Source organism: Solenopsis invicta, chromosome 4 (genome assembly GCF_016802725.1).
Source record: "Solenopsis invicta isolate M01_SB chromosome 4, UNIL_Sinv_3.0, whole genome shotgun sequence".
Taxonomy (NCBI): Eukaryota; Metazoa; Arthropoda; class Insecta; order Hymenoptera; family Formicidae; genus Solenopsis; species Solenopsis invicta.
Window position 1 is genome coordinate 12,009,089 of NC_052667.1, and position 72,089 is coordinate 12,081,177.

Sequence of the window (72,089 nt, forward strand, 5' to 3'; positions counted from 1 at the left end):
TTCTATTATCAGTGTCAAACAACAGATATCCATATTATTCTGACGAATAGTATGTGGAATAATCGTGCCGTAATAGAAATATATTTATGCAAAACGCAACTTTTAAATTTCATGTTTATTTGCTGTTTATACAAAAGTATAATAATATATAACGATGTACTTCATGACCCGAACACAGATTTGCATAAAGCATAAGAGAATCGACCAATCAGAGTTTAAGAAATATTCATTTAAGAAATATATTTAACAATTTGACCAATCCAAATAGAATGTAAGAAGAATAATGAATTAAGATAAGCCAATTTCTTACAAATTAAGACTTATTACATCGATTAGTTGAGTTCAAAAATAGATGTCAGGAACACTATTTCTTCTCTACAAAATTTATAGGTCTATAATTTAATTCCCCTAAAATGCTTCAAATCGGTATTCATATATTTAACATATTCATATATTTAACATTGCCTTAAGTTGGAGATCAAGTGTTCTTAAGATGTTGCTAAAACAATGAAACGACAGTATAACATTTGAGATTCGTGCTTAAAGTGATCATAAATATCAGAATTCTTTATAAATACCTAATAAATATCCTGAAATAATTATAATATATTAATATTTATAAATAACAGCCTATAAATTATGATTTTGCGTATAAAATGTCATAGTCATAAGACAAAGCAAATTTAAGCTAAAAAGCTAATTGGAATAGTGCTACAGGTTTTTACCTTATATTGATGACTTATATGATGACTCTCTTGAACTGATAACTTGAACTAACCTTGTATTAACGACCCTCTTAGTGAAGTGTTATAGCATGTAAAATTTACATGCAAATTGCAAATCTAATTTTATCTTCTTTTTAAACATTTTATTCTTTTCTACTCATCAGGTAAGTACAATTTTAGAATACATTTACTTTCTTTTTTTTAAATTTTAACATTGTAATTTTATTCTATTTTAGTTTTTTATCTTACGTTACAAAGAATTTTTCGGCAGTCAATGAGATGGTTTCTTCGATAGATGGTACGAGTTCAACAAAAAAAGGGAGCAAATTGAGCGAACTGAAAGAGAATCATGAAGAAAGTAGAAAACTGCACTCGCAATCTCCGTCTCGTCCATTTGTTATTATCGACATATAAGGGTCGTGCTTGCTGAAAACCTGCAGCATTCAAACTGTCGAAAATTATTGCCCATCTTAGATTCCTAAAATTATACAATTTTGGTGCCACATAACTACTGTTTTTTGAAAGTTTGAAGCCGGCACACGGGCCAATCACGGTCCGTCGAAACCGCTTCCGGGAGTTCGCCACCCCGCAGCGACTCCAACCGTATACGCCGTATGAAGACATACGAGTCCGACCGCAGCATTGCGGTAGTCCAAATCCGTCATGTATATAAATTAAAATATACGCGTCCGTCCGTTAATTCAGATAGTTACCCGAGTCCGTTCTCTGTTTAAAATGTAAGTTACGCCGCGAATTATGTTTTGTCCGGCCCGACCAATCGTCGTTCTTTTATTTTTGCGCGGGTCCGATTATTGTTTAACCGAGCACTCCGGTGCCTTAGCATTACTTGTGTACTTCAATCCTATCCGATAAACATATCGTGACGTTATTATTTTGTACTCAACTTACGTTTCGAAAATACATTTAAGCTGTTTCGTGTTCACAACCAAACCACGGCGTTATTATTTACACGAACCCGGACATCCGGCGAGCACATCCGAGCAACCGATCCCGAACGCAATCTTGTAACCGCATTGAAAAGTACCAGCGTTACAACTTCCAAGAAAAACCAATTTTTTAAAAAGGGTATTTCACCCTCTTAACATAAGATTCAGTACTTGTAAAAACACTTATCTTTTATTTTCATCTATATTTGTACAGATATTATCATGTAAAGCACGTTATTATGTACACTCAGAAAAAGGTTCTTTGATTCACAAAATGTTTGAATCAAAATGCTATACGATTAAAAAAAAGTTTATTTGATTTAAAAAAATTTCTTGGTTGTTCTTTTTTATTAGAATTAAAAAAATAATTCGGTTGTGCAATGTAAATCTTTTTTGAATAATTAGAACAACTAAATTGTTTCTTACATATCCGTCAGTACTTTATTTGAATTAAAGTTATTTTTTTAAAATTAAACATATAATTTGATTATTTACTTTAAAATTATTACCTTTAAAAAAGAACAATAACATCATTTCTTGAAATCAAATAAATGTGTATTATCCTTAAAGGTACTTTTGCTTCAACTTGAAAAATAAACCACGCTAAATAAACAATTCCTTTAATGCAAACGTCACTTTTCTCTGCGTGTACAAGTTATTTTAATAAAAACAGTTGTCTTATATTCAAATACATAATCTGTTAAACGAAAATACTGTGGAGATAAGCACAAAAGAGTATTATATTAGTTGTATAATATAAGAAACGAGAAAAGCCAAGTAATGAAGAAATAAACAAACAAATTTACAACTAACATAGTCGTAAAGCTTTTTGCTTGTTATGGAGCCATGTTTTAATTTGTGGTGATGTGCGTTGAGCAAGGCAGGTATATTTTTTCTTTACCTCTTGTATTTCTTTTAGAGAAGGCAATTTTAAGTTTTTCATATAATTTGCAAACGCTTCCAGCGCAGTGTCTTGTTCTTTTTGTGACCAGCGTACTCTCTTGGTTTTACCGTACGGGGATACTAAAAAATAATATATTAAAATAATTTTTAAATATACATAAAAATAATAAACATGTATCCAGATATACAATTAGAAAAAACTTTGAAAAAAATAATACCAAATAACACAAAAATAATACTAAACGTTATATCAAAAATTAATAATTATGTATCTGAATAAACGTACAAACGCGTTATGTTAAATTTTAAGTAATTAATGAACTATTATTTATAAAATTACATACACTGGAAGACAAATTTTTTAGAAAAGAAATACAAATTAATGTAAACTCACTAGAACGTTTCCGTTTCTCAGCTTTTCCATTATTTAACGTATCGTCTGTAGATGCACTAACTTGGTGCAGATTTGTATCTAAAATAAAGTTAACATTTAAAAGAAATTATAAAAGTGATTATATAGTAAAGATAGAACATAACCTTTCTATATTTAATATTTTATGTTCCATTATGATTATAATATTAAAAATGGAAAGATAAATATACTCACTAGGACATGCATTTTCTTCATTTCTATCAAGAAATCTGTCTTCTTTTAGTTCATCATTTTCGGAACTGCTATCCGTTGAAGATTCATTATTTGAAACATGTACAGTTCCTTGAACTGCCTCCAAGTATTGAGAAATGTTCAGTATGTCTCTACTTGCTAGTAGAAGCCGGTAATGATCTTTATGGATTTTTTCAGTATGGCCCATGAATGTAGCAAGATATGATACTTGAACGTCATTAAGATTAAGCTGTATACAATATGTTGCCACATGTTTTCTCAACGTCGTGCCACGCAAAGTAGTAGATTCAATTGCATTACACTCTTTAGAAAATTCCCGCAACAAATTACAGGCCCTCAGATATTTGTATCTTCGATTCTTTAATCCCGGTAATCCAAAAACATAAGGATTCTTCGCAGGTACTTCAGCTTCATTGCGAAATTGTAAAATTATATTGATACTTTCGAATAATTCATTCGATAATAAGACTGGCACCGTACGCCCTAATTTGCCTCTTATACAGAATCGAACATATTTTTCAGCGATTTTTTTGTTTGATTTTGATAATGACGTATAAATGTCTTTGTGCATGTTTTCATTAATTTTTTCATAATTTTTGAAATCTTTGATCAGAACTCGTTCGATTTCACCAGCACGACGTCTATTAAACACATGCACAGAAATAAGTGTCACTTTCGCCAAGGAAACCCAATTATGGTAAGAAAAAGATTGTTTTAGTGTCTCAAAAGCTTCAGTTTGCTTTTTTTTCAAATGTTCATATAATTTTTTTATATCTTCCAATGATGGAAGTTTAGTTGTTTTACGTCTTCTTTGTGCAGATTGCGTTTCTATGATAGTTCTATTAACACTTGTTCCAATGTCGACAACTATTAATTTTAAAAAATCTTCAACTAAATTTTTTTCCTCCTTTATACACTCTGCAATAAGAAGGTTTCCAATATGTTTAATTAAAGTCGACAAATTTGCCGCCACTGATGGAGTTTCATATACTTTCTCTTCACTATTATATTTTGCAACTATATTAATTGCGTGTATACAATCATCATATAATTTGGGACGATAAAGCGATTCAAAATCTTGAACGTTTCTATTTTTATCTTTCAGCGCTATAAGAAAGCGACCAAGGAGACGCAATCTTGAACGTATCATGTCATGAAGATGCTTAGATTTGTACTTAATGCTCATTTTATTAGCATACAAAATTAGTAATTTGTCATATCGTATAATGCGTGTTACCTCGTCATCCCGCATTACTGGAAAAATCATTTTTCTCACAATTTCATTTGCCGAAAAATGCAATCTGCACGTAACTTTTCTACCCATGACCATAATACATTTATCTTTCTTAAAATCTTTTCTGAAGCATTTTCGAGAATGGTGACGTATTGTACTTTTTGAAAGAAAATCTTTACACTTAGCACATGCTATAAAATCTTTCGCAGTCTTGCTGTATTTTTCATTGGGACGTCTACAAACAATCAACTGTCCGTTGTTTAATTCACTATTTGTATTAAATTTAAAATTTCCATTTTTACGTAACATTTCAATAATTTTCTTCCTTTCCGTGTTATTTTTAGGTAGGGCGGCAAATTTTTTTACATCCGGTTCGTTGCGATGAACATTCTCCAGATGTCGAGCAAGTTGTTTCTGCATCTTTCCGCAAAAAACACAACAGTGTTCTTTCCTCGGCTTATTAGAAGTTTCTACATGCATTGTTTCGTCGTTGCATACAGGTGCACCATTATTAATTTGTGTGGCGTCTAAACTCGAAATTGAAGTAACGGTTGTGCTCAAAATTGGATAACATTTCTGTGATAATGCACTGTTTTCTAATAAATTTTCATCTTCTGATGGAACATATTCCGATCCACTACTTTCTTTATCATTATGATCTAAAAAAAATATATATATGTGTATTTGGTGAGTATCTTATACGACCTTGTTCTAATCATTTCAATTAATAAATATGGAAAACTTTATAAAACAATAAATGATATATATTTTAGAACTTAAAGCATATTAAAAATATTAATCTACTTATAAAAATTGAACTAAAAGTTATCACAAAATCGAATATCTATATCACTTAATACTGTCTCTACGAAATTGATCAATCTTTCACTTATTTAGAACATGACAACATTTACGACATTAAAACTCAAAAATATATAAGTATCTAATATCTAATATCCAACATTACCTCTTATTACAATTTAATAATTAAGCAATAATTTATAATATAAAAATTTTAAAAAATGAACTAAAATCAACTATTTCTTGGTATGGCAAGTAAGCGATATTTATACAAGTGTTAATGCATTTATATTTATTCCTTATGCAACACGTAAACAAATTTTGTATACTGACTGTATATCATTAGATTATCACTAATTATCTGTCTATTACAGTATTTGTCCTGTAAATTAGTCGGAAAGGAGTTTCTATTCTTATCATTAGAAATCACTGGTACGTCAACATCTATAAATACATATATAAACAAGTAAAAATAACCCAAAAATATTTAATATTTATCTTCCTAACTAGCAAAATTATTTTGATAGTATACTTACCATAGCTTGCAGCAATAGCATCTTGTTTAGAATCTTTATTCTGCGTGTCAGATGAAGCGACATCATCTTTTTTTGGATTATCATTACTTATTTGTATATCATAGTATGTGTTTTGTACATTATTCGAAAAGGAGTTTCCATTCTCATCAATAAAAATAACTGGTATATCAACATCTATAAATAAATAAATAAATAAATAAGAGTAACACGTAAATATATTTAATATTTATTTTCCTAAGTAGCAATCAAAATATTTTGATCTTATACTCACCACAGTAGCTTAGAACAATAGCATCTTATTCAGAATCTTTATTCTGCGTGTCAGTTGAAGCCACATCATCTTTTTTTGGATTATCACTGTTTATCTGTATATCACAGTATTTGTCCTGTACATTAGTCGAAAAGGAGTTTCCATTCTTATCAATAGAAATCACTGGTATGTCAACATCTATAAATAAATATATAAATAAATAAGAGTAACACATAAATATTTAATATTTATCTTCCTAGTTAGTAATCAAAATAGTTTGATCGTATACTTACCACAGTAGCTTTGAGCAATAGCATCTTGTTCAGAATTTTTATTCTGTGTGTCAGTTGAAGCGACATCGTCTTTCTTTTTAGATCACTAGTTATCTGTATATCACAGTATTTGTCTTGTACATTAGTCGAAAAGGAGTTTTCATTCTGATCAATAGAAATCACTGGTATTTCAACATCTATAAATAAATAAATAAGAGTAATACATAAATATTTAATATTTATCTTTGCAACTAAAGTAATTAAAATATTTTGTTCGTGTACTCACAGTAGCTTGAAGCAACAGTATCTTGTTCAGAATCTTTATTCTGTGTGTCAGTTAAAACGACATCGTTTGTTTTAGTAGTAAAAAGTCCTGTTTTATTAACATCTAATACATAAAAGTAAAACATGTAATAAAAATAATTAATTTACTGGAAATTCTAAAACCAACCCTAAGTAAACTTACCTGCATTAGATGTGGAGAGAATAGTATCTTTATTATAACTTTTATTATAACTTTTATTATAACTTTTTTCACTTTTTATACTTTCTATTGCACATACATTATCAAATCTTTTACAAGATATGTTTGGTATATTTGCAACTATGTTGTATTTTATTCTTTTCAAAATTTTTTTATTGTCTGTAATGATAAAAATACAATTCTAACATATAAAATTTTTCTAATTATACAACAAATTATTAATCGAGATTTTGTAAATTTAGATTGGAATAACAGTGCATATGATTTAAATATTAAAATTAAATTATCTTTAAATAAATGTAGTACATTTGAATACATGTTTTTATAGTTCAAATTTAACAACTGTAATTAATATAATTTTCATATAAGTCAGTTAATTCTTTAAATTCATAAATCATCGTTGAACTATTTTAATGAATAGAAAATAGATCAATGGTTATAATAAAAACTTGAAGTAAAATAAAGTTTGGACAAATTTTCCGCAGTAGTACAAATTTTTATACATTTTATAATAAATTTACATTTGATATATGTTTTGTAATTGTTAATAAAAATATCGTATATTAATAATTCGCCTAATCTAATCTAATTTAGGTTAGTTTAGGTTAAAATGACGAAAATTTAAACTTGTAAAATGCTTCAACTTACCATTTTTCGCTATAATTATTGCTGGGTACTTTTTTTTGTCGCTATACGTAACTTTTGTAACACCTTTTTTTACAGAAATAACAGTCGATTTGCACACGTAATATATATCATCATAAAACTTAACTAATGAAAACATTTTGGAATTTATATTTTCAATATAAAAACTTTATAAAAACTATAAAACTCAACAAAACTTTTTTTTATCTTTGAAGGTGATTGACCACATACATATTATGAGGAATAGCTAAAGACTACAAAACGATTGTAGACGAGCGACGAAAGTAGCGGTCTCAGTGCCGTATCTATTTCTATGAAATGAGGTATTTCGTTGGATTTTCATATACACTACTCAAAAAAAAATAGGGAACACTTTCCAGACACCAAAAATTATGCTATTTTCAAATGACTGTAACTCGGTGAAAAATCATCGTAGATAAAAAATAAAAAAAGCATTTTGAAGCTTGAAGATCGAGCTTTAACGTTTTACCAGCAGATTTTCAAAATTCTTTTAACTTCCTTATCTTATGCAGTAAAAAAGCACACCTTGTTTTGTTCGTTAAAATTTCGTATATTTGACACTTTGCAGATCAACCAACACATTTTTTTCAAATAATTCAAGTAAAATTTCATAAACAACAACTTTTTACCTACAAAATGGTTTTTTTAAAATTTCTCTACGATTTTTTTTGACCGAGTTACGCAACTTTGAAGCTAAACCTGCATTTTATACAAATGATATCCGTACTCCGTGAAAAATCATCGTAGACAAAAAATCAAAAATCCATTTTAAAGCTCGAAGTTTCAGCTTTAACATGCTATTAATGGTTTTCAAAAATTTTCTCAATTTCTTAGTACTATGCCCCAAAAAAGATACATTGTTTTTTCTTTAAAATAACGTATTTTTAACAGCCTGTAGCTCAATAAAAAAATTTTTCTCGACAAATCCAATGCAAGTGCCATAAAGTATGACATTTTCTCTACAAAATGATTTTTTTAAATTTTTTCTACGATTTTTTTTGACCGAGTTACAAGACTTCAAAGATATACATTTTTTACAGTACATTTTTCCAAAAAATGACGTCTACCGCCGACATTAGCATTACCCAATGTGCACCACGTGGAGGTTGTCGGTCGGATTTTTGCACATCGTGTGTGTGTGTGTGTGCGCGCGCGCGCGCGCGCGTGTGTACGTGTGTGCGTATGTGCGTGCGTGCGTGCGTGCGTGCGTGCGTGTGTGTGTGTGTGTGTGTGTGTGTGTGTGTGTATGTGTTACAGCAGAGATAAGGAGCCCACAGTTCGTCACTTCTGCAGTATTTAACGACTCCAAACCTTCTTTACTGTGTATGTGTGTGTGTGTGTGTGTGTGTGTGTGTGTGTGTGTGTGTGTCACAGCAGAGATAAGGAGCCCACAGTTCGTCACTTCTGCAGTATTTAACGACTCGAAACCCTCTTTACTGTGTATGTGTGTATGTGTGTGTATCACAGCAGAAATAAGAACCCCGCAGTTTGTCACTTCTGCTGTATTTAATGACTCCAAACCCTCTCTGCTGTGTGTGTATGCGCTCGCGCGCATGAGAGTTCAATAGTGTGTATTTCCTCCTCTTTGATCAATTACTTGCAAGCGTTCTCGCATATTTATACATTTTGTAATACATCTTGCGGAATGTTGTGCCAAATTTCCGTTAAAATTTCTCCCAATTTTTCTAAATTTCGCGGCTGTTCCTTGCGACGCCTTAATCGTCGTTCCATTTCATCCCAAATGTGCTCGATTGGATTTAAGTCCGAGCTATTGGTGGGATGATTTAACGGTCTAATTGCGTGTCGTTGAAAAAAACGTCGCATTAAATTCGCCGTATGAGGTCGAGCGTTGTCCTACATAAAAATAAAGTTCCGACAGGTTCGATTTAATAGCAAAACGTGTGGTCGTAGAATATCGTTGATATAACGAACACACACAAAATACACACCATTGAACACTCATACGCGCGCGCGCATACACACACAGCAGAGAGGGTTTGGAGTCATTAAATACTGCAAAAGTGACGATCTGCGGAGTCCTTATCTCTGCAGTAATACACACACACACACACACATACACACACATGCACACACATACACATATACGAGTACACAGTAAAGAGAGTTTGGAGTCGTTAAATAGTGCAGAAGTGACGAACTGTGGGCTCCTTATCTCTGCTGTGACACATACACACACACACACACACACACACACACACACACACACACACACACACACACACACACACACACACACACACACACACACGATGTGCAAAAATCCGACCGACAACCTCCACGTGGTGCACATTGGGTAATGCTAATGTCGGCGGTAGACGTCATTTTTCGGAAAAATGTACTGTAAAAGATGTATATCTTTGAAGTCTTGTAACTCGGTCAAAAAAAATCGTAGAAAAAATTTAAAAAAATCATTTTGTAGAGAAAATGTCATACTTTATGGCACTTGCATTGGATTTGTCGAGAAAAATTTTTTTATTGAGCTACAGGCTGTTAAAAATACATTATTTTAAGGAAAAAACAGTGTATCTTTTTTGGGGCATAGTAGTAAGAAATTGAGAAAATTTTTGAAAACCATTAATAGCATGTTAAAGCTGAAACTTCGAGCTTTAAAATGGTTTTTTGATTTTTTGTCTACGATGATTTTTCACGGAGTACGGATATCATTTGTATAAAATGCAGGTTTAGCTTCAAAGTTGCGTAACTCGGTCAAAAAAAATCGTAGAGAAATTTTAAGAAAACCTTTTTGTAGGTAAAAAGTTGTTGTTTATGAAATTTTACTTGAATTGTTCGAAAAAAATTTGTTGGTTGATCTGCAAAGTGTCAAAAATACGAAATTTTAACGAACAAAACAAGGTGTGCTTTTTTACTGCATAAGATAAGGAAGTTAAAAGAATTTTGAAAATCTGCTGGTAGAACGTTAAAGCTCGATCTTCAAGCTTGAAAATGCTTTTTTTATTTTTTATCTACGATGATTTTTCACCGAGTTACAGTCATTTGAAAATAGCCTAATTTTTGGTGTCTGGAAAGTGTTCCCTATTTTCTTTTGAGTAGTGTATATGAAGCAAAAAATATCGGACAAAATATAAAAACTTGTCCATATATAATAAGCAATGTACAGTATAAGTATATAATATTGATACTATGTTTAACATATAGCATTAAAATAAGAAATTTAGGTCATTATCACATGAGCACCCTTCAGTCATGCATTTAAGCACGACGTTGCGGAGGTTGATCACGTGGTATACATATATATAGCTCGTGTTTGCGCGAAAACGTGACAATAGGAAATTTCCGAATAACAGTCCATTGTTGTTATGGAGAAAACCGTTCAAAGGTCACCGTATTTATTTATACTATGAAATATTACAATTTGTTTTAGAATTCTTGTTAGCTTAATTCAGGATAAATAGAAACTCTTTTTATTGCCATTAAAGCAATTTAAATTATTTAAAAAAAAAATTGAATAATGAGAAAAATAATTCACAGCAGATAAAAGAATTCTCAAGTAATGATTATAATTATCAACATAACATTGCAGATATTTTAACATTTATCATAGATTTCGGTATCTCAATATTTGCAATATAATTTGTATAAATATTTGTTGCAGAATTAATTCCGAATAAAATATTCTTTAAGCAAAAGCATAAATACATATAAGAATATTATATAAATATACATAATTATATATGTAAAATGGTTATGTGTTCATATTAGTTTTCTTTGTACAATTTCTATTTAGTATAAGAAAAATCATAGTAATAATGAGAAAACAAAAATATATTTAGTAAGATAAAAGCATTTCTTTCACAAAATTAAATTTATAGGATACACATTTTTTTCTCATTTTTTTCAAACATTTCTTTTTGTGAAAGGAATAATGCGTAAATTATCTCTTTAATTATTTTTTGTGTTGTCTTCTCATTATTATATTATTATTTTTTTTTATACCAATCAGAAATTGAGCAAAAGAAAGAAACTATGAACATACTCAAATAGCCAAAAAAAGGATGTTAAAAAAAGGCCTGTTTTTATTTCGTTCGGGAAAAGTAAAACGAACATCATTTCTTGTTTTTGAGGCGAGAAATTCGATGGTGCTAGTTACAATTTCGTCAAGTGATGGGAACACGTAAAAAAATTGCTTCTAAATCGGGAAAACGCATTTTGTAGTCATTTGCGGGATAGGATTCTACATTACATATATCGATAATATATAGTATGATATTTTAACATTAAAAGTACAAAATATTTCATAATGAAGTTATATTTATGTAATAGCAAAAATATCAAACGTAACGGATTTGACGCAAAAAAAATGTAAACATACCGTGGGTTTCGAGCGCTAGCCGCTGGGTGGGGGAAGCCGACACTCGAACGTGTTCGTGCAAGCGCATGAATTTACCGTTGCATCTGATATTTTTATTATTAAATATAGCATTATAAAATATTCTATGTTTATAATATTAAAATATAATGTATTCATATTTTTAATATTAACATATGATTGATGTGCATCAGGTGTGAACGCGTCGTGTTTTGTCTTCCGGTTAAGGAACAGAAAGCTCGGATTAAAAATTAACTCAAGACTGATGCGATTCACACCTTATGCTTCGTTCGGAAGCATCACCCTAGTGTCCCCGTGCAATTTTGTCCGTGTTCACCGAATGTTAAAGAAAAATAAAATAATACATAAAGGCATTCTGGTTTTTGAACGCAGCCTATCCAGACAAAATTGAATAATCGCATAAACATGCATAAGAAAATTTATTGGTCCGTAAGTAAATGCATAAGAAAATTAACCAATCAATTTCTTTATGCATATGTTTATGTGATTATACAAGTTTGTCTGGATAAAAGCTGCAGCACAGGCTTTTGCATAACCGTATGCATAAAGAAATTGATTGGTCTATTTTCTTATGCATGTGCTAATGGACCAATCAATTTCCTTATGCATACGGTTATGCAGCTATGCAAAAGCCTGTGCCGCGGCCTTGAGCCATTACATGAGCAATGTCTGTATATACACCACGTGATCAAGCTCCACAACCTCGTACTTAAATGCAGCGAAGGGTTCTCATGTGATAACGTCTTGAATTTTTTATTTTATGCTATACATTAAACATATAGTACCGATATTATATGTACTTATGCTATACATCACTTATTACATAAAAAAATTTCTATATTTTGTTCGGTATTTTCTATGCCACATATATAAGAATTTAACAATGCCTTATATTTCAGAGAAATAGAAACGGTACTGAAAGTATTCGCTTTCCGCACTACTTTCCTCGCTCGTCTGAATTCGCCAATAGGCCACATACCGGAGAGGAAGGTATGAGTAGCGTGAAAAAGCACGGGCGTTGAATCGCAATCCTAGCATTATCGAGTTTTATGTTACATTCGTGAAGGAAATATAAATAATTGAAAGAGACCGACTCGCGCAGACTTGACCGATCATATTTTCCCGCCGTCCTGTTGATGGCGCAGCATAACGGAATAGCGCGTACACTCAGCGACCCCCGAAACTCCTGATTGGCCTCAAGGCTCAGAGAGTCTTTCGGATTGATCGCTTGAGTTAGATGCATACGATCTCAGGCGCGATAAACGCAGATATGATTAGACAAACACACGCACGGTTTAGTTAAAAGCTTCTTGTAAGAAGACTAAGGGCCACTTTCACCAAAGCCGATTAATTTAATCGCTGATTAGAGTATCGGAATTGACCAATCGTATTTGTTGTTAAGTAAAAACGACAAATGCGATTGGTCAATTCCGATAGACTAATCAGCGATTAAGTTAATCGACGTTGGTGAAAGTGGCCCTAAAGTTTAAGTGAAAACGAGTTAAATATTTTACAATAATCTTTGGGAATGATTGTAACGCCCCCGATTTATTAAGAGGGGCGAGTACCAAATAATTGTCTAAATTCGTCTTCTCGCTCGTCTTACGAAAGTGATCATCAATTATTCCTCATCCGACGATCAAGTGATACATACGTTCAAAGATTCACTTTCAACAGTTAAAAAAGTTTGGTTTACAGAGTGTTTTTATATTGAAAATAAAAATTTCGAGATGTACTCAGTAAAGTTTGATGACAATATGTGTAAATCGAATCTTATTTGCGTGAAGAAAGTTATTATGAGAGTCATGTGTGATAGAAGTACCTAGCAATAAATATATTATAGCAAAAAATGGTAAGTTGGTAAGATAATTACATTTTAAAAGTTTATTTTCGAGTCATATTGACCTAATCTAGTCCAGATTAATGTCTAAAAGAGTTCTTCCTTTGTAGAAGAATACTACTGAGCATTATTAGTGTGTAGTACTATTTTGAGGCACTACTAATAAAATTTGCATTATTTTCTTTTGCAAATTGCAATAAAGCAATAGTGAGTATATTATTGATAATATTAGATCATTTGGCATGTTTATATATTCATAAAACTGTTCTGTTATTTTTCTCTTTCGAAAGAGAAAATGTGAACAAAATAGTTATCGTATATTTTTCTTTTTCGAAACAGAAAAATATGAACAAAACAGTTTTAGGCAGCCACAAACATGTAAAATGATTTAATATTAACTATATGTTTGCTATTGCTTTGTTGCAATTTGCAAAAGAAAATAATACAAATTTTATTAATAGAGCCACAAAATACTACTGCACACTAGTAGTGCTCAGAAATATTTTTTTACAAGGATTAACGATGCCATAAAGATGTTTTGTCGATATGCATGTCTAAAAGATATTAGAAAAATATGTGTTGTCTAGGATTATTAATATACGATATTAAATTATTAATATATTAAGTTATTAATATGTGATATATTTATCAACAATGGCTATGTTCTAATATATACTGCTAATGCTAAAAATCTATAGTTCACATTATATATACTACAGATTTTCAGTTCTGGAAATATATATATTGGAACACAGCTAATGTTAATTTACAGAATGTATAAAAATATGCACTATCGTGGAAAATTTGTCTAAACTTTATATTATTTCAATTTTTCATTACTATACTCATCAATCTGTTTTTTCTACATTAAACAGTTCAACAATGATTCATGAATTTAACGAATCAATTATGACTTCAATGAAAGTTATTACGTTAATTAAAATTATTAAATTATAACTAAAAATTTATATTTAAATATAATTACATTTATTAAAAAACTTATTTATATTAATATTAAAATTATATGCATTGTTATTTTAATATAATTTTACAAAATCTTTATGACTATTACATTAAATATATAAAAAAGTTTAATATATTAGGCAAATTGTATTTTTCCATTACAGATAAAAGAATTTTGAAACAACTAAAATACAACAGTTGCAAATAGTCCAAACATATCCTGTGAAAGATTTGATTACGTAAATAAAAATTAAATGCAACATTAAATAAGTAAAGAAAATCATAAAAGAAACTATTCGCTCCATATGGAATGGTAAGTTTATTTAATTATTGATTGTTCATTTATAGATTATTAATAAAAATTAAAATGAATTAAATTGTAAATTATACATATATGTTTATTATATACTTAAATTAAGTACAAGTTTGGAGTTTAGTAAGAATATAAGAATAAAGTACTGCAATTTAATTTAATAGAAAATATTTGGTTAATTTATTGTTCGCATTAATTTCTTTTCTAAATTATTGAACTAATGTAAATACCAAAATTTGGTGAAACTTAGTTTAGTAAGCTTTATTAATTCATCTAGTAGCCAATATTCATTATAAATACCACTTTAGCATATATATATGTATATATAATATGTTCACGCTACGCGTGTCTCTTCAGTTTTTCTTCGCGCCGTTTTTGCGTTCTCAAATCTTTCTGGCTTGAATGGTCCTGCGCACTGCGCCCCCCCACTCTCGCTTGCTAACATTAGGATCCTTCTTCGCCTAGTAACGTAACTCTCTTGTCTCGTCCGTCTTGTCGATGCGTGCGTGCATTCTAACAGTTATTTTTCTGTCCGTTTTTTTTTTGTATGTACGTTATTCGACATTGTAAAGGTGATTAAAACTCAGCTATAACAACCATCAAGGTCTCAATCATTTTCGCTTCCCGTCACAGCACGGGTCACAATCAGCAAATTAATACGCATACACATATACGACGGCACAAGCCGTTACAACATCTCATAGTCCTTCGAAGCCGGATACAGAGTCCGAAAATCATCCAAGTTAAGAAAATCTATAAGCTCACAGTAAGCTTTATCATTCACAAGTCCTCTCAGCAAGCATTCTCATACTGACGTTCAGAGGTTATTCATTTCTGGTAAGATCGTTTCATTATTACAACGCAAGGTAAGAGTCACTTACATCTTCCTTTTTTTTACGCATCCGATAAATAATGGATTCAATGTCATTATCGCAAGCCAAGACTAGGCGTAATACAATCAAAGCATCTTTAACGCGTCACAAGAACACGTTAGAAAATTTTAATGTTACACAAGGTTCGCGACACATCGAAGAACGTAAGAGACGATTAACCGAATTATGGGATCAGTTCGAGATCGTGCAATCGAGAATAGAAATGCTAGAAAATGAAGATCCATTAAATACAGACAAAAATTTACTACTCTCCCAACAAGGGCAACAAAGAGCGAATTTTGAGGTTACATATTTCGCGTCAATTTCGCGATGACAATCTTTTCTTGAACATTTCGAGCAACATTATCCTCGAGCCTCATCATCACATGAAAGTGACGCACGTGCTCCTGCACCTAGGGAATCGCGCGTTAAATTACCAAAAATTGAACTTCCTTCATTTTCAGGCGCTTATGATGATTGGTACTCTTATCATGATACGTTCGAGAAATTGATACATGCCAACGAAAATTTAACCGAGATTGAAAAATTCCACTACTTGCGTTCTTCGCTCAAGGACAAAGCAGCCGAAGTTATAAAATCTATTGAGACTACCATAGACAATTACAACGATGCATGAGCTGCGGTAAAAGAACGATTCGACAACAAGCGCTGGATAATACAAAAACACATTAGAGCTATTTTCGACGGTCCTGCGCTATCGAAAGAAAATCATATTCAGTTACGTGAGTTATTAGATACAATCTTAAAACATTTACGTGCTCTTAAAGCTATCAAAAGACCAACCGATGCGTGGGATGACTTAATCATCCATGTCATAACCTCAAAACTTGATCCTGTCACAACCAAGTCTTGGGAAACTAGCATTCCTGACAAAGAGATACCAAGTTTAAAAACCTTGACTGATTTTCTTTCTAAGCGCTGCCAAGCACTTGAAACAATCTTCAGCAAGCTATCAATCCATCAATCTGTTAACTCAAAGCCCACTAACAAGTCAAAGGGCTCTTCTGTTACTAATTTGGCCACGTCTAACTTGTCATGTCCACAATGCAAGGAAACTCATCCTTTATATTATTGTGAAGCCTTTCTTAAATTACCAGTAGAGAAAAGATTGTCTATCGTAAAAAAGGCTCATTTATGCGTCAATTGCTTAAGATCTAATTCGCATCAAGCTAAAGATTGCACTTCAAGTTCTTGTCGCAAATGCAGCAAAAAACACAATACTTTGCTGCACTTGTCGAGTTCAACCAGCGATAATAAAGCGCCCGTTACAAATGAATCCACTCCTGCCGAAAAGGAAAAACCTATGCAACCAGTTGTTATACAATGTTTATTAGCTCATTATTTGTTAGGCATTATATTGTCAACAACTATTGTACACGCATTCGATCACAAAAACGAGATTATTCCCTGCCGCGTGTTATTAGATAGCGGGTCTCAAATGAATTTTGTAACCAAAGAATTTGCTGATAAATTGCATCTCAAAGAACAAGCGATAGATGCTTCCGTTTCCAGTATAGCTCAAGGAACTATTCAAGCCAAAAGGATGATCAATGTACATATCAAATCGCGCTTTAATCAATTTAATCATAACCTAGAATGTATAATCTTGCCAAAAATTATACAATCATTACCTCAAAGATTTTTTTCCAAACGAGAATTAACAATACCGAATCATATTAAATTAGCTGACCCCAATTTTAACGTCCCTGCGGATATCGACATGTTGATAGGTTCAGAGCTATTTTGGCGGTTAATGTGTCCAGGTCAAATTGCAACTTCTAGAGAGCAACCCACCCTACAAAAAACTCTCTTGGGATGGGTCGTAGCTGGACCGTCACCAGACAACGCTGCAAATTATACATCTTCAATCGTTAGCTGCCTTGCTGTCACGGAGGATTTAAATCGCACACTCAGCCGATTTTGGGAAATTGATCACACGATATCTTCTCCTGAATGTTCCCCAGAACAACGAATTTGCGAACAGCTTTTTTTGCATACTGTGAAACGTAATAACGATGGGCGTTTCATAGTCCAATTACCGGTAAAGGAGGACAAATTAATGAATCTTGGAGATTCTGAAGAAATTGCCACACGTCGCTTTAAACATTTAGAGAAACGCCTTATAAAATCGCCCAAAATGTACGAGGAATACAAGCAATTCATGAATGAATACATACAACTTGGCCACATGCGTGAGGTCACTCAATGTTCACGATCAATCGACAAGATCTATTATCTACCGCATCATGCAGTGTACAAGGAAACAAGCACTACAACCAAGCTGCGAGTAGTTTTCGATGGTTCCGCCAAAACATTGACCGGGATTTCATTGAACGACGCACTTATGGTCGGCCCTACAATTCAGGACGATCTGTTCTCGATATTAATTAGATTCCGCTCCTTCAAGTACGCCTTGACTGCTGATGTGATAAAAATGTACAGACAGGTACTGATAGATCCTGCACAAACTCCTCTCCAACGCATTTTCTGGCGTGATTCTCAAAACAAACCAATCCGAACTTACGAACTTCTTACCGTTACGTATGGTACTGCATCTGCTGCCTTTTTGGCTATTCGATCTCTAAGAAAGCTAGCTGAAGACAATTCCGTTAAATTTCCAATCGGCTCCAGGACAGTGCTAAACGACTTCTACGTCGACGACTTGGTTTCTGGAGCAGAAACTTTGCAAGAAACGCTTGCGATTAAAACAGAAACGTCTCAATTACTGCTAGAGGGTCTATTTGAGTTGCACAAATGGTCTTCCAACGATTCGGCTCTACTAGATAACCAAACCCTGTCACATCAAAAGGAATTTGTCTTGTCTACTGATAAGGAATCTGAGACACGAGCACTGGGCCTTATTTGGAATTGCAGCTCTGATAATTTTAAATTCTCCAACTCCACATCTTTATCACTGTTACAAACGCCAACTAAAAGAAGCATACTCTCAAGAATCGCTTTAATATTTGATCCTCTTGGATTGCTTGGGCCTTCTACAGTCATCGCTAAACTTATCATTCAAGAACTTTGGCGTTTAAGACTCGATTGGGACGAATCACTACCTCTCGATATTGACACAAAGTGGAAGCGCTACGAATTTGAGCTATCAACAGTAACAGACATATCAATACCACGTCGAGTCATCTCATTAGATCAGTACATCAATTTAGAGCTTCATGGTTTTTCTGATGCCAGCGAGCTTGCCTATGGAGCGTGCATCTATTTGCGTGCTACTGGCATTGATGGTCAACACTCGGTTAATCTTCTTTGCTCAAAAAATAGAGTCGCTCCCTTGAAAGGATTATCTATTCCTCGACTCGAATTATGTGCAGCTCTTTTGCTGGCACAGCTCACTAATAAGGTTTTAAAAAGCCTAACATGCAAAATTGAATCTGTTTACCTGTGGACTGATTCCACCATTGTACTAGCTTGGCTACAGTCTTTTAGTCGCACTTGGACTCCATTTGTTGCCAACCGCGTTGGTGAAATCCAACAATTAACTACTATTCAAGACTGGCACCACGTCAGTAGTAAAGACAACCCAGCTGATCTATTGTCCAGAGGCATTTCTCCTGCATCATTACCTCAGTCACAACTCTGGTGGTCAGAACCCTCCTGGTTAAATCTCAACAAAGAAGATTGGCCTCAATTTCCATATTCAACAAACCACCAGGACATACCTGAAGCCAAATCCATTGCCATCGCCACAGCCACCACCGAAAAGGTTTTCAACATTTTTGAACAATTTTCAAGTCTTATGAAGCTTCTTCGTGTTGTATCATACATTTTTCGATTTTACAACAAGTTGAAACAAAGGATCAAACACACTGAAGCTCATGTCTACAGCATCTCACCTAATGAAATAGCCCATTCTATTCAAGTTTTGACAAGGCTTATTCAACAAGAGTATTTCTCTAAAGAACTAGAATTACTTGCAAAACAGCAAAATCTTAATAAGAATAGCTCTATTTTACGACTAAATCCATTCATCGACGAAATAGGGATTTTAAGAGTTGGTGGTCGACTCAAATTTTCTCATCTTCCTTATGACGCTAAGCATTCCATACTGCTTCCTGCTTCCGTCGCCATCCCTTTTCGCGTCTCATTGTTATTCACGAACATCAGAGACACTTCCACGCAGGCCCTCAAGCAACATTGTCTGCTGTACGTCAAAATTATTGGCTCGTTTCTGCTAGAGATGTTACCCGACAAATCGTACGCAATTGCATTGTCTGCATTCGCAGATCTCCAAAAATGGCTTCTACATTAATGGGAAACCTTCCTAAACATAGAATTACAGTGCCTGAACGGCCTTTTTTCATATGTGGCATTGACTATGCTGGTCCTTTTTACATTAAGGAAGGAACTCGAAAAAAAGCAAAATTATTCAAGTGCTACATGGCAATTTTTGTATGCTTCGCTACTACTGCTGTTCACATTGAGCTAGCAACAGATCTATCTACCGCAGCTTTCTTAAACGTTTTAAAGCGCTTTATTTCCCGGAGAGGACATCCATCAGATATTTATTCTGACAACGGCCTAAACTTCAAAGGTGCTTGCCGTGAGCTAACTGAGCTAGCAACAGTGTTCAACGATCAACAAAACCAACAGCAGATTATCGGCTATGTATCTGCTAAAGGAATCAACTGGCACTTTACACCCCCTAGAGCGCCTCACCAAGGTGGACTATGGGAAGCTGCAGTTAAGTCTGCCAAGCGTCATCTACTTTGTATAACCAAGGAGACCAACTTAAAATACAAAGAGTTAAAAACATTGCTTGTTCAAGTTGAAGCCATTTTAAATTCTCGTCCGCTGACTCCACTATCATCAGATTCTCATGATCTCACACCGCTAACTCCAGGACATTTTTTGATAGGAAGCCCACTGACTTCTTACCCGGAACCATCCTTAGAAAGGCTACCTGTAAATCGCCTTTCTCGCTGGCAACATGTCAAGCAGTTAAGACAACACTTTTGGAAAAGATGGTTACGAGAATATCTACATCATTGCCAACAACGAACTAAATGGATGATCAAGGAAAATCCAGTACACGTGGGACAAATAGTCCTTCTTCAAGAAGACTCTACTTTGCCCTTAACATGGTCCCTCGCTAGAATACAAGCTGTACATCCCGGTGATGACGGTATAATTCGTACTGTAACTCTACGTACCGCTAAAGGAACTTACAAACGTTCCATAACGCGTCTGTGTTTACTTCCCTCCGAAGATCACTAGAAATAAGTTATGTTATACCTTTGTCTTATCCTTTATTTCATTTGAACTTGTAGTTCTCATACACTTTATCACGTTGAAAGTTGATACTTTCAAGGGCGGCGGTTTGTTCACGCTACGCGTGTCTCTTCAGTTTTTCTTCGCGCCGTTTTTGCGTTCTCAAATCTTTCTGGCTTGAATGGTCCTGCGCACTGCGCCTCCCCACTCTCGCTTGCTAACATTAGGATCCTTCTTCGCCTAGTAACGTAACTCTCTTGTCTCGTCCGTCTTGTCGATGCGTGCGTGCATTCTAACAGTTATTTTTCTGTCCGTTTTTCTTTGTATTAACGTTATTCGACATTGTAAAGGTGATTAAAACTCAGCTATAACAACCATCAAGGTCTCAATCATTTTCGCTTCCCGTCACAGCACGGGTCACAATCAGCAAATTAATACGCATACACATATGCGACGGCACAAGCCGTTACATAATATATTTCTTTTTATATGACAGATAATGGAACCATAATGATGTTCATTAATGAAACGGAAAAGAGTGAGAATGATAACTTTTTAAAATTGCGATAAAGACATGGTAGATGTTCCAGCAGATTGCAGAATTATAAAATAATAATCAATCTTCCTCTATCTTCTGGTACATTTAATATCATAATTATGCTCCTATTTAATTTTTAAATATAAATACAAAATTGGTATAATATGTTTTTTTTACTTTTGTATATTAGATGTTAGTAGAGCTGTGCTTTTTATAACTAAAAGAATAATGTCGCTTCGACTGACATGCAAGGCAAACATTCTGACAAACATATTGTCCCATATTGTTCCAATCTATTACGGTGAGTGTACGGTCAAAATATTTTGATTGCTAATTAGGAAGATATAATTGCAACATTTAGTATTAAATACATAAAAATTTAATATTTGTAAAATGTTGCACTTGTATGTTTAAATTGAGATCATGAAATTAAAATGACTATGTATATTCTTCAAATATAATTATTTTAATCATTTATTTTTCAAACATTAATTTCTCATATATAAAGTCAACATTAAATTTACATTCCTTTAAAATTACATAATAATAATTTTTCGTATATTAACATTATAAACATTTATCGGTTAATAGTCGTACGTTTTAAACTTCTTAACATGTAGAGAAGATCCAAATAAAGTTGTCAGTTATATTTGTCTATTGTTGTCTATTGTAGTGTATACTAGTATATGTTTAACAATAAACAAGACTGATATAGACTGATATTAAGTTTATAAATATATTAAACAAATATACATAAGTGATGTCAACGTAGAGCGCGTCCAAAAGCTAAAACAGTTCAGTGCCTCGTGCTCACACTCACGCACGCACTAACTATATTTCATCCGGCGCCACCTATCTATCTTACTTCTACAACACCTCCCTTTTTAAGCCGTTACAATAAGTACTCCTTTGCTTTTTTTTTTTTAAATGTAATAAAATCCTTAAATCTACTAGGTTGTTTAATATTTCTTCGCGGCCTTACATTTACTTCACTTCTTTCCGAGTTTACATTTGTTATCTCAGTATCGCTTACATCACTAGCAACGCTTACTTCACCGAGTCTGTATCGCAGTTAATTAAATTCGGTTCTATATTATTCATTGCGCCACTGTTACAATCTTGATTATCCTCCTCTTCACTGTCCGACATATAGCTTGTTTTTGTCTCCGACTTACAATTAGACAGTCTAATATGATTACTGTTCCTTCTTAACACTTGGCCACTGTCATTTTTTATTAGATATGATCTAGGTTCTTTACAAATTCCTATAATTGTAGCTGGTTCCCATGTACCTCCCTTTTTAAATGTTACATTATCATTTATTTTAAATGGTGTTTGCAACTTTGCCTTATTATCATAATATGACTTAAATTTATTTTGTTTATTGAGTAACTTAGAATGAGCTTGTTTACTATTAACTTTACTACTATCTAGTAATCTTTGTGAAATCGGTAATTTAGTTCTTAACTTGCGATTCATTAACAATTGCGCAGGAGAATATCCTACATCTGTTATCTCTGTATTTCTGTAGTTTAGTAATGCTGTATCTAAATCAACTTGCTTTCGCAGGAAAGACTTTGCTATTTTTACACCACTCTCTGCCTGCCCATTACTTTTAGGATAGTGTGGGCTTGAGTTTACAATTTGCATACCGAAATCTTCCGCAAACTTTTTAAATTTATATGAATTAAAAGGCATATTATCCGCTATTAGGTATTCTGGTATTCCATGTGTCGCGAAACAGTTCCTAAATGCTACTATGATACATTTTATCTTTTATCTTTATTATCTCTAACCATTTAGAATAGTAGTCAAAAATAACTAAATAATTGTCTATGCCATGTTGTGCAATATCTGCTGCAACTTTCACAAAAGGTCTCCTTGGGATGTTATGTTTCAACATAGTCTCCTGTGATTTAGCTGGAAGAAATTTTTCACACAATCTACATTTCTTAACGAATTCAATAACATCATTTATCATGTTTGGCCAATAAAATGTTTCCTGCATCCTTTTTAAAGTTTTACTAATCCCAAAGTGACCTTCGTGTGCAAGTTTTAACATGTCTGTTTTTAAACTATCTGGTACAACTACTCTACTATTATATAATATAATATTTTCGATGACCGTAAGATCACTTTTAACATTTTTAAATGTCAGTATTATCTTATTATCTTTTATTTTATCTGTTGGCCAACCACTTAAACAGTAACTCTTAACTTGTTTTAGCACTTCATCCTTTTCTGTCTCATCTTGAAACTTAATTTTCTTTTCCTGCGAAATATTAATAATTGCATGAATATTATGTACAACCTCTAACATACTAGGATCTTCTTTAACTGGTTCCTTAACGTAATCTCTCGATAATAAATCAGCTACATACAAGTATTTTCCTGGGCAGTATTTTGTCTCTAACTCAAATCTAAGTAATTTTAATTTTAATCGCTGTAATCTAGGAGATATGATGTCTGATAATTTCTTTTTCATAATTGTAATTAGCGGTTTATGATATGTCCATACTGTAGCTTTTCTTCCATAGATGTAATTCTTAAATTTATGCGCCGCATACGCTATCGCCAACAACTCTTTCTCAATTTGAGCATAATGCTTCTCGGACTCAGTTAAACTTCTCGACGCAAAAAATATTGGTTTTCCTAATTGTAACAAGCATGCTCCTAAACCCTTGCTGGACGCATCTGTTTGAATTGTAATTTCTTTATTAATGTCAAAATTTGCTAAGACCGGCGCTTTTGCCAACAATTCTTTTAATTTATTGAATGCTTGTTCATGAGATGACGACCACGAAAATACCACATCTTTTTTCAGTAGATTTCTTATCGGCTCCGAGATTTCAGCCATGTTGGAAATAAAACTACGAAAATAATTAAACATTCCCAATACTCTTTGCACATCTTTCCTATTTTGTGGGCTATTTAAACCTAATACAGCTTTTACTCTTTCTTTATCAGGCTCCATGCCAGCTTTTGAAAATTTATGTCCTAGATAATTTACTTCATTCATTCTGTATTGTACTTTGTTTGGATTAAATTTAATACCTAATGTTCTTGCTCTATCTAATACTTTATTTAAAATTAAGTCATGTTCCTCCTTTGTTTTAGCAAAAACTAAAACATCATCAATGTAAACAATTACACCTTCTATGTCACCAAAATTTTTGATATTTATTTTTTGAAATAATTCTGGAGCAATGCTAAGACCAAACGGTAACCTTTTAAATCTGTAATTACCAAAAGGAGAGTTAAATGTACAAAGTTTACTTGAATTCTTATCCAACTCCACATGATAAAATCCATCTATTAGATCTAAAGCGGTAAACCAGCCATTACCCGATAATGCGGTGCTCACCTCTCCTAAAGTTGGTAATAAACATGGCTCCCTTTTTATACTTTTATTTAGGTCAATTGGATCTAAACAGATTCTTAACGTACCGTTCGGTTTTTCTACAATAACTAAGTTACTCGCCCATTCTACTGCATTTTCCGCTTTAACGATAATCCCTTTTTGCTCCAGATTATTCAGCGTAGCTTTTAATTTATCCCTCAGGGAGTACGGTATACGTCTCAGCGGCCTCACTACTGGACAGCAGTCCGGTTTTAGCACAATTTTGCATTTTTCTTTAAAAGTTCCTATTCCTGAAAATAAATCTTTGTTCTTTTTAATGAATTCTTCTTTATTTTCTAATACTGAAATTGTTTCAATTTTCTTTAGTAATCCTAAATCTATACACGACTTTAGACCCAACAACGGTACTCTTTCATTTTTAACAATAATGAATTCTTGTTTCTTTACACAGTTTTTTAATTTACAACTTAACCAAACTTTACCCAACGGTTTAAATTTGTGCCCTCCATAAGCTTCAAGTATAACATTTGTTTTCTCTATTAGAATATTCTTTTTATTAAGACTATTGAACACTTTATCTGGCAGAATGTTTACTTGCGCTCCGGTATCTATCTTAAATTTAATAATTTTATTCTCTATCTCTATATTTTCTAACCAAGCCGATACAGTCATTTGATGTATTTTGCTCCTTACAATATTCAGTGATTCGATCGCAAGTATCTCCTCCTCTTCTTTATCTTCAATCTCCTGTGTTCCTTTTAGTCTGCAAGCTGCTTCAAAGTGATTTACTTTTCCACATTTGTTGCATCTTCGTCCAAATGCTGGGCATTCCCTCGGTCCATGCTTCCTAGTGCATCTTCTGCACTGAAACTCTTTCTCCGTTCCAAGATCTTCTTTCTTTTCTTGAGGTTTGTAATTAATCCTCCTGTTTCCTTTAGCTTTCACCGGTTGATTTTTCTCAATTTTCTCAACTATCTTCTCATTTTGCATAGTTCTGATCCTTTCTTTTAACATCTCCTTGGCTCTGGCTATTTCTATTGCTTTTTCTAACTTTAGGTCTGTTACACTTAGTAGCTTCTCTTGTACTGCTGTGTCAGCAATACCTAGTACTAGCCTGTCCCGGATCATATCTTGCTCATCTGGAAACTCACAATTTCGTGCCAGTTTCTTCAATTCCTTCACGAAATTGTCTACTGGTTCATTTGATTCTTGAACTTTTTTGTAAAATAAGAACCTTTCATATACTACGTTTTTCTTCGGGAGAAAGTACTCATCGAATTTTTTAACTACCAGATCATATTTTTTCTGATCCACTTCACTAAGTTGGAAGTTGTTGAATATATCAATTCCTTCCTCGCCAATCGTATTTAGAAATATTGCAACCTTAACCTCTTCACTCTTTTTATGGAAATCATTTGCTGTCATGTAAATATCGACTCTCTGCTTGAACTTTTTATAGTTCTCTGCGATATTTCCACTGAATTCCAGTGGTGCTGGAATTTTTGTTTCCATCTTAGCTGCGAGGTTCGCGTTTACATACGACTCTCCTAACCTTTCGTCGTGAGTACGATTTTATTCTCTGTTTTGCTGGCTATCAGTACTATTATTGACTTAACGACTGCGCCATGTTGTGTAGTGTATACTAGTATATGTTTAACAATAAACAAGACTGATATAGACTGATATTAAGTTTATAAATATATTAAACAAATATACATAAGTGATGTCAACGTAGAGCGCGTCCAAAAGCTAAAACAGTTCAGTGCCTCGTGCTCACACTCACGCACGCACTAACTATATTTCATCCGGTGCCACCTATCTATCTTACTTCTACAACATCTACTTATAGTTGAATAGTAAAAGAAATAGTAATTTATAAATTATACTATAAACAACTTTTAATGTTTTGTGAATATTTACGTGGGATAAATGTAAATGCAGAAATAAATTAATACATGTCAAATATTTTTGCTTTTATAAGAATAATGAATGGTCAAAAAATTTTCAGGATTTGTTGTAAAAATTTACAAAATATTAAAACTGAAAGTTTATAATATAATTTATAAATTACTATTATTTCTACAATTATTTAATAATGAATAAATTAAACATAATTGATAAATAAAAATTTTCAATTATGTTTAATTTATTCATCATTAAATAATTGTAGAAACAATAATAATTGATAATTTTTATATCTTCTCTACATGTTACTTGCTATTTACGAATCTCTTCAATTGATTTAACGTATTCTTTTGTGGATATATATTTTTATTTGAATGTATTATCTAAGAATTTAGAACATGCATTTTTTTACTTTTATTTATAACTGGAATGATTAGAATAAAGACAATATTTTAAGATACATACTTATCAAATATATATATAGTTTTTAGGTCGTAATGAAAATAAGGAAAGTAGCGGATTGGAAAGTGGATATCTTCCTGCTTTATACACTTTGCAATAAGGTTTCCAATGCGTTAAATTAGATTTCATAATTGTGCTGCCACTGCAGGAATTCCATATACTTTGAGCACCCTTCACTCATGCATTTAAGCACGACGTTGCGGAAGTTAATCACGTGGTATACATATACGAGGTGTGTTCAAAAAGTATCGCGAATTTTGTGTTTTTTCAAAAATTATTTATTTATTCATGAATATCTATTTTGTCCCCTTCAAAGTAATCCCCATGAGATATTATACACTTGTGCCAACGGTTTTTCCAATCTTCGAAGCACTTCAAAAAATCATTTTTTTTTATCTTGTTCAGCTCCTCCTTCGATGCCGTCTTTATCTCGTCAAGCGTAGCGTAACGTCGTCCTTTCATGGGCCTCTTCAGTTTAGGGAACAAGAAAAAGTCACAGGGGGCCAGATCTGGGGAATACGGTGGCTGCGGCATCATTAGTGTGTTGTTTTTGGCCAAAAAGTCGCGCACAAGCAACGATGTGTGAGCAGGGGCGTTATCGTGGTGCAAAAGCCAATTTTTGTTCTTCCACAAATCCGGGCGTTTCTGGCGGATTGCTTCGCGCAAATTGCGCATAACTTGCAGGTAATATTCCTTATTGACCGTTCTACCCTGTGGCAAGAACTCATGATGCACCACGCCCCTGCAATCGAAGAAAACTGTCAGCAAAACTTTCACATTCGACCGAACTTGGCGCGCTTTTTTCGGTCTTGGTTCGTGCGGCAGCTTCCATTGAGATGATTGAGCTTTGGTTTCCACGTCATAACCATAAACCCACGATTCGTCACCAGTTATGACCCTCTGGAGCAAATTTGGGTCGTCGCGGACAGAGTCCAACATCTCATTAGCAATGTTCATGCGATGCTGTTTTTGGTCGCAATTGAGCAATTTTGGTACGAATTTCGCGGCGACCCGTCTCATGCCCAAATCATTGATAAAAATCGAATGGCACGAGCCAATCGATATGTTTAGGTCCTCAGCAACTTCTCTAACGGTGATTTGACGATTGGCCAATACCATTTTCTCCACTTCATTAATTTTTTCGTCTGTTGTTGAAGTGCTCGGGCGTCCGGCACGCTCTTCGTCGTTCACATCTTCTCGGCCTTCTGAGAACATTTTGTACCACCGATAAACGTTGCTTCGGTCCAAGGTAGCTTCTCCGTATGCCACAGTCAACATTCGGAATGCATCCGCGCACTTAATTTCGTTTTTCACACAAAATTTGATACAGGTTCTTTGATCCATTTTTTGAATAGGTAAAAATCGAAGACGATCCAAAACACGTGCAAGAAAAGCAGCTGTCAACAATTAAGTGAACATTCAAAATGGCCGAGCTTGTCGGCATAAGTGAGAGACATGAGTACCAACATAACGCCACAAAAAGATCGAAATTCGAATATACGTAACCCGCGAAAATTCAAAATTCGCGATACTTTTTGAACACACCTCGTATAGCTCATGTTTGCGTGAAAACGTTACACGACAATAGGAAATTTCCGAATAACAGTCCATTGTTTTTATGGAGAAAACCGTTCAAAGTGCTGAGTCGCACGTTAAGGGGATAAAATGCTCTTTTGAAAAATTTGAGTTTTTTCTTTTGAGGTGACTATCATCGAAACTATAAGAGATAGAAAAACATGTTTTAAATAAAAGTTGAATGGTTTGAAAAGAACTTTATAACAGTATTTTTATTACTATTTTTTTATTATTTTTAACAGTAGTTAAACATTTTTTTAAAGTCTTGAAACTATTCAACTTTTATTTAGAACATTTTTTTTGCAGTTTAATATTAACTTCGAAGAAAAACAAATTTTTTACATAAGGATATTTCACTCTTATTTTCAAAAAATCCTAAACTTGTAAAATACTTCAACTTACTATTTTTCGCTATAATTATTGCTGGGTATATTTTTTTGTCGATATACGTAACTTTTGTAATACCTTTCTTTATACAAATAACAGTCGATTTGCACACGTAATATATATCATCGTAAAACTTTACTAATGAGAACATTTTGGAATTGTATACTCACCACAGTAGCTTGGAGCAATAGCATCTTGTTCAGAATCTTTATTCTGTGTGTCAGTTGAAGCGACATCATTTTTTTTTTTTTTTGGATTATCACTAGTTATCTGTATATCACAGTATTTGTCTTGTACATTAGTCGAAAAGGAGTTTCCATTCTGATCAATAGAAATCACTGGTATCTCAACATCTATAAATAAATAAATAAAAGTAACATATAAACATTTAATATTTATCTTCCTAACTAGCAATCAAAATATTTTGAACTTTTACTCACCACAGTAGCTTGGAGCAATAGCATCTTTTTTAGAATATTTATTTTGCGTATCAGTTGAAGCAAAATCATCTTTTTGTTTTGGATTATCACTAGTCCTGTATATCACAGCAATTTGTCCAGCATTGTTTCTGCGTTGCATATAGATGCATTATTAATATCTTGTGTGGTATCTTAAACTCAAAGTAGCAGTTACCGTTTTGTTTAAAATAGGATTGTGTTTCTGTGGCAATTTATTGTCTTACAATAAATGTTCATTTTCTAGTGGAACATTCTATTAAATAAAGATATTTGAATGTCATTCTCTCAATAATCAAACTTTCAAAAAACAGTAGTTATATGGCACCAAAACTGTATAATTTTAAGAATCTAAGATGGGCGATAATTTTCGACAGTTTAAATGCTGCAGGTTTTCAACAAGCACGACCCTTATATGTCGATAATAACAAATGGACGAGACGGAGATTGCAAGTGCAGTTTTCTACTTTCTTCATGATTCTCTTTCAGTTCGCTCAATTCGTACCCTTTTTTTGTCGAACTCGTACCATCTATCGAAAAATCTCATTGACTGCCGAAAAATTCTTTGTAATAATATATATTTATTGATCCCCTTAGGGCTACAATCTTTCAAATGCGATACAACCCTTAACCTGAGCTTAAACGCTACCTTAAGACTATCTTAACCTATCTTAAACCTAAAGCGCCCGCCACACACACACACACGCCCAGGACCTCCGCTTCCGTCGCAAGCCAACTGTGCCATCTTGCCTTCCTTTCTTTTTACATTCTATAACAGCATTCTCAGGCTTCCCATTCATTCCCACTTTCATCCCTTACACACATCCATACTTCCGCCCCCTACACACTCCCTCTCATCCCTCCCCCTCCTTCGCTCCCTCTCGTTCCTCTCCCCCCTCCCCATATCCCCTGTCCGACCCCTCTTCCCTCCCTCCCGCCCCACCCCTCTCCCTCTCCAACTCTCTCATCCAATTCTCTCCCTCTCCCTTCTCCCCCAGAATCCAACTAAATACCTCTTGCCAACTCTCCCCTCCCCTCTCCCTCCAGCTTCTGCATTCCTCCCACACATGCTCCCATGATTCTATCCCTCCTCCACACAGCCTGCATCCCTTCTCCTCCTCCCCTCCCCAATACATCCTTTCTCTTATCTCGTTCCCTAATCTGAACCTCGCTACCCTCCTCCATCTACTCTCTCCCCAGCCCTTCTTCAGGTATTCCGGCAGGCCTTTGCCCTTTACCTCCCCATACCACCTATTGTACCTGGAGCTTCTTATTCTCTCCCACCTCTCCCTCTCCTGCATCTCTCTCTCCTTCCTCTCGACTTCCTCCCACACCCCTTCCCCCTCCTCCTCCCAACCTCCCGCTCTTCCCGCCCCCACTCCTCTTTCCTGAAAGAACTCTCTTCTCTCCTCTTCCCATTTTGACCAAACCCTCTGCTTTTCTGCTCTCCCTCTTATCTCCATCAAGCACCTCCTTGCCAAGTCCCCACCCCTCCCTTCCTCTAACCTTTTCTCAAAGCCCCACGCAATCCTCGCTGCCCTGCTCCTCATCATCTCCCTCTGTAGCTCCTCTCTCACCAAATAACCCGGCGTCCTCCCCTCCACCCCTAACACCCATCTCAAGAATCTCTCGTGCACCCTCTCTATTCCTTCCCTCTCTTTCCACCCCCACACCTCTGCTCCATAACCCATCACTGTCCATACCAACCTATCAAACAACCATACCCTCCTGCCCCAATCTTTACCAAATCTTCTCTTCCCAATCCCCCATACCTGTCCCATCGCGCTTGCTGCCTTTCTTATCCTTTCTCTTAAATGTGCTTCCTGCCCCCCGTTCGTCTGGAACCTGTATCCCAGATAATCAAACTCCTTCACTTCCTCTAGCCCCCTTCCCTTCCATTTCCATCTCACTCTCTTCCATCTCCCTCCCCCTTTCCTAAATCTCATCACCTTCGTTTTTCCCGCGTTCACCTCCAGCCCCTTCCTGTCCATATAGCACTCTAACCTCTCTATCATACTCCTCATTTCTCCTTCCTCCTCCGCCAACAGGACGATATCGTCCGCGTACGATAAGGAGTATATCCTCTCTTCTCCCAATACTACCCCTCCCCATCTCACCTTCCCCATCTCTTCCTCCAGGTCCGCCAGCACTAGGTTGAACAGCATAGGACTGAGTGGACAACCCTGCCTCACCCCCCTCGCTGTCCAAAAACTTCCCCCTTCTTCGTCCCCCACCCTCACCCTACACCTTGTTTCCCTTAGTAACTCCTCCACTCTCTCCACCAGTCCCGTCCTCACTTCTCTCCCCTTCATTGCCCCTATGACCGTTTCCCTGTTTACGGAGTCGAATGCCGCCTTCAGGTCCACGAACAGAGCCACTAACCTATCCTATCCTTTTTCCCCAGTTGCCTGTTTATGAGAAAGTTCAGGACATATATATTGTCCACAGTCCCTTTTCCCTTCCTAAACCCTACCTGCCCCTTCTGAAGCATCTCCCCCTCTTCTGTTTCCACTTCCAACCTCCCCGCTAATACCGCCGCGTATATCTTATATAACGTCGGCATTAGTGTCACCCCTCTATACTCATTTACCCTTTCCCCTTCCCCCCTCTTAACTATAGGGACTATTACCCCTTCTTTCCACACCTCCGGCCACCCCTCCCCCCTCCACACCCTATTGCACGTCCCCCATACCCAGTCTATTACCCTCTCCCCCCCGTACCTCCATACCTCATTGGGTATCCTGTCCATTCCCACCGCCTTCCCATCCTTCAGTTTTCCAATCACTCTCACTATTTCCTCCCTTCCTATGTCTTCTTCCCCTTCCGACCTGATCCCTCCCCCCCTTCCCAACACCACCCTTCCTTCCACCCCTCCCAATAACTCCCTGAAATACTCCTCCCATTCTGCCATCTCTATATCCTTGCTCACCTGCTTCCTCCTCCTCCTTTCTCTCCTCACCACTTCCCAGACTTGCCCTTCCCTTTTCGCTTCCTCCACCACCCTTTCCCATCTCCTATTTTCCTCTGCCTTCTTCCTCTCACATAGTTCTTTGTACACTTTCTTCTTACCCCTATATTCCTCCCCACCTCCTCCTCTCCTTCTCCAGTCTCTCAACTCTCTTCTGACCTCTCTCTTCGCAGTCCTGCATTCCTCGTCCCACCACCCCTCCTTTCTCTCTCTTTCCTTCTCTCTCACCGTCTCCTCCACCTCCCTCAGCGCCTCCCTCACTTTGCTCCCCACCGCCTCCAAATCCTCCTCAATTCCCCCCCTCCCCTCTCCACCTCCCCTAACCTTTCTTTAAACCTCTCTCTCCCCTCCTCGTTCCATACCCCCCTACTAATTCTATTCCTCTTCCCCCTACTCTTCCTTAACCCCCTTTCGTCTTCCTTCAACCATACTACCAATGGCTGGTGATCTGATTCTACGTCGTCTCCCACCTCCATCCTACTAATTTCTTCTTTATCCTCCTCCCTCACCATCACATAGTCGATCACCGTCTCTCCTCTTCCCCCCGCGTATGTCCACTCCCCTCCCTCGTCTCCCTTTATCCCTCCGTTCAGGATAATCCAGCCCCTTTCCTCTATAAACTCTACCAGCTTCTTCCCTTCCCCATTTATTTTCTTATCCTTCGATCGCCTGCTTCCTTCTTCCCTGTCTTCTCCCTCCAGCCCTACCCCTCCCCCTCTCTCCCCTGTCCTTGCATTGAAATCCCCACCAATTATCACCCTCGTATCCTGACCTCTTTCTTCCATCCACTCCTTCAATTCCTCCAGCTTTCCCTCCATGTCTCCGTTCACATACACCCCCACCACCCTCCATCTCGTCTTTCCACACTTCATCTCACCTACTACGATCCCCTCCCTCTCTTCTCCCCTTTCCTCCCCCCTCCTACCACCAACTCCTTCTTGACCCCCATCAGCATTCCCCCCGTCGCCCTCCCCTTTTTTTTTCTTCTTCTCGCCTCTTGCCACTTCCACACATACCCCTTCGGCAGCTTACCCTTCACCCACCCCTGCGCCTTTCTCTCTACCCACGTCTCCATCAAAACTATGACATCCCACCTCTCCAAGCCTCTCCAAAATTCCTCGTCCTTTCTCCGCAGCCCTGCCACGTTCCAAAACGCCATTTTCACCCCCTTGCCATCTCCCTCTCCCTGCTGCGCTCCCCCCTCCCCCAGCCTCTCGCCCTCTGCTTTTCTCATCCCTCTCCTAGGTCGTCCCCCCTTCTCCTCTACTTGACCCTCTCCTTTCCTTCCCCCGATCCTCCTATCTTTCCCTCGTTACCTCCCCACTTTCTTCCCGTCCTATCCTTCAACCCCCCTTCTTCCTCATCCCAAAACCATCATACCCCGTTAACCGTCATTCTGTTATCTCCCGCCCATACTCTGGCCCCTCTCCTTTCCTCCTCCCTCGCCATCTCCCTGATCCTCCACCTCACTTGCCTTTCCTTCCACGTCAGGTCGTCCTCTATCCACACCTTGTCTCCCCTCAGTCCACCTTTCTTTTTCATTACCTTCCTTTTCTCGCCTTCTGTCCTGAAACTCACTACCTGCTCCTCTCGCCCGGTTTTCACCTCCCTCACTTCCTCCACCTTAACCTCAGCCCCCACTCGCTTTAGTATCTCCTCTACTTTACATTTCACGTCCTTCCCCTCTGCTTTGTATCCCTTTATCATCACTCTCCTCTTTCTTTCCTTCCTATCCCTCTCTTCCCACATCTCCTCCATCTTCCTTACTCTCTTTTCTAGCCCTCCATCTCCCCCTCCTCCCTCGCCTCCTCCTCTTCCGCCCTCCTCCAATTTCCCTACCCTCCGCTCTAGATCTCCCACTCCTTTCCCTCCCCCTCCTAACCTCATGCCTTCTTCCAATTTCTTCTCTAAGTCTCCTACTCTTTTCTCCATCTTCTCTCTCTCTCTCCTCCACTCCTCCTCTCTCCTTTTCGCCTCCTCTAGCTCCCCCATAATCAGTTTCATTCTCTCCTCCATCCTCTCCTCTAGCCTCTCCTCCCATTTTTCCCACCTTCCCATCATCTCCTCCATCCATCTCTTCATTGCCCCCATCATCTCCGACTGTCCCCCGTCCCCCTCCCGCACCGGCGATCGCGACGTCTTTTTATTCCTCTGAAAAGCGTCCCCTACCTCACTCCCGTCCTCCCCCTCCCCTCCTACCTCTATGTCTCTTTTCCTCTTCCACATCTCCATCCCCCCTGCCGTACTCCCGCTGCGTCCTCTCCCTCCACCTTTCAACACCATCCCCTTTCCTGTCGCCACGTCTTCCTTCACTCCTTTCTCCATTTTCCCTTCCCTCCTCCCTCTTCGTTCCAGTGATGAGCCTAATAGTTTATTATCTCCGTAGCTATTCGTGATGATTACACAATTTGTCTGTGCTTGCAGCCCGATTATCTGATACTTTAGGTAATATAATATAAATTATTTTGCAGAAAAAAAAACGAAAAATTAAAATAAAAAATAAAAATAAAAATAAACTGATAAACTATCTTCTCATTTGTTATTATTACTTATTACTTATTACTTATTACTGCGATTTGCTTGTGTAACGGTCTGTTCAATGTTCCGACTCTCTTACCGCTTTCCGCTCTCTTCCTTCTCAAGTCGCCTCTCTCTCACTACTGCCTACTCTCTGGCCGTGGCCGTGCGCGCGCGCGCCTCTCCGTCCGTGCCACACCGTTTGCTTGCTCTCTCGCCTCTTCTGCCTCTGTGCCCCGAGCTCGCGCTCGCGTACTCCTTTCCCCCTTCCCCTCCCTCCTCTCCTCTTCACTATTCTCTCTACCACTCCTAACCTCACTCTTGCTGTTCTCTCGCTCTACACTCTCTCTCTCTCATTCACTCCACCCAATCTCTCTCCCCTCACTCACTCCACCTTTCTGTCCCTCTCACTTTCCTTCCACGCACTCCGCTCTCTCCTTCCACTCCCCGCATACACTCCACGCCTGTAAACCCAAAACCTTCTAATCGCACTCTACTACTCTCGCTCGCTCCGGAAACGGAAGTCGAAAAATTCTTTGTAACGTAAGATAAAAAAACTAAAATAGAATAAAATCACAATGTTAAAACTTTAAAAAAAGAAAGTAAATATATTTTAAAATTCTACTTACCTGATAAGTAGAAGAGAATAAAAGGTTTAAAAAGAAAGATTTGTAAAATTATATTTGTAATTTGTATATAAATTTTTCATTCTATGACCTCCGAAGAGGGTCATCAGTTCAAAAGTCATCAATACCAGGTAAGAAAAACTGTAAACATTCCCATTACCTTTTTAGCTTAAATTTGTTTTTTCTTATGACTATGGCATGTTATGGGCAAAACCATAAATTTATAGGCTATTTATAAGTTATTTATAGACATTAATATATTATAAACATTTAAGGATATGTAATATTTGTTATAGCTATTCATAATCATATCTGATATTTATGATCACTTTAAGCACGAATCTCAAAAATTATACTGCAATTTCATTGGTTTAGCAGGATTTTAAGAAAACTTGATTTCCTACTTAAAGTAATGTTAAATATATGAATTGCTTATAAATACCGACCTTAAGCATCTTAGTGGAATTATATCATAGATCTATATATTTTGTAGAGAAGAAATAGTGTTCCTGACATCTGTTTTTGAACTCAGCTAATTAATGTAACAAGTCTTAATTTATAAGAAATTGGTCTATCATAATTCATTATTCTTTTTACATTCTATTGGGACTGGTCAAATTGTTAAATATATTTCTTAAATGAATATTCTTAAACTCTGATTGGTCAATCCTCTTATGCTTTATGCAAGCTGTGTTTGGGCCCTGAAGTATATCGTTATATATTAGGCTTGTTTTCTATTCCTGCTCTAGACTGCACTGGAACGTTCCTTCTTGCTTCCACTAACTTTCAAATATATATCTATTTCATTTTAAGTGCACACTAATTCAGGGAATTCAAGAACAGAAAACAAACGGATTATTGCATTTTTGTATAAACAGCAAATAAACATGAAATTTAAAAGTTGCGTTATGCATAAATATATTTTTATTACGGCACGATTATTCTATATACTATTTGTTAGAATAATATGGATATCTGTTGTTTGACATTGATAATAGAAAAAATTAATCATTAAGATATTATTAGGAACATATGCCAATAAGCAGTGTGCATTGGTGTGTTAAGACATATTTCAAATTTACTGAAAATAGTTAATGTTTTTAAAAGAGTCCAACACAAATGTCACAATATATATTATAAATATGTTAAGTGTTCAGCATTTCTGCCTTGCAAATGTTGTTATAACATGTTTTCTAACCTTTTGTAATAACCCATTATTATTTTTACAGAGTTATTGTAAATCCTTCACCAATGTATTTCAACAAATCAATACTAAATATATATATTCAGTTTCCTAAATGTGAACCATTTACAAACAACTCGATAAGAATTTAATAATTTATTGCGAGGTAAATCACGAGAGGTTAGAAAATATTTCATAACATGATATTTGCAATGAATTCCAAGTTCAATCTCATCACCAGTCAATACATTTTTTTAATGTCTTAAACAATTTTTTTTCAATTTTTTTGTAAAGCCTATTTTAAAGATATTTACTATTCTAGAATTTTTGCTCGATTGTACATTTTATAAAACGTATATATTTTATAAATAATTATCTGATTTTTATAGCAATTTTCAATTTTTTATTATTTTTTGTTCTTATACAATTTTTTATTATTTATATTTAAGTTAAAATATTACTTTAACTGATAATTTTAGTAATAAATTAATATGTTTACCTGTAACGCTATTGCGGTAGTTTTGTGGTGACTTCGTGGCTGAAAAAGTAATCTTTTTTCTAGGAGCCTCACAATTTGCATTTACAACTTTTTCGTTGGTAACTGCGAAGGCTTTAGGTAACTGTACGTTTGGTTTTTTCGGAAGCGTATTTTCCTTTTCTTCTTCATCGTTTGACGAATTACTTGTAGCACTTGTACTTGTGAAGTTTGGCTTCGATGCATTGTGCAGGAATGTTGCCTTTTTCTTTGTACAGCTCTCTGTTTCATATGATGAATTGCTGTTACTATAATATTTGCGATTACGTTTAGATAATCGTTTTCCCAAAGCTTTTACATTTTTTGATGGAAAATCCGATGAAATTTCGGCGTCTTTCAAATTTGACTGAGCTGTATCGAAATCGTCTAAAAAATTGGTTTTATGTTAAAATCCAGTCAATTATCGGCTTTTTAAAGTCATGATTTAATATAAATTGAAATAGAATCTTTAATGAATATGTAATATATTTCAAATCATTTAATTTTATTAATTATATACTTAATTTAAAATATTCTTCGTTATATTTTGTATTGCGTACCAAACGTGCTGAGGACTCTGCACTTGTAGATCTTCCAATGTTTATTGGGAAGTGTTCTACGAACAACATTTTTCTTGGGGAAAGTAGTATTGGGCCAGCAACATGTATCCATTGATGTACAAATCCAAAAATCTGGCACAACTTCTACAGTGTTTTCTTCCATAAAATGGACAATGCAAAATCGTGAAGACATCTATGTATATAGTGAAATATTTAAATAATTAATAGATAATTACTGACTGTGTATCAATGGAAATATTACGATATTGTTGTGGCGATGTTCAAAAATAGGAAGAACGACGCCTTTATTTTTTATATTTTCAATTGAAAACGATCTCAAAGAACTGTATTCGCCAGGAAATTGTACTATTCCGAAGCAAGTCGATGGTGCTGGAGAATTAAAAAACGATTTTCCATTTTTCGCAAGTTTGCCAATAATGACAATACTATTATTACGATGGCAAATATTTTCTACCATAACAATACTATCATCTTTCATTATGCAGCAGTTGTTAGGAGCTTTTGTAGTAATTGTAAAATGTTGGAATTGAATCTTTGTATACATCGGCGGTCTGCAATCATTTATCAAGAGTCCATTGTAACATTCTCTTCTTAATTTATAGGTATTAATGCGATCGATAATTTCAACGGTAACACAATTTCTTCTTAATTCAGAAACTCTGTTACTTATTTGCTGAAGAGGTTTATCACTTTTTCTCACAATTTTCTTGATTTCTTGCAAGTAGTTTTCGAAAATAAATGCGGAAAATTTGTCTAATGCTCCCCATTGTAAAGCATCATCAGCCAGATGTAACAATCCATGTGTATTATATGTAGCATTGTTTATTCCATACAATAATAAAAAGTCGGTAAAATACTCTTGTAATAAATTTTTTGCGTACCTGTTTTGTTCTACATCTATTTCAGGAGTTGCTAAGATACGTATAGCTATTGATAATTTAAGAAAATGCTCATATATGTCCTGTCTTACGACTTTACGAAGAAGTCCAGTATACAAGAGAAATTCTCTATATTCGGTTGCCTTCATTCGATCAAGCTCATCTAATGCTCTGGGTTTTCGAGCAAATTCTAATGGAATGTGTGTTCTTAATGCAAGTTGTCTACGTGAAATCTCGAGAACTTGTTGTGTTCCCAGTTTCATTGGATTTAATTTTCCGGTCATTAATTTCAGCATTTTTTTCACTTGTCCCAGTAGTACCAAATGCATATAATCGTGGGGGAATTGGGAAATCATATCTATGTTAAGTTTTAACAAGGGACTTACTCCAGTATGGTGTTCAATTTGGGTTTGATTGATAAATGTTTCTTTGGTACGCAACGAAGCATTCATTTCTGGAAATACTACTTTTCCTTGATAGATACCTTTAGTCTCACATTTTGGACACCCATAAAATCCGCTATGACTTTTTATAGAGCAAACATAAGCTCTCGCAGGAGCGTCACATATGAAGCAATCAATTATGAATGGAATGTTCTTGCCAGCATAAGTAAAGCCATTTTGAATTAGGTTTTCAGCTTCTTCGATAAACATTCGTAAATATAATTCAATGCCTGGTGGTTTCCCATACCCGTGAAAGGCTCCAATTAAAAATGGTCTCTTATTTATAAAATTTCTAAAACTCCCAAGAATAGGCCATAGTTGGCTCTTGGAACTTTTAGCAAGAGGTAGTCCATCTATATTAACAGATAAATGTACTTCTTCTGGTAGACACCTGAGGCCAACATTGAGTTCAATTATATGCTGCAAGCCCTTTTCTATTCCAAAATGACAGTACAGTCCATGTTCTATTTGAATAACTTCCGATTTTCTAGGTGTTTTTAAAAGTGTTCGACCATTTTGTGGAAGGCTCTTCATACAATTTTCGGTTCTTAATACGTGTAAAAGATTAGTTACGGCAGATATACATATATTGTTTGCATGACTCCATTGCACTAGATTTGTCTGCAATCTACCAATATTTATTTTGTTATCAACATCGCGTTCCGATTCCATTGAATCTTCGCTATCGTATTCGTTCGGTAAGATTGTTTCTTCTTCTTGTTCCATATCCTGCTCTTCTTCTACTTCTTGTTGCTCTTCTTCTACTTCTTGTTGCTCTTCTTCTACTTCTTGTTGCTCTTCTTCTACTTCTTGTTGCTCTTCTTCTATTTCTTGTTCTACTTCCTCTTGTATTGACCGATTACAAGCTTTATTGTAATTGAACGGAATGTCTTCGTTTATTTGCAACTGTCTATCATTACTATTATTGTCACACTCTGACATTCTCGTTTCAGATAAATTTTCTGATTCTTGATAGTTACCACCAAGTTCAATGTCCTGTAACATTTCTTTTATAAGTCGGCCTCGATGCCGACGACTATAAAATTTTTGTTTCTTTAATTTAGGCATGATTCCGTATTTTACTTCAGAAGAAAATAATTGGTGACAAAATCTATTTCAATTCAAATAACGTTTTTGTGAACGTGACAGTCAATATAACGTTTGCGTATGAAGAACTTGCCGTCTGTAAAACCTGCCAATTTAAAAATTGACGTATATTTTTTAATCGTAAAAGTAATTGTATATTAATAAATCTTTAAGTTAAACGTTTCGTATATATTTAATTTGATTTCATAATATAATTGAGAAAAAATTACTTAGTTTAGGAATATATATTTGAATATATTTAAATAATGTAAATAATTTATTCCAATAGTATCTTCTAAACATTTATTTAAATCTAAATATTTAAGAATAAAAAATTTACATTAAATAAATTAACATTAAATAAATTATTACTTCAAATAAATCTATATTTCCTTGATGGATGACAAAATTATTTCAATTAAAATATCGAATGTAATTCTGTTAAAAAATATTTACTTCATTGAAATAACTTTTGATCAGAATAAGTTATAAAAATATGCTTCAAGATATAATTTTAGAGAAATAAATGCATATGCTGTAATTAAAAAACTACTAAGAATACTATAATTTAAAACTTTAAGAAATGAACAGTTTGGTTTTAATTCGTGTAGAGGAAAATTATTGTTGAATTTCAGTATTGGTCAATTCGAATATAAATATTTTCAATATATTAAAGTTTACTGGCTCGAATTAATTGATAATGAAAATCCATTATAAGTTTATTTTAATTTCTTTTTCTTTCATGACAATGATGCTTTAAAGTTCATTTTCGCATTTAGGACAAATTTTTTTAGATAATTATAGGAACTACTCATAATTTGTTCAGGTCATCCAATATATAGTGTACTTTATTTATCGTAAAAGACAAATTGTCTTAAAGGTTTATGATTATTTGCATATGCTGGCTCATACAGATGATCTGAATCACCGAGTGTATAATATGCATAAACTTTAATTTTTTTCCAATTTACAATTGTAACATTATAAATACAATTATGGATGCAAGCATAATAATATTCAAAATGTAACAATAAAAGTTAACCCTAATAGCATACAGAATTGAAAAAGAATTCAGATTTATGTCATCAATTATGAATTTGTTTTAAAATGCAAAAAGAATTATTTTTCTGACTTTTCAGAGAAAGAATTCTTTTTGCATCTCAAAATGAACTCAGAATTGATGACATAAACCTGAATTTCTTAAAAATTCTTTTTGAATTCTCTGTACTACCTGGGAAGTGTAAAAAGAAATAGAAATTTGTGTCGAGGCTTAACAAAAGAGAAGAATAAGAAATTAAGACAGAAAATACATTTTTAATCGCAAGCAGTTGATATGAAAATTTTTCACTCCTAAGCATTAATAATTGTAAGGATAGTTTTCAAACATAATTTGTATAACTGAGTTATTTACGTAATAGTGGTTGAATTTAAACAAAAAGGTAACAATAATTTATTATTAAACTTTTACAGGTGATTACTTTCCCTGCACTACATTCACACATTTTGGTTTAAACAGCTAATTCTGTTTAGTTTAAAAATAAATAATTTCTATCCTTTTGATTAAACTCAACTTTTCTTTAGTAAAAAGGTCATTTTTCCAAACACCATAATAACATGTGTACAGTAAATTGCCATCGCCAACATATGCACGTGAAAATTAACGTGGGTTCAATATAGGTTAGGTTGTATTATGTACATTCCAAACAGCACACTTTATCCAAAGGATGTTCTACGAACATTCTTAGGAGGTCTGTGCTATGGGATGCGATTTACAATTACGATTTTTTGTCTTACCTACGATATATTCTTTGCTGCGAGAGGTTAATATCCTCGTTTCTCTGTTTATAAAACTGGCACAGCATATACGACAGGACAAGTCAGAAATAAGGAAAGCCACTGTATAGAAGCCGTACCGAACACAAATTTAATACTCAACACACTCAATAACGATCGAATAAAGGCCTAAAATAAGCCACGCGCCGCAAGAACGTTGCAGAGGTAAACGAGTAAACATACAGTGTTCACGGAGAAACGACCATGCTTCGTTTAGCTTATAGTGATCTCGTGGGGGAACTCGAGCGCATCGTTGCGTCACTGTCGTTCCCCCGGCGCACAATCTATACTCTCTATAATAGCGACCTTAGAATTAAAGTATAGTACGGTCTCGCTCAACATTGTAATAATATTCACACAATTATAACGCAATGTGGACAAAATTGAATTTATTATTTATTATAATGATTATTTAAAGAATATGTGTATATATATATTTATATACAGGATGTCAGGTAATTACCGCCCCTGGTATTGTGGATTGATAGATCAAGTGAAGCTGAGCAGAAAAGTCTTTTACCATTTTTTAATATTTGCCATAGTTAACGAAATAGAAATTAATAAAGTCTGCAAATAAGCACGTATCACGTGCAATGACCGCCTGCCAGTCGCCAAGACGTAGGCAGCCGCGGCTGTAGGCGTGGCGCGATGCGGTGAGGAGGGAAAAACAGCAGTAGCTGCGGCCTGCGAGCGGCGCGGCAAGGGAGAAGAAGGCTGCTCTGGCTGCCTACGTCTCAGCGACCGATGGGCGATCCTTGCGCGCGGTGATACGCGCTTATTCGCAGACTTTATTAATTTTTATTTCGTTAACTATGGCAAATATTAAAAAATGGTAAAAGACTTTTCTGCTCTGTTTTACTTGATCTATCAATCCACAAAACCAGGAGCGGTAGTTACTTGACACCCTGTATATACAGGGTGTTTCAGACCACCCGTACACCCCTTTTCTCTTCGCAGGATTAGGACCAATCAAAAATATGTTCAGACGAAAGTTGTAGGGTTTCAAAAGATCTATTCAATGATCTTATCAGTTTGACCTTGGATGGCGTCGCCAAGGTCAGATCGAAATCACATTAAGTTTTTTAAATGAAACACCCTATTTTTGATTCCAGAATCTAATAGCTGGTGTCAAGACCTTTCCAAAACACTACAAGAAAGTTTATTTTCGTTGACTACTTTCCGAGTTGTGCGGCTTGAAAGTTACACTACCGCCAACACCATGTAAATAACAATATAAAATCACGCGTTACGCAGAAAGCCGTGCAGCCGACACAAAGAAAGTAAACACGCGAGCCGGGCCAACAAAAAAAGATCATGAAAAATCGTGAAAGTTAGCTGTCGCGACCGTAGATAGTCACATACATATGTATGTCATAATATTATGTAATTACATTATTACTTTAACGGTACCACACGAGCAATAACGAGCGCGGCTTTCTGCGTAACGATGTCTAACTCGTGATTTTATACATATTGTTATTTGCATAGGATGTAGTAGAGATGTATTCACCACAACGCTATTGTGACTCAACTCAACACGAGTGACAATAACTCTCTCAAACTTGTCACCTACGTCTTCAATAACCGTCATATCAGTATCAATCGCGCAACAAAAATCCGACCCTCTTTATTAGTCTAGGTTTATTTAGCCATGTCCTATTCCAATGAAGAAGCATATGATATGCTGCTAATTTTAGGTGAGTGTCGAGGTACATTCATTGCAGCGGAAAGATTGTGGCGGGAACGTTATCCTGATCGGACTCCTCACTCGCGAAATGTTTTTTCACGTTTGGCTAAACGAATCAAAATTAAAGGTGTCGTTCAGCCTCAATATAACAAAGGTACACAAATTCGTCGTCCGATTATGGATGAAAGAACAGTTGAAATTCTTGCATCGACAGAATTGAACCCTTATGATTCTTTAAGACGACGAGAACAAGATTCTGGTGTTAGTAAAATCAGTGTTTGGCGCATTCTAAAAAATAACAAATTTCACCCTTACAGAATGTCTGTTCATCAAGCGTTGAATTATAACGATATTAGACAGAGACTTGTATTTTGTAACTTTATAAGACAGCAACCACTTGATTTCCACTTGAAAATTTTATTTTCTGACGAATGTACACTTAAAAGTGATGGATCTGTTAATACTTGGAACTCTCGTTATTGGGCACAAAATAATCCTCACTGGTTGAGAGAAGTAGATCATCAAACCATTTGGAAAGTCAATGTTTGGTGTGGAATTATTGGAAGTCAAATCATAGGTCCTGTTTTCTTTGACGAAAATCTAAACGGTGATAGATATTCCGCCTTGATAATGACAGATCTTCCTGTCTTACTAGAAAATATTCCTCTGCAATTGCGCCTGAACATGTGGTTCCAACAAGATGCATGTCCGTCTCATACATCGAGAGTTGCTCGTGCGGCATTAAATACTATGTTCCCCGACAAGTGGATAGGCAAATACGGTCCAATCAATTATCCACCCCGATCACCAGATCTCACCGTCCTTGATTATTATTTCTGGGGAAGGATAAAAAACTTGGTCTATCATGAACGTCCGACTACGAGGGATAATATGATTCGTAGAATAAGTGAAGCAATTCGATCCTTACGTGCCGAGGAAATTCTTCGAGCAACCAATGATTTTCAAAATAGAGTTGATGCTTGCATCGCAGAGAATGGTGCTCACTTTGAACATTTAGTCGCTTAACAAAACATACACTCATTCATTCCCGAACGTGAGAGGCAAGGGGACTCACGTGAATCAAGCACCCCAAACGTGAGAGGCAAGGGGACTCACGTAAATCAAGCACCCCAAATGTGAGAGGCAAGGGGACTCACGTGAATCAAGCACCCCAAACGTGAGAGGCAAGGGGACTCACGTGAATCAAGCACCCCAATGGGATGAAATTCTCGTCACGTCCACGTCGTTCATTCTGGATAATGCTAAGCACGGGAAAATGCATACAGTCAATCTGGACATGATTGATCATCAAACATAATCAATCCAGTTAATAAACAAAAGCAGAGTACATAAAACTTTGACTCCCCTTTTCCTCCCCCATACACATACGCATGCACGTATGCACACACCCACACACAAGATTAAATCCGACTAAGTAACCACCACATGGTACATCTTGAGTAATGCTGATGCTGGCGGTAGTGTAACATTCAAGCCGCACAACTCGGAAAGTAGTCAACGAAAATAAACATTCTTATAGTGTTTTGGAAAGGTCTTGACACCAGCTATTAGATTCTGGAATCAAAAATAGGGTGTTCCATTTAAAAAACTTAATGTGATTTCGATCTGACCTTGGCGACGCCATCCAAGGTCAAACTGATAAGATCATTAAATAGATCTTTTGAAACCCTACAACTTTCGTCTGAACATATTTTTGATTGGTCCTAATCCTGCGAAGAGAAAAGGGGTGTACGGGTGGTCTGAAACACTCTGTATATATATATACGAGTATATATATATATATATATATATATATATATATATATATATATACAGTGTGTCTGAAAACTAGATAACTTACCGCTTTGAGAATATAAAGAAGATGAAAAGGAACAAGAAAGTTTTATACCATTTTGCGATATTCGCTATAATTATTGATTTATAAAATAAAACATCTAAGCCAATGTGCGGTGATGCCAGGCCATCACGCCTAGCTTGTAGTTAACGGCGGGCGGCGTTAAAGATGACGCGATATTGTCTGAATTGGCACGACGCCACGGTGTGACTTCGCCTCACCCCGTGTACATACACTGCAAAAATCAAATGTGTTATTTTAGCTGAAACTTCTCCTTACACATTTGATAAATAACACATTTGATTTTTGCAGTGTATGTACATGCGGTGCGGCGGATTCAAACCGTCGCGCCGTGCAAATTTAAACTATGACGCGTCATCTGTTCAACCGCGCGCCGTTGCCAACAAACTAGGCGCAATGACACGGTGTTACCGCACATTAGCTTAGACGTTTTATTTTATAACTCGATAGTTATTGCAAATATCGCAAAATAGTATAAGACTTCTTTGTCCCTTTTTATCTCCTTTAAGTTGTCAAAGCGGTAAGTTCCCTAGTTCCCGGACACCCTGTATATATATATATATATATATATATATATATATATATATATATATATATATATATATATATATATATATATATATATATATATATATTGTGACGTGGCAGTTTTATCTGCCTCGCTATTTCGTCCTCCACCTAAGCATAGCGCAAGGAGGCGCGTATGACTGAGTCGGGCACTCAGCGAGAGAGCGAAATCTCTGGCGGGACTGCGTGGCGTATTACTTTCATTTACTTATTCGCGGCTTATTTCATGTAACCGCGGGCACCTCGACAAACGTCGCCTAAGGACCATCAGCAGCGAGGGAGATGGACAGCGGCAAGAAAAGGAGAAGGCGATCGTCCAGGGCCGGCGCACAGGAAGCTGCCGACGGAGAGGAGGACGAGACAAGACGTGGCGACAGATAAGCGCCACGCAAAAGAGGCTCGCAAGTGGCACAGCTGATGAACAGGCTGGGGCAGACGAACGGCCAGGACGAGGGCCGTCGAATGCCGGCTGTCCATAGAGGAAGGAGGCGGCGAAGAATCGTCGCAGGAAAATTCTGCTGCTGTCGTCCGCGAGGACAACGAGAGCGGCGGGGATGTCGGATGCCAACGAGGACCGCACGATACCTGCGGAGACCCGACACTGTGCTGCCGTGACGTCACGGCTAGATAAGGGCGGCCGCTGATAGGCCGCGCCGCTAGGCGCAAAGATATCGCGCACCCTGTGGGAGGGGTAACGCTCATCGATCGCGCATCGAGCGCGATCCTCTCGGCTTTTGCGTGCAACCCGGCGTTCGGCGTACATGGTGCGTTAGAGAGAGCGAGCGAGGGATATCGTCCTGTGCTACCGGAAGTGGCTATCGGGTGTCCGGCCTAGTGATCTCTGTCTGGGGTCCCGGAGACGAGGAAGAGGACCGTGCCGAGAGTCGACGTGACTTGTCTAACCGCTGTGTAAAGCCACGAGCTGTCGGTGTCGACCGGCTCGCGCTCTGAGGTGGAGCCATTAGGTTAGTGTGTGAGTGCGTCCGCCGCGTGGCGATTGAACGCACCTTGTTTCTTGGTGTTTGGCTGGTCCTCCACCTCAAGCACGAAACCTCGTCGAGGCACCCAGCTGTCGGCTGCCGCGTGTGTTTGAGCCGTCCCGCCGTAGAAGCTCGCGAACGACCGGTTTCCCGGGAAGCCGCAAAGTCCTCGCGCACATGCGCGAGTCGTGTTCCGGCCGCGATTACACGGCCGCCCGCGTTGTCGTATGGCGCGTTTTAGGACAAATTTTGAAACTTGGCCGCGACGACGGCGTTGTCATCAGCGGGTATCTTTGGTTGTGCTTCGTTTTGAATTAAGTAATGCCTAGCAAATGTTCGGCTAGTGTGTTTTTGCCGCGCTGTTCAGTACGCGCGTGATTAGCTGTCGTGTTCCGCGCGGGACCAACCGCCGTGGTTCGTGCCATTAGCGTAATTGTTGTAGGATTTAAGAGAATTCTCGCGTTCTGCCTATTTGTTTTCGCCAACTTTTCATCTTTCTTGTTCTTTTCTTACTTTGGCTTATATTTCGTGTTTGGCTGTACTCCGTCTCAATTATACGCTTTAATATATGTTATATCGGCCTGAGTTTACTTAGTTTCCCCCCTACCCGTCTCCTCCCGTAAGAGAGTCGTTTCATCCCTGTCTTCGCTATCCCGCCCCTCTACCGGTTAGAGGAGCTAGCTGGCCGCGTGCGAGCGACGATTACGCGCTTTGGAATGACGAGCTATTGCGTGGTGTAAATCCGCGTTTGGTGTTAGAGAGTGTACCCGGCGACGCGACCGGTATAATCGCGTCTGGCGCCCAATTTCGTGATTTGGTGTGAACATTTGGTGTTTCTCGGTTCGTTTGTCGCTCACGCGCGTGTTTTGCGCGTAATGCCTTTGTTTGATCGCGTATTTCGCCGCTGCTCTCCGGCGTCAAGAAAATACGTGGCAATATATATGAGAGCGGTCCGATAAGTACTTAGCCTCACTGCCCGATGGTGCCAGTATCGCAAGAGAGATTTACTATCGTGTAGTACATTCTCGTAGACGGCTACTGTCAAAATTTCAGCCGAATCGGACTCGTAGTTTTGTTTTGACCGCGTGTGGAAACGGGCGTGTCCGCGGATTTTAGAAAAATAGAAAAAGAGCAATATTGGTCGGTGATTCGATTCTTGTTTTTGGAAGGGAAATCGCGCAGCAAAATCAAAGAGCGCTTGGATGTTGTGTACGGTGACTCTTCTCCTTTGATGGCGACCGTCAAAAATTGATTTAACGAGTTTCAACGTGGTCGCACGTCGGTTTTTGATGAGCCACGCCCAGGTGCCCCGAAAATGGCTACTACGGAGGATAACTTGACAAAAATCTACGATCTCGTATTGGACCACCGATTGAAGGTGCGCGAGATAGCTGAAACAGTAGGCATCTCAAAAGACCGCGTGGGTCATATCCTGCATGAAATTTTGGGCATGAGAAAGCTGTCGGCGCAATGGATGCCGCGTTTGTTCACTCCGGACAACAAGCGCAACCGTGAGACCACTTCAGAGCAGTGTTTGACGCTATTTAAGCGCAATCCGAAGGAGTTTTTTCTTTCGTTTTGTGACCGTCGACGAAACATGGATCCACTGGTACACACCAGAGACCAAGGAACAGTCGAAGGAACAGTGGACTTCACCCGGCGAACGTGCTCCGAAGAAGGCGAAGATTGTCCTATCGGCCGGAAAAGTGATGGCCACCGTTTTCTGGGATTCACAAGGTGTGATCTACATCGACTACTTGAAGAAGGGCAAAACGGTTACAGGGCTCTACTATGCTGAATTATTGGGTCGATTCGATGCCGAATTGCAGAAAAAACGGCCCTATTTGGCGAAGAAAAAAGTGTTCTTCCACCATGACAACGCACCGGCTCACACCTCCACCGTCGCCACGGCCAAATTGGTCGAATTGCACTACGAACTGCTGCCCCATCCACCGTATTCTCCAAATTTGGCCCCGTGCGACTTTTTTTTGTTTCCAGACTTGAAAAAGTCACTCGCCGGGCAGAAATTTGAGTCGAATGAGGAGGTCATCGCCGCCACGAAGGCCTACTTTGCAGACCTCGAGAAAACGTATTTTTCAGATTGGTTAAAAAAGTTGGAGCATCGCTGGGTCAAGTGTATCGAGCTAAAAGGAGAGTATGTTGAGAAATAAATCGCCACTTTTCCAAAATTTTCGTTTTTCTTTTGTAGGCTAAGTACTTATTGGACTGCCGTCATATATGGTATATTGTGACGGTGCAACTTGCGTTCGTTATCCGTCATAAGGGCCGTATGGCCTGACCAGAAGGCGCGACACGGATGCTGCGTCCTTCCGGTTCGAGAGCAGGCGCGGTTCCGTTGGCGCAATTGTTTAAGTGTGTGTGTTCGTCTCTGTGCCGTCCCTGCGTCTGCTGTTAATTTCAAGTAAGCGGTAGGCCCATCGAGGAGAGAACCGGTGACTGCGAGAAAACATCTTGTACTAGCAAAACGTTTCGTCCATCCGGAGGCATTGGGAAGGAAACGAGAATCAAGAACATTGCCAAGAGATTTACAGAGCACCCCGAGACGCGGGGGCTCGCAGGTTGTACCGCTCACACTGTCCCTTTCGTTTACCGCCGAACAAAAAATCTTGTCTGTCAGGATTTAATTTTTCGGAACGGTAAAGTACGATTCCGCAGGCAGAAGTAGCGCGAAACTACGCCAACCAACGCTAAAAGGCAAGAAAGAGAACGAGGCGATAACTAGAACCGTGCAGGGAAAGCCTCGCGGGCCTGAGGCGACGGCCACCGGAGACAAGGCCGGCCGATATCAGTTCCCAGAAACGCCGAACGTTACAAACGAGAAGTACCTGCCGAATTTAGGCCTTGCGCGCTATCGACGTCAGAAGCGCAGAACGATAGAATAACGCGCACATGCGCTGATAACAGCCAATGCGGAAGCGGCAGCGGCGATAAGTGGGGCGCGACACCGCGGGCTTCCCGCGGGATCGAGGATCGATGCTCACTTGTACTGTGAGCGTGTTCCGAGCCGGAGACTGGTGCCGAGGACTCGAAGGTCAAACTTCCGGAGAAGACGCAGAGAGAGGTTCGGTGCCGCGCCGAAGGGTGAGACGAGCGTCAAAACAAATTGTAAAGTCACCAATTTCGTGATCAAAAACGGGTGACATTGCGACTGACTGAATTAAGTAGAGTCCACTCCGTACTGTCTCGTATTCGCGTGTAATATTGTAAACGTAGCCGTTGTTACAGCCGCGACGTTGCTCGCCCGATCCCGCCGTATTAACGCAGTTTCTTTAGTTTCGGTATCCGCGCCTGTATCGCCACAGCCAAGCCGTCATTGTCTCTTGAGTTCATGTAATTGTGCGTGTGTGAGTTTTGTCTGACTTCGCGGGTTGCACGTAGCTTAGTTACGGTAGTAGCGGTGAGAGAAATCGCGAGATCTTTCGGTTAGCGTGTGCATGACTCGCTTCGCGAAATTCCGCCTTGATGTGTGCACCTTTTCCTGCGGCGACCGCCTCGCCAAGGCGATTGAATCGTTACGTTTGTGACTGACATATGATACTGTCCGATTACTGAGCCGCTTTGAGTAACATTCCGCGATTCTGTAACGCATTCCGCACGCGGGTAAACCGCGTGTGAGGTTTTGTATTCCACTAACCCGAGGATTCCAAATATACGTTATTCTCTTTGTTAATTCTTGCCTCGTTATTCTACGATTCTTCTTTGCTCTCTCAATCACCACTTGCCCCCCCCCCCGCGCCTCTACCGACTTAATGGGGAGCTACCAGACGGTCATATCGTCCCCGCTCATGGCAATTAGCGTTAGCATAACGTTAAGAAATTAGTGAACCGAAAGAGTGGCACGCTCTCTCGTGCCTGGCGCCCAATTACGCTAATAATTACTTGAAAGGGATAAATATCGCGTTCTCGAACCACGCTGTGAGCAGCTGACTAAGACTTGTGGCGGGCGCGTAAGAACTCCGTCACAATATATACCATGACAATAATAAAAAAACTAATTAATGTACAAATTTGTTAGCTACGTCCGCATGAGGAGCACGATATTCATTCGCAACAAAGATAATAATATACATACATATATGTATATATGAATTAGATTTGATCGAAACGAATAGAAAGAAAAGTTTTTAAACAATCTCTAGCGACGTGTCGCGTATGTCGACAAATAATTTCTGAAATTCAGGTTCAATGATAATTTGAATATAAAAATGGAGATCGCGCGCGCGCATAGTACATAACGAATATGCTCGTTCACCGAAATCCGAGGCCCGAAAATATTCGTAACACTAAGTACAAAAAGTTATAAAATCACTCATTAAAATCACTAATATGATATTAGACACTGAAATATTTTAAGTGCTTGCAATATTGTACTATTATAAAATTATATTACTACGTTTATGTGATTTTATTCGTTCAAACGCGTACAGAGATAAGGATGTTTGTTATATATTATATACTCTACAGATTGATAATACTAAAAGATAAAAGCGGTAAAAATTGTTATGATTATTGAAGCAAGGATTTAATAAGATACAATTTTTCTTTAATATGTGGGTATATGTACTTATAAATATTTTAATATCTATAATTATATTTTATAACAATAAGTAAATAATTTGAACTGTATTGTAGAATTGCTCAAATGTTTAAGTCATTAATTAAAATACAAGATTTTTATATTTTACACATTTTTCAGTCTCGGTCTTTCACATATTAAATCTTTTTTAGCAATACCTGCCTGAGCAACATCACGACGTTGTTCGATATTAGCTTCTTGATTAATTTGTACGTTTTCATTCATTTCTATTTTTTATTCATCATCTATCATTAAACATATATTTTGCAAAACGCAACATGCAAAGATATGTTTAGGGATTAAATCCACTCGTTGCAAAAAATGTAAGAAGACTTAGAAATCGTCCTTTCAATAACCAAAATGTTCTTTCTATAGCTATTTTCGCTAAAGCATGACAAAAATTAAAATTTCGCTGACGTTCTGTCAAGTGTCCGTTATCTCGATACGGTATTAATAAACTTTCGTGCAATTTATATGGTAAGCTGAGTCTCCAATTAAATGACAATCTTTTGGAAACTTAGATACATCTCCTAAATATGATTGTACTTTTGATAAACGGAATACTCGCTAATCATGAACAGATCCAACGTGTAACAATGAATAAATTTACAATTATGATCACATGCTGGTAGAAATTGAAATCGGAACCCCCGACCGGGTTCCTGGCTGCTTTTCCCGATTTGAAATCGGGCCCTGGCCAACAAGCCCGGTCTGGACCCGGCCGGGGATGTAATGATTCGCCAAGTTAGGTTCCTAACTGGAGAGCCCGGTCAGGCCCCGACTGCGGTTCCTAACCAGGAACCTGATCGGAGTTTTTGGCCGGGGCCCGATTGTATTTGTGTGCTGGAACCTGACCGGGTTCTTGACTAGACTCGATCGGGCTTTTGAATCACGAAACAATAATAAATATTGCAAAATAATTTTTTTGAAGACATAAAATTTTGAATGTATGAAATATGTTTATTTTTTGTACTTTTAACATATTATAAAAAATAAGGGATAACATTATGAAATAAACATAAAGTTTTAACATATTTATGATATTAATGTTTTTGAAATTCTTAATAATAATTATTATTATTATTACTAATTATATTTTTATTAATTATATTATATATATATATATATATATATATATATATATTATTATTATTAATTATTTAATTGTCTCTTCATCATCGCTATTGGCATCATCGTTAAAGGCTTTCTTTTGCCTTTTCTTACGGAAACCATCCCAATCTTTGGCATTGCTTAAAACGTCACCAATTGCTTTGATGATTGAATTGCTCTTCGTTATCTCTTTATAAATAATTCTCAAAGTATCTGGAAAGAATAGTAAATTGTTTAAAGTTGATAAATTTATAAATCAATTATAGTTTAATAGAGTAATAAGAGAGTAAGTTATTTTTAATAGTTTCAATTACTTTGTAAAATGGAACAAAATGGCATTCCTTTTATTAATGTTTTTCCAGGAACTTGTTTTTGTGCAGTAAGCTTCATTGCCAAATCTCTGCTTAAACATTGTTTAATCATTCGCGTAGTTGATTTCCCGAGTCCTCCCGTTTGATCAACACCAAATTGCAGAAGATTACTCTGGAAATTATGGAATTATACATAGCAAATTTGTTAGTACAATATATTCGAGTTTGTTACACAATGTTTGCTTACGAACTGTTCCTGGCATCTTTTATCACTTGTCAATGCTTCATTGAGAGCTTTTAATTGTTCAAGTGTTTGACATGGTAAAGTTAAATTATATTTTACTGTGAAAGCAAGTTTTGTCGTTCCATTGGCATGTAAATTTTCACTTTTTTGGCGCAACAGCGTCACAACTTCTGCCAATTGATCATGGATTACTTTTAATGTGGATTCCATATCACCCACTTTTTGTTTAAGTATCTGTAGATCTGTAATTTGTAAATATATTATATATTTTTATTAATATTATATATTGTCTAATATTAATACATCATGGACCATTCTCTATAAATTAAGATATCTATTTTAAAATATACCATTCTCTGGTAGAACTTTGTCCTTGCATTCACAATTACTTTTGAATGCGTCTAAAGCATCTGAGCGATTCAAATTTATATTCGCATTATCCGATTGGAATAGAGATTCTTTGGTAAAAAATAAAAAATTAGTAAAGGATTATTAAAAAGAAGAAAAAATGGAAATAATAAACATTAATCCACTGAAAAATGTTATCTTTTTATATATACACACGTGATTTTTTAGGTGGTTGATTTTCTTTACCAAATTCTTTATTCGGCCTAATATTTTCGACTTCGCAGTCATCCTCGCTAGAAATTACTTATAAAGAAAAAAATCTTTAGGCATCAAAAATTGTTGTAACGATTAATTCGTATTTTATATAATTATATACTTGTAATTACATACTTAATCTTCTCTTCTGTGGCGTTTTCTTTTCAGACATAATAGGAGTATGAGAATGAGAATGAGTTTTCAGTTTCTTTGCGGAGTTACTTAAAGACGTTTCTACAAAAACACAAATTAAAAAATATTTGACATAATAATGACGATTCCGTGTCATAGGAAATAGGTTTACTGATACAATTATAATCTATATACGTGAATATTAGTTACTGATTTGGGCGTATTCATTAACATTGCAGTCTCATTCATTTTTCTTTTAAGACATTTTATTTTAAAGTCCTTCTCGAAGCGTGCTGCCTGTTCTTCTGCTTCCATATTGGAATCAGATGTAAACGCATATTCTTTTTTCTGCAGAATATGCAACTTTTCCACTGCATCTGAATATGTTTCTAGATTATAAAATAATTTTTATCGTTTTATTTTTTGTTCAATAAAATATTTGACCGATTAGATTTCTAACTTATAACTGACCTGCAACGCCTCTTATGGAACAGGGATATTCCGACCAACTTTCAGGAGCATCAGCATTGCATTTAGCCATTTAAATGATTAATTCAGAATCCTCTTCGTTATAAGGCGGTGCCATAAATTTTGTCATCAGCTTTCCTTTTTTTTTTATTGAAAGACACCCATTTGCTGAGAACAATATCTATTGATTTTCGTGATTTTGGACCACGTTTTGTAAATTTAATTATAATAAATTTTTCATCTTTCTCATTATTGTCTTTGATTAACTAAAAAAAGCAATTATTAAATATAAATAAAATAATTAAAAACGTTTATAATTTTAAGAAATGTGTTATTTATGTAAGATTATATATGTTATGACTAATGTAAACCGTTATTCGCAGCTTAATAAAAAAAGGATTTGACACTACGTAATGTCTATGTACGTATAATACTTGCCGGATTTTGAGAATTACTCATGTTTATAATTATTTTTTCCGTGACCAATTTTTTCCAGTCCGCATCTTGATTAATTGTGATATTTAATTTATTCGTGTAGCAACGGGATAACAAAAACTCGTAATCTTTCTTCTGCTTGAAAGTTCAGACACAACTTCATAGCTTTGTTGGCAACTTCATTAACGGAAATTTGAACATACGATGATGCATGATTATGCATCTCCCACATTCTTAAAACCTATGAATTAATTGGAACAGTAAATATCGGTTTTTTTACATTCCAAACACAACCTTCAATCATTATCGATTGTTCATGGTAAATGATTCGGCGTATTTCCACTGTACTGTTATCTTGCAGAATGACGACATTATTTGGTGGTTTTATTGACAATAATGATTGTTTGTATTGTAATTTTATAATTTCATTATTCTTTATTTTTATAATTTTCCATGTACTTATCAAAGGAACTGCTTTTACAACATATGACTGCTCATGAAGTCGTCTACAAAATTGAGCCAACGGCCGATTTAGTGAACGAATCAAATACTTTATTTTGCTCAAATAATTTTCAAATGGGAAAGCAGTAATCTCACTTAAACTGCAACCTGTATTAAGAACATCTTCAGATACATGGATTAATTGATGCATATTCAGTACCACAGTTTTACGTCCGTATAGAGATGATAATTGAATAACAGACTCCTTGAGATATTCTTTAGCTATTTCTGTGTGATTAAATGCTGTTTCTTTTGACCATAATAATCGTGAGCCGATGCAAAATAATATAAAATGATTGTACATTTGTTCATTTAAAATTTTCTTGAATATGATGCTACCGAGATAAAGTGCAATTAATTTATATTCTGTAGCTTTGTAGCGGGGAAAATCTTTTAATGGTCGACACTTTCTGGGAAACTCATCAGGTATTTGTTGCTTTAGATATTGTAGGCGTCGAGAAATTTTATTTTTGCTTGAGTGACTTAATTTATCAAAGAATAATTCTATTAATTTTTTCATTACTCCGAGAAATCCAAGATGCATGTAATCTAATATAAACGATGAAATCATATTTATAGGTGGCATTATTAATAATAATGGTGATGCGCCTAAATGATGATCGGGATCTTCAAAGTTTCTAAACGATTGATTAGATCGCAGATCACAGTTGGATTGTAAATAAACTGTTGTTCGTTCAACTTTTACACCTGTGATATTGCAACGTTCACTTGCCTTGAATGCTGTGTGGCTAACTGTTGATTTTATATATGCTCGAGCTAATGTATCGCAAATAAAACCTTTAAAGCATAATTCGAAACGTATTTTGGATATGATAATACCATCTTCTTGTATTCTATTAAGCTCGGCGACAAATTCACGTAAATACTCATGAGATTTTTTCGCTTTAGAATTACCCGAATATAAAGCAATTACAAAAGGTTCATAAAGTATACGAGTCGAATGTATTATACCTAAGATGGGCCAAAAGCATTGCGAGCTAGATTTAAAAAGTTGAACACCGTCAATGTTTACAAAGAAATCTAATTTTCTCTCGTCAATTATATCAATATTTACGCACTTTTGTAAACCTTGAGCAATCCCAATATATATAAATTCTCCAATTGAACCATCCGCATCTTCTATTTTCTGAATATTATATTTCGCATTTGTCGTACCTAAAAACGTTTTGGCTGATTTTGGCAAATTTGGTTTCCAACTTTTTCTCAATATTAAGAGTAGTTGCGTCAGAGCAGTATGATTAATTTTATTTTCTAATGTCCATTTTCTTAAATTTTCAACATCAACGTCTTGTCCTTCGTCGTCCCTTTCTTCATCTTGGTCATCATCTATTTTTTCTTCAATTTCATTTTCTTCCAAATAATTGGAAGATCGATCCGTATCAGATTTATAACTTGCTTCTTCTTTAGTTTCATTTTCTTCCAGATAATCGGAAGATTCCGTACTTGACGTATAAATGGAAATGTTACTGTGAGAGCACGACTGTTGATTTTCACTGTAATATCCTGATTTTGAAGGATTTTCTTTTTTTAACTTCATCACAGCACGATATTTCCGTAACCTAAGACGATTTAAGGTTACACTCTTATTCTTTTTATGATTCATTTTACTTTAGAATGTGGGAGATATGCCATAATCATGCATCATCGCCTGTTCAAATGTCCGTTACAAAGAATAATGAGAAGAAGAATGGAAGGCTCCATATGAAACGTATGTTAAAAAACGACCCTCATTTTAGGCTAAAACTTAACATCTGAAATGTCAAAAAATGTCGAACTCAATGAGTTTCATGGTTGTTTAGCAATCATTTTCTGTGTTAGCAACTCTCTCCGCTCTCTCCTCTTACGCCTCATATCCAAGATGGCCGATCAAATAGTTGACATCTGAAATGTTAGATGACGCGCAGTTAAACGGGTCGCAAACTTTCCATTCTTCTTCTCATTATTCTTTGTGTCCGTTAATGAAGTTGCCAACAAAGCTATAAAGTTGTGTCTGAACTTTCAAGCAGAAGGAAGATTTAGAGTTTTTGTTATCCCGTTGCTACACAACGAAATTAAATATCACAATTAATCAAGATACGGACTGGAAAAAATTGGTCACGGAAAAAACAATTATAAAAATGAGTGACTCTCAAAATCCGGCAAGTATTATATATAGATATATATAGACTACGTAGTGTCAAATCCTGTTTTATTAAGCTGCGAATAACGTTTTACAGTAGTCATAACATAACCTTAAATAAATAATACATTTTATAAAATTATAAACGTTTTTAATTATTTTATTTATATTTAATAATTTCTTTTTTTAGTTAATCAAAGACAATAATAAGAAAGATGGAAAATTTATTATAATTGAATTTACAAAACGTGGTCCAAAATCACGAAAATCAATAGACATTGTTTTCAGCAAATGGGTGTCTTTCAATAAAAAAAAAAGGAAAGCTGATGACAAAATTTATGGCACCGCCTTATAACGAAGAGGATTTTGAATTAATAATTCAAATGGCTAAATGCAATGCTGATGCTCCTGAAAGTTGGTCGGAATATCCCTGTTCCATAAAAGGCGTTGCAGGTCAGTTATAAGTTAGAAATCTAATCGGTCAAATATTTTATTGAACAAAAAATAAAACGATAAAAATTATTTTATAATCTAGAAACATATTCAGATGCAGTGGAAAAGTTGCATATTCTGCAGAAAAAAGAATATGCGTTTACATCTGATTCCAATATGGAAGCAGAAGAACAGGCAGCACGCTTCGAGAAGGACTTTAAAATAAAATGTCTTAAAAGAAAAATGAATGAGACTGCAATGTTAATGAATACGCCCAAATCAGTAACTAATATTCATGGTATATAGATTATAATTGTATCAGTAAACCTATTTCCTATGACACGGAATCGTCATTATTATGTCAAATATTTTTTAATTTGTGTTTTTGTAGAAACGTCTTTAAATAACTCCGCAAAGAAACTGAAAACTCATTCTCATTCTCATACTCCTATTATGTCTGAAAAGAAAACGCCACAGAAGAGAAGATTAAGTATGTAATTACAAGTATATAATTATATAAAATACGAATTAATCGTTACAACAATTTTTGATGCCTAAAGATTTTTTTCTTTATAAGTAATTTCTAGCGAGGATGACTGCGAAGTCGAAAATATTAGGCCGAATAAAGAATTTGGTAAAGAAAATCAACCACCTAAAAAATCACGTGTGTATATATAAAAAGATAACATTTTTCAGTGGATTAATGTTTATTATTTCCATTTTTTCTTCTTTTTAATAATCCTTTACTAATTTTTTATTTTTTACCAAAGAATCTCTATTCCAATCGGATAATGCGAATATAAATTTGAATCGCTCAGATGCTTTAGACGCATTCAAAAGTAATTGTGAATGCAAGGACAAAGTTCTACCAGAGAATGGTATATTTTAAAATAGATATCTTAATTTATAGAGAATGGTCCATGATGTATTAATATTAGACAATATATAATATTAATAAAAATATATAATATATTTACAAATTACAGATCTACAGATACTTAAACAAAAAGTGGGTGATATGGAATCCACATTAAAAGTAATCCATGATCAATTGGCAGAAGTTGTGACGCTGTTGCGCCAAAAAAGTGAAAATTTACATGCCAATGGAACGACAAAACTTGCTTTCACAGTAAAATATAATTTAACTTTACCATGTCAAACACTTGAACAATTAAAAGCTCTCAATGAAGCATTGACAAGTGATAAAAGATGCCAGGAACAGTTCGTAAGCAAACATTGTGTAACAAACTCGAATATATTGTACAAACAAATTTGCTATGTATAATTCCATAATTTCCAGAGTAATCTTCTGCAATTTGGTGTTGATCAAACGGGAGGACTCGGGAAATCAACTACGCGAATGATTAAACAATGTTTAAGCAGAGATTTGGCAATGAAGCTTACTGCACAAAAACAAGTTCCTGGAAAAACATTAATAAAAGGAATGCCATTTTGTTCCATTTTACAAAATAATTGAAACTATTAAAAATAACTTACTCTCTTATTACTCTATTAAACTATAATTGATTTATAAATTTATCAACTTTAAACAATTTACTATTCTTTCCAGATACTTTGAGAATTATTTATAAAGAGATAACGAAGAGCAATTCAATCATCAAAGCAATTGGTGACGTTTTAAGCAATGCCAAAGATTGGGATGGTTTCCGTAAGAAAAGGCAAAAGAAAGCCAATAACGATGATGCTAATAACGATGATGTCAATAACGATGATGCCAATAGCGATGATGCCAATAGCGATGATGCCAATAGCGATGATGAAGAGACAATTAAATAATTAATAATAAAATATATATATATATATAATTAATAAAAATATAATTAGTAATATTAATAATAATTATTAAGAATTTCAAAAACATTAATATCATAAATATGTTAAAACTTTAGTTTATTTTATAATGTCACGTTGTCTCTTATTTTTTATAAATATGTAAAAGTATACATATAAAAAATAAATATAATTCATTATCTTACATTTCAAAATTGTATGTTTTTAAAAAAATTATTTCGCAATATTTATTATCGTTTCGTGATTCAAAAGCCCTATCGTGTCAAGAACCCGGTCAGGTTCCAGCATATAAACTCAATCGAGGCCCAGGCCGACAATCCCGATCAAGTTGATGGTAAAACGCACATACATAAAAATATATATACTGCTAAAAAGTATACAAAATAACGAGCTCGTAACTACACTTCTACCAATCTGTTATCTGTCGTCTGTCGTCATTATATCGATCTATTTTCTGTCTATATTTTATAACTCAATAGATAAGATTTTGAATATATTCATTATCGGACTATTATTATTTCTCCCGCTGAGACACCAGATCGACTCATTTGGTTTGTACAGGCCAGACTCCTGATCGAGCTTCTCAATTCGGGATCGCCTGATTTGTGCTATCCGGGATCCCGATCGGGCTTTTCAATTCGGGATCGCCTGATTTGTACTATCCGGGCTCCCGATCGGGGCTCGCTGAATCGGGATTGCCCGATTATTCCTGACCGGGCTCTGGTTGGGAACAGGGAATGCCCGATCGAGTTTCCACGAGGGAGCTTATATAAACAAATTATTGCATATGAGTAATAAATTTAATATATCAAAAGGAATAAAAAACAGACGTGCTTATCTCTTTGAGAAATAAAAGTAAAAAATCTAAAAAAATCTTATGTGACATAGTTTATTAGTGATTTTAATGAGTGATTTTATAACTTTTTGTTCGTAACAACATTACTTATGTGTTAACAATATCAATATTATTTTGTAATATTATAATAAATTGAAATTTAAAAAATTTATTAAAACTATGTAATTCTTTGCAATATTACATACTATTATAGTAATTTAACTGTGATATATCACTATAATATTGCAATAATGTTGCTATAATATTACGTGCTATGTGGGACTAATCTAATTTAATCTAACCTAAAGGAATCAGGAGTTGCCAGTCTCCAAAACGCTAATAAAAATTGTTTGCGTGGTAAAATTATTTGATTACCAATCGTCACTCTTGTTATTCGTGATTCAATTAAAGTCAAAATATAATTAAATGTTTTATAAGACATCCTAAACAGACATTATAAAGTATTGGATTCTTTATTTATTTAATATAATTTTAATATCGGGTTTGGATAAATTATTATATTTTTTTTATTAAATTGAATTAACGTTAATAGCTTATAAAATTAATTTAATTAAATTAAACATCACATGAACAAAAAACTAACTTGTTGAAAGTTATGTACTAAGATTGAAAGTTATGTATTAAGATTAAATTCACTTTAGTTCAATTAAAAGAAAATTTTGAATAGTATTTCTATTAAATTAGAAATTCGTAATTTTTTAAAATTAGATTATTCAAAACAATTATAATATAAATTATTAAACAATTTTAACGTTTTATTTGTAAAGTAATTTTATACGAAATAACAAAGAAATTTTTTATACGAAAATGTATTTTTTAGTTTTTTTATATAGATATTGTTACGTCTGGTGCCCAAAATTTTTCCTTAACTTTAACCCGCATGCATTCGTTAACGTAAATTTTAAAGTAATTAAACCTTCTAGAAAAAAATTACAGAAACAAATTTTGACATATAAAGATAATGTAACATAAATAACCACTTCAAATCTAAAATTATAGTAGCAACGCATAACCGCTCAAATTTTGTAACACTTTTCAGTAAAAATAATAATAAAATAATAAACCTGTGATCGTGTGATGATTGCGTGTACTGGGTGCTATCGCATCGTACATGCAAACCTGAGATCACTATTTGAAATATAAATTTGATTAAATTGGAAATGCGCGGAATGCGATTCACAAACGCTCGCACACGGTCTCCCCGTGCCTCGCGTCTGCATCGCCAAGCTCGCGCGGTCCGATCTTAACTATTTTCTCAAACGCAAGAGAAGATAATTTTGCCCAGAAGCAACTATAAATTCGTAATTTTCAATTTAGTAACTTGTTGCGTGTATCTTTGGCCATTATATTGCGTTTATCGCATTTAAACATCTTAAAACCTCCGACGGTTAAAAATCAAAGAAGATCAATGCGTCACGCAACGCTTGATCGCGCGACTGCTCCACACCTCGCGACGCCCGCAAGCGTCACCAAGCGCCCGCGCGCGCCGAGTCATAAGATTTATTCAGGCACAAAGAAAAATAGTTTCCTCATAGTAGGAATAATAAAATTGCGAACTTCAACACGCACTCTTGTAAAGCGCCTACTCCACTATCCTACTGTGCACGCGGGATTAAAAAACGAGAAAAACTGAGAGCGTTATAGACGTCCCAAGTATAAAAATCGGTTCCACCCCAAAGCAATACTAAAATTCAAACTTTTCGGTGACGTAACGATTCAAAAAAATCGTCACTACCATCCTGTCAAATCAAAATTAAGATAACTAAAGAATTGTAACCTACACAAATATTTAAAGAATCTTGTAATAATTTTCGTCGCGGCACCGGTGCGCGCGGGCGTGCGCTCCTCGCGACTCTTGTATGATAATTCCGTCTGTCTTCACGGGACAATTAAAAATAGCAGTTTTAACCTTATGGGTTTCAATCTAAAAATCATTTACACTCTCTTTCGGCTCGCGCTCTGTTCGCACTATATTAAAATCCCATAAAAATTAGAACCGCTAGAGTCTTCAGAAAATTCAAGATCGATAAAGAAATAGTTCGCGTTGAAAAATTATAATTCTTTCGCTATGTAACAACTCAGAAAAATCAGCACTACAGTTCTGCGAACTCAATTTAAAAATCCTTTAAAAATTTTACTTTATATTGAATTTTAAAGTATCAAAATTACTTCTTCATCTCATAAGCGATTCCCCCTTAACTTGCGAGCCGCGCGGCACGCGGAAGACGTGTGATCGTTAAAGGGCTTACCCATATTGAAAACCTAACAGAAATCGGGAACCTCTCCTCCCTGGTACCCCTCGTCTACAACCAGACGGTATAAATACGACGCGAAATCAGAAATCAGCTCACTTATATTGAGTCAGCAATCGGTGAGAGCACAACCCAGGGCAGCCTCCCAAACTGTAGATTGCTGACAAGATAACGGGTGGGTCAATAATTAATAGTTAACTTCCATCGAGGATTTCCGAGATGTCTCTCTCCTTATCTCTACTCTTCCGCAGAATCCCTTTCAACACCAAAGTCGTACACAGCAGCCAGGTTGTGCGCTGAATGAGCCGCCTCTCAAACAGCGCCTTCTTGAAGCCCTGCTCAAGACAAAAATTTCTATCCTAAATGAGACACGATTGCGCGCTCCCGAGCCTCCGCTCAAATAGCGCCTTTGCAATTTCAATCCTGTAAAAACCGCACTCCTCTCAAAATACTATTCCCTTACGGAATGGAGACAGGAGCGGAGCATCTCTGGTTCTCGATGGAACTTTGTATATAAAAGGATCTTATCTTATAGTTCCATTTTCTCTTTTCTTATTTAAAATTTTTTTTCCCTCTTTTTCTAGAAAAAAATTTATCACGAAGCACTCCTACACTCGCACACACACTTTCTCTCTTTTCTTTCTAAACACACGGGGAAAACGGTAAGAGGTACATTTTAAATTACTAGTGGTAAGTCTTCAAAAACCTAACAAAAAAAATGTTACCTGTCAAGAAATTATGGTCGAAAAACCCACCAAGGAAAGCGAGCCAGCCAACACGCCTTTTTGAAAGGGTTGAGAAACAAACTCACCACCTGTAGGACTTTTGACCCCGCAATATTCTCTCAAGGGGTGCAAAAATGCGAGTCAACCCCCCCCCCCCTGTAAATATACTAAACACTTCTCGGCGAGAACACCAGGAGCCGGAACCTCACCCCCGCTCTTTCCGGGAACGCGCCGCGGGAGCTATCAAAAACGCATTAGATTTTAGGAAAAAGGCAGCTAAACCTCTCGCGAACTTTGTACCCCTGAGAAGACCAACGAGACCCTTACCCTTACCAAGTTCCTAACAAAAAAGCAAACTCCACCTATTGACACCCTCTCAACCAAATCAGAGAAACCAATAATAAAAAAAATAGAGAGGGTAATTTGCGCATTTCACACCCTGCCGTCCGGCATGGCGATTCTGAAGTCATTCCAGGATCTCCATAAGATTATCAGGAAACCGGAAGAGCCGTAGCCCACCTCTCGTTCTTTTTTCTTTTTTTACTTTTCCTAACAAAGTCTCTTTTCTTTCTTCCACGATCATTCCGTTCATTTCTCTTTGTGACACGTACGTTAGTATTAAGGCAAATTATACATCAGAACCAACTCAGATTCATAATTAATAAAAAGTTGAAAGTTAAAATAAACTCTGGCACTTTTTCTTCCTCATCTCCTATACCACGCTCCCTCTTCCACGTAAAAATGCCACCTTTTAATCAAACACTAATACAAGCAAAACTGTTTATAAAAGAAAATAGTTTAAACAAATAAATTAATCGTTGTCATGAAGATGGGCATATCACCCAAAATCATTACAACTGGTGACAACAGCCGACAGGAAACCATTATAATGCCAATTCACGAACCGGCGGACATGACAGATATAATTTTTTAAATTCAGAATAAAGTTTTAATAAACAACAATTTATAAGTTTTAAAAATAACTGTTATAGTTAAAAATTAAATCATTTAAAATTAACTAACAATAAGTTAAATAAAAAGTTATAAATTTTTTTAACTTTAACAGTACTTTTTAATTTTAACTTTATTAATTATTTATCTAAGATCTGAAATGTGCTTTGAACTCTTGATTTGTTAAAACTGGTAAGATTTCCTCTACGTAATTTTGAATCCTGGACACTTTTCTACGTTTAATTATTTGTATATAGGCTTCATCATCACTTTCAGATGATGAAGAATCTAACTCCCTCACTATTAACGCAATTCCGGTTAAAATTAAATTTCTTTGTTCTTGCTTCATTATTATTTTTATTTTTCCCTCTTATCAGAAAATAAAAAGGTTAAGAAACGCTAACGCTGCGCTTATGAGTGTTTATAGAGCTTGCTATAGCTCTTACGCTATTGGCTACGCGAACAGTATCGATAGCGTTTGCGTTTACAGCATTGATAGTGAGCTCTAGGAACGCACCCAAAGAACGACGTACGGATCCGTATCTCACGACTCGCCGTCGCCGTGCCCGCGCGCCGGACCAAGAAACTCACGCGCGCCTGCCGACAAACCGTAAACACCGAGCAGACAAATACGCGAAGATCGCTAGCCAAAATCAGCTAATCCACCTCGCGATAAACACCAGCGCGCGTCTAGGCCGAGGACCGAATCCTGCCATGCCCGCGCACTGAGATTGTAATCCGGCTCGCAAATTAGACAGCACCGTCATTCGTATCTAGCCGTGATTGTCATCGTTTCGTCGAAACCGTTCCGCGGTCCGTATTTGTTGTCCCGCCGGAATTAAACGCACACCGTAATTCGTCCCGTCAGTATGCAGGTCTCCGTCATCTGTAAGATATATCTCCGTCGATTAAATGACTCGTCCCATTTGCCGTATGCAAGTTTTCGTCATCGTTGTAAAATACATCGATTCAATACTTGTTATGCGTTTTCTCTAATAAATTCTATTCAGTTCTTTTCCAACAACGCTCGTTTCTCTGCGATCCTTCACGCTCTCGTCCTCCGATTGACCACCGTCCGTGCGCGAAGCGGGGTTGTTACAAATTATTGAAAAAATTTTTTGTTCGGGTTTAAAATAATGTTATTATTTTACTAACCTTGAACTGTTTTTTTTTTTCGAGATTCATCGTCGGCTAATTCCACCGATGTGGCCGACTGCAACATCTTTTTTAGTGGAATTTTAATTCTTGTTTCTGACATTCGAATTTTTAGTTCTTCCTTCGATTCTCTAAAGTGTAAAATATATAAATACATGTCAAAAAAAAGTTCGAGCATTATATTTTTCACAAATGTTGTGACGAGTAATCTGATGTTCATAATATTTTCCCGTTGAATCAATTGGCGCAATCAGTTTTCCTCTACAGTTAATTTTTAATAATTCTGTTACGTCCTGCGTAAGTATTAGTACCCCCTAGTAGCCCCTAGCATTAATTTTTTTCTTTTGAGCGGGTACACCGTTATTCGACAGAAAGATACGTATAAACTCCCCTATCAAACGTTAAAGCCAGGAAGTTGATAAACACAAGTACGTAGCTCTTTCGGCTCCCAGAAACTCAGCGCCCACACCACAATAAATCGCTCTAAAAACTGTCATTCTCTGCAATTCGCTAATGAATCACCTATGCTCTTTACCGAGAAGCCTATTGTCAAAAAGAAATTATAAGGTTCCTTAAGTAGACGGCGCTCTTTGACGCCTGACACGTGTCCGGTCGGCAAAACGTTAGAAACAAAGAGGGTTATTAAACAGAAACTCGTGGAAGAGCGCGTAGGCGTTACAATAAATAAAATCGGTGCGCACGACCCCAAGAATTATTGGCCAAAACTAGTATAAATAAGCAGCCTTCCTAAGCAGGGGGGGGGCATTCTTTCTTTTTATTTCATCCGTCGTACAGTCCGTGGCATCTTGTATGCTCGAGTCTGTGACGCTCGGATTCATCCTTTCCTTCCATCTCATCAACTCTAGTCCGTCGCACAGTCCGCGGCATCTTACATGCTCGAGTTTGTGCAATTAGATTGTAATTAACATTCATTGTCAGTTATTTGGTTGGCAACAAATTCTGTCAGTACTAAGTGCCAAGATATTTAGTAGAAATTTTTACAAGTAACCTCTTCTCGCAAGTATCATGGGGCTAGACATCCTCCATACGATGGGCAACCAGTAACTCGTTGATCACTACCATCACGCAGTAAGTCTACACTCCGCTTCTTCCCTTCATTTACCTTCTTATATAAGCATCTACCTTTCCTCTCTCGCAAAAGTTTTTCTTCCATATATTAGTGCACTTATAAATATTAAGAATTAGCACTCTTACCCATCGGTCCATTTCCTTTATTATTTTCTTCCTTTATTCTTTCTCTCATCCAGATTGAATTGAATTCATTTCAATTCGATTCTAAAGAGTCCCTTTTCCTACTTTCGCTCTCATCCGGATTAAATTGAATATTTCAATTCGATTCTAAAGGGTTTCCTTTTCTACTCCTCCTTTTATCCGGATTGAATTGAATACTTCAATTCGATTCTAAAAAGTTTCCTTTTCTACTCCTCTTATCCGGATTGAATTGAATTTATTTAATTCAATTCCCAAGAGTTACTTTTTTTTATTTCCACTCTTATCCGGATTGAATTAAATTTATTTAATTCGATCCTCAAGAGTTCCCTTTTTTTTTATTTGCACTCTCATCCGGATTAAATTGGTACTCCGATTCGATTCTAAAGAGTTTCTGTTTTTACTTTTTTTCTTTTTCGGATTTGATTAAATTATTTTAATCCGATTCAAACGAATTTTTCTCACTCCTTTACCTTCTCGGGTAAACCTTAAAATTTTAACTATACTGTTTCATCTAAACAACCAAAGAGCAACGGTTTCTTCTTGCTAATATTTATTTAGTGGACAAAGTTTTCCCGCTACACAAAAGATAGTAATTCACCATTCATTCATTCATTCTTTCTTCCTTCCCATCCCCCCTTTCTATTAATTAAAAATTGATTACTAAAGAATAATCACAGAAGTTAATATCCCATCTGTTTCCAATATCTCAAATTAATAATAATCGTCCTCGAACATGTCTCATAATTATCCATACACTTATTAATATATATTTTTGTAACAATTGTTTAATGATCTATAAATTATAATTATGCAACGTCTCGTCCGGATGGATAATTGTAGTAGCGTCCCGCTACGTTATCTTCAACAAATTTTTAAAAAACAAACTTTTTGTTCTGAGCTCCTCTGCACCTCCGTACGCTTCTGCGCCATTCTTTTCATTGTTTTCTGTTACGTGTCTTCGACAGGCAGAAGTTAAGAATTGCTTGCAGTTCGGAACCTGCAAGGATGGGAAAATCGAGTCGCACAGAGAAAAAGAAGAGGAGAAATTCCTGTCACGATCGTCTCATAGTCCTGGAGAATAAGGTAAAACACGTGCTTGACCTATTGTCTCAAAGAGAGGTTAGATCGCCCAGCCTTGATTTTCGACATCAATTCTAACTACTGAGATCTAGGATAATCTAGGGTCATGCAGCGAGCCGGAATCTATAAGATCCGTCTCAGCCGGTGTCTCCCAAGTCTCGTCAGAAGGCCAGGTATTACCGGTGGACCAGATGAATTCGGGTGTGTACGAAACGCTAGATCTGTATTTGGAAAATACAGACGGCAGGTCAACACAACCACTTTCTTCCGATCTGTATTCGAGAAGTACAGGCAACAGGAAGATAGAACAAAAGTTCTGCTCACCCTCTTTTTCCCGATCTGTTTTCGAGAAATACAGACAATCGGAAAATAAAACAAAGTTCTGCTCACCAGGTAAAATTTTCCTTCTTTTTTTCAGGAGTAAGTAACTTATCTGTCAGATTCTCATCCCCTACACCGCACAAACAAGTTAAGTTAGAGAAAAGACCGTCCACTAGCGTGGAAGAGGAAGCAGCAGAGCCTCTAACTAAAGAGTTATTTGAATCTAAGCTCGTTCAAGAGGAGTTAGCGCCGTGGAATGAGCTAGTGACGCATCGTTGGCGCGACCTGGCGCGCAAGGGCCTCCCGGCAGATCAGCGCAATCCTCTACTAAAGAAATATGCCGCTGGCAAAACAGTGGCTTTTCTTAAAGCCCCAATGCTAAATCAAGAGTGCAGGGTGGTTTTTAAGAATAACTTGATAGTGAAGAGAGATAATTACAACAACATGAATCAAAATCAGGTAGGCGCAGCCTTATGTGGTTTGGGCAAAGCGATCTCTGACTTCCTCAAACCAAATACGCAAAGATCCTTGTGTCCTGAAGCCTGGTTGGCGGTGGATAAAGTCAACGAGGATGCCCAAATCTCGACAAATTTACATTACAGGTTATTAGTCGCTAGGAAAGCTCAGATTGCCCCCACTCTGAATCTAACAGCCAAGGCTGTCTTATCGCATCGACATCATCCCGGTGGACGATTTCCTGTTTGATGTCTTCTTTGGAGAGGAATTAAAAAGGTTGCCTCCATGGAAAAGTCTTCGAGGGACCATATTAAGGCGTCGCTAACAGTCTCAAAACAAGTGCAACAACCGCTAAAACAGCCAGCGCAGGTAGCCTCAGCGAGACCGGAGAACTCCCGGGTCCTGTCAGGAGCTCGAGATCGGCTTGGAGGAGAACAGGGGCAACAAACGATCGCCGCCGATCAACATATCGCTCCAGGTCCCATTCGAGGAGGCGTTAAACTGTGTGAAGGTAAATAGAGCGGGTATGTTGTCAGCCTACCTTTCCCGGTGAAAGAAAATCACCTCAGACCAGTTAATTTTACAAGCCGTCGCGGGGTACAGACTCCCATTTGCACAACAGCCGTTTCCCTCAGAGAGAAAACTTTCTGTTCATCTCTCTAAACTAAAAGAACAGATCTGCTCTCAAGAAGCTGCTAGTCTTCTTGATAAGGGGGCGATCGAGATGGTAGAGCTGTGCGAGGGTGAATATTTATCGCCATTCTTTGTCATAAGAAAGTCCTCGAGAGGATAGAAATTTATCTTCAATCTAAAGAATCTCAACCTATACATTATAGCTCCGCACTTTAAGTTAGAAAATTGGAATAGAGTTATTCGCCTTTTATCCCAAGGCGATTTCCTTGCTTCTATTCTTGATCTAGAGGAGGTCTACTTCTTCGTTCCTATTCACCGGGAAGATAGGAGATTTTTTACCCTTTGGCCTAGCCTCAGCGCCTTACATATTTACTAAAATATTAAAATCGGTGCTACATATTCTTAGAGAGAAAGGGTTTCTCTCCGTGGTTTATCTAGATGATTTCCTGCTCATCGCACCTTCTTACCACCAGTGTATCCAGAACGTCTCTACAACAATGGATCTCTTAACATCATTAGGTTTTATAATTAATAAGAAAAAGAGTGTTCTTACACCAGCGAGTATCTGCAGATTTCTAGGTCTTAATTTCGATACGGATTTATTTGCAATAGCGATCCCCTCGGACAAAAGAGTTAGTCTTCTTCAAAGGACCTTAGATATGCTAAGTAAAACTCGCTGTAATATTCGAAATTTGGCAAGCTTTATAGGTTCCCTGGTAGCAGTCTGTCTAGCTGTTTAATACGGCATTCTACATACTAAATCTTTAGAGAGAGAGAGAGAGAGAGAGAGAGAGAAGTTCCTAGCTTTTACAGCGTCAGAGAGCAATTTTGAGACCCAGATGTCCCTTCCGACTTCCCTTAGAAAGGATTTGTCATGGTGGAAGGATATTTTCGCGGATATATCGCAGCGCAATCATATTAAGTCGGGTATTTTCGAGCTTAAAATCTTCTCAGATGCTTCCCTGACGGGATGAAAAGTTGCTTGCAAAGAGGAACACACTCATGGTTTTTGGTCACCGGAGCAAAAGAAACTGCATATCAATCATTTGGAACTCTTAGCGGTTTTTCAAGCGTTAAAATACTTCGCATCACACTTACTCGCTGCCAGTGTGCTTTTAAGAGTGGACAACTCCACGGCATACATTAATCGCATGGGTTCGATTAAGTTCCCTATACTATCAGACCTTACACAAGAAATATGCGATTAGTGTGCGGAACGAGATTTGTTTATTTATGCCTCATACAATCCCTCGGCATAAAACGTGGAGGCAGACGCGGAATCGAAAGTGGTAGCTCAAGAAACAGAATAGACTATAGCGCACAAAAAACTTTGACAATACTTGGAGCATTTTGGACTTTTTGATATTAACCTGTTTGCCACATCAATTAATTGCAAATGCCATCGATTTGTGTCTTGACTTTCAAACCTTTTAGCTGAGGCAGTGGATGCTCCCTCTCGATGTGATCCACCTCATCGTGGTGAGAGGGTGAACTCCATCCCCGAATGTCTTCGGGGATGGGGGCCAAGAGGTCACGTGAAAGGCATTTGTCTTCAGACCGAAGGCAAATGCCTTGCCCAAGGCGCCTCCGGGCGCGGCGGGCACGAGAAGAAGAGGGGCTGGTAATCCCTGTGTCTGGGGACGGTGTCGTTTTCACGGCTCGCGTCCTGGCACGGGGAGAGCCAGCCCCTCCGGGAAGGACGGGCCGGCGGGTTTGGCGCTGCCAATCCCGTCGTGCTGGGCCGTTCCGGGCCGCCTGTACGTATTCCACGGCAGAGTCGGAGCGGCGGGGGTGTCCCGGCGCGTGCATCGTGGGAAACTCTCCCCGATGCATCGGGTCGGGGCGGCCCTCGGGCCGCTCGGACTTTTCCGAGGCAGGGCCGAGGGCGTGTGTGGACGGCGGAGAGGAGTTTCCGTGAAAGGATTCGTCCTGGAACGGAGCTCCTCGATGCTCCCAATCGGACGAGACGGACCGCTGGGACCCCGGCTTTACCGGACCCAGCGGGCTGGGCCGTCTCCGGGCCGCCCGGACTTATTTCGGGGCAGGGTCGGAGCGATGGAGGACGGTCCAGCGCGTTCCTCGCGGGAAACTCTCCCCGAGGTTGCGGGCTGGACTGGCCCGGGGCCGCTCGGAAGTATTCCGAGGCGGGACCCGGGGCGGTGTTGGCTGG

General features: G+C 36.6%; 4 protein-coding genes across 8 annotated transcripts in view; 1 reads left to right on the forward strand and 3 right to left on the reverse strand.

Moving 5' to 3' along the window:
* LOC113005529 overlaps positions 1 to 7,762 on the reverse strand; it is a 7,968-nt gene extending 206 nt beyond the window's left edge. Inside the window, exons 1-7 of one of the 4 annotated variants that reach the window (XR_005574538.1) lie at positions 7,426 to 7,762; positions 6,760 to 6,936; positions 6,580 to 6,681; positions 6,315 to 6,490; positions 6,043 to 6,219; positions 5,772 to 5,945; positions 4,960 to 5,093 (exon numbers count right to left, since the gene is read on the reverse strand). Coding sequence is in view for 3 of the 4 variants with exons in the window: in XM_039448184.1 (XP_039304118.1) it covers positions 2,481 to 2,695; positions 2,970 to 3,047; positions 3,183 to 5,093; positions 5,569 to 5,578 (2,214 nt within the window). In the remaining variant the exon portion in view is untranslated. Of the gene's footprint in view, positions 2,696 to 2,969; positions 3,048 to 3,182; positions 5,094 to 5,568; positions 5,673 to 5,771; positions 5,946 to 6,042; positions 6,220 to 6,314; positions 6,491 to 6,579; positions 6,682 to 6,759; positions 6,937 to 7,425 lie in introns of those variants that run through there. The other 3 variants (XM_026141235.2, XM_039448184.1, XM_039448185.1) reach the window with 3 other exon arrangements.
* Positions 7,763 to 15,840: 8,078 nt separating this feature from the next.
* LOC105205471 lies at positions 15,841 to 21,056 on the forward strand. Its single transcript, XM_039448420.1, has 4 exons — positions 15,841 to 16,104; positions 16,265 to 16,280; positions 16,589 to 19,985; positions 20,066 to 21,056. Exons 1-4 carry the CDS (start codon positions 15,841 to 15,843, stop codon positions 21,054 to 21,056), a joined length of 4,668 nt encoding a protein of 1,555 aa, XP_039304354.1.
* Positions 21,057 to 29,516: 8,460 nt separating this feature from the next.
* LOC113004505 lies at positions 29,517 to 33,039 on the reverse strand. Its single transcript, XM_026137997.2, has 2 exons — positions 29,719 to 33,039; positions 29,517 to 29,631 (listed from the first exon to the last, which is right to left on the reverse strand). Exon 1 carries the CDS (start codon positions 32,043 to 32,045, stop codon positions 30,588 to 30,590), a length of 1,458 nt encoding a protein of 485 aa, XP_025993782.2. The 5' UTR covers positions 32,046 to 33,039; the 3' UTR covers positions 29,517 to 29,631; positions 29,719 to 30,587.
* Positions 33,040 to 37,659: 4,620 nt separating this feature from the next.
* Positions 37,660 to 42,768, reverse strand: LOC120357551. Of its 2 annotated transcripts, none has more exons than XM_039448253.1 (3): positions 42,324 to 42,768; positions 38,102 to 40,635; positions 37,660 to 37,913 (listed from the first exon to the last, which is right to left on the reverse strand). In XM_039448253.1, exon 2 carries the CDS (start codon positions 40,509 to 40,511, stop codon positions 38,334 to 38,336), a length of 2,178 nt encoding a protein of 725 aa, XP_039304187.1. In that variant the 5' UTR covers positions 40,512 to 40,635; positions 42,324 to 42,768; the 3' UTR covers positions 37,660 to 37,913; positions 38,102 to 38,333. The 2 variants fall into 2 exon arrangements, with proteins under 2 accessions (XP_039304187.1, XP_039304186.1); XM_039448252.1 differs by having other exon boundaries at positions 37,660 to 37,928.
* Positions 42,769 to 72,089: the final 29,321 nt, after the last annotated feature.

Coding starts and splice junctions, on each gene's coding strand:
- LOC105205471 (XM_039448420.1), top strand. CDS start 15,841: ATGGATTCAATGTCATTATCGCAAGCCAAGACTAGGCGTAATACAATC. Junction 19,986..20,065: donor CTCAAGCAACATTGTCTGCT/GTACGTCAAAAT, acceptor CTGCATTCGCAG/ATCTCCAAAAATGGCTTCTA.
- LOC113004505 (XM_026137997.2), bottom strand. CDS start 32,045: ATGAAGGGGAGAGAAGTGAGGACGGGACTGGTGGAGAGAGTGGAGGAG.
- LOC120357551 (XM_039448253.1), bottom strand. CDS start 40,511: ATGCCTAAATTAAAGAAACAAAAATTTTATAGTCGTCGGCATCGAGGC.